Here is a 72,089-nt window from a genome sequence, read left to right as displayed (position 1 = left end):
CCTCCGATGAAGGCTACAAGATGTAGCTGAAAGCTCTGCTAAAGGTAGTCAGTGGACCTTGTGATTCCAATTTTTGGGAGAACTGTCCCTTCAAAATAAAAAAGAAACCACAAAGTTGCTCGAATCAGTGGGATGAAGTGACTTTGGATTGTTTTTTACATGCACACTAATGTTCAACTATTATTTTGAATATGACAATAATATTCAAATTCTACATGGATTATATGCAAGCAGCATATTCATATATTAATATATTCTGAATTCGGCTTTATTCTGAATTGAGCATTTTCCTCTGTGCTTTGGACACAAACCAACTAGCCGTTTGCAGAGATGCATGCCCGAAAGAAAAGCCCACATTTCTGGTCAGGAAGGAGAAACACTTTTAAAACTACCAACTTCTTTTAAAAATTCTGAAAGACTTTAACAATTTTTGGCCTTTTTTTGCAAAGCCTACCTTTTTACCACGGCCGGTTACCTTAATGAGAGTACAGTGTATGCACGGCTGCATGTCAACGGGGATAATAGTGGAATTTTCATTTCAACATGAGCCAGCTTAGTAGGAATATTGTCTTTTTTCGTAATCAGGGGAAAAAATACATATTTTGTGCATGTAAACATGTCAATGCTTTGGTGTTCAGGAACATGACTCCAAATGAAGAATAGGGTTGCTCCGTAACTACTGGATGCGTAAAGAAGCAACTGTTTGCTAACACGTTCGCCATACAGACATGGTTTAATTATCCGCAACTACACTACTCTATCAACTCTTAACATGACAGCACAATCAAGATCTGGAGAAATGTGCATGGCTTCAAAGACTTGCCACATTTGATTGAGCTGACATTAATCAATTTGCACCAAATTGTTGTCAAATTGTCTGTTTATTCATCATCTCCATCACACACAGTAACGATGGAATACAGGGCACAGCGGACTAGTACAAGTTGTCACATTGTAACAAGACATTCATTCAGCTCGTCACCTTTGAAGCTGGACTTTGAGGTTGTGCATTGAAAATAAAAAGGAAAGATGATGAGTTAACCGTTGTTTTCTGAGGCAGGGATGCAGAGAGAAATGTAAATGTGAATGCGATGACAAAGTGTGGGCGGCTGAGTTGGCATCACACCTCTGTGTGTCCATCTCTTGATCATGTTGTGACAGACAGGGAGGGAGAGAGAATTTAGATAAACTGAGCATCAAACATCGGAGAGTTAAATCGGGGTGAGAGGCATTTTTGAAGCTGCCTTTGAATACGATTAAGTCATGTGAATGGGTGAACCCAGTATGCAGCTCGGTAACAATTTGAACTGTATTTAGATATATCAGCCTATAATAACCTTTATTATGGTCAAAAATCGCTTATTAATGCTGCTTTAAAACACAGTTGGACCACGAGACAACTTACAGACGCAGACAGGTCTCTACTTCTTCATCTGAGTGATATTCACCCTGACCTGAATGCTCTATCGTGTCTCGTGAGGAAAATATTCATATTGTTTTCTGAAATGTTGCAAATTCTCATTTTCAAGTTCACTGTGGAAAGAACAACATATCGTGACGAACAACATGACACAAACTTTCAATTTATTCGAAACTTGTTTTCACTTTTTTGAAAGACTGCGTGAAATGAGTGCTTCCTAAAATGCTCATAATGTGCCGCGGAAACGTTTGAGTTTAGTCAAATGATTATGATGATCATTTCATGTACACCGTTCAGTTCCCTCCTGAAAAACTACAGTGCCTACTTTTTTAGGAAATGAATCAGCCTTTTCTGAAAATGTTAATTTTTGTGGGCCAGTCAGTAGAACCCCACTGACAAATTATAAAGAAGTATACAAGAAAAACTTTACCTATTTAAAAATAGGAAAAGGCCCAAATATCAAAATTGTAAAATAGATTATCACTTACTTTAATTATAAATATTGAATGTTATTGAGATACTTGATTTGAGGATCACAAGTATCCATCTTCAGAATCATTCCTTCTCTTCAGCCTTCCATCAGCTATAGTCTTACGGTTCATATCGAGCCCAACAAGGGAAAGAAACATTCGGTGCGTTAACATAATTTATACATATATTTGGTGGACAGGCCGCATGTAACATCACATGAAATCTGAAATACTTCTTCCTGTTTCAAGGTGTCTTCTGCATATAATGCACGGTACACATTATCTGCATTTATATACATTTCATGGTGATTCTTACCATACGTTTTGAGATACATGTATGGCAGTATATCTGTTTGTATGCTGAATATGTACTTTCAGTGCTTTTAACGCATTCTTATTAATTTACAAAACATTAAAGAGTGAATTCCAACTCATGTCTCTTGCAGTAAACGCTTTGTCTCTTGCTGCGGTGATGTAGAGCTGCACTACCAACGCATCACTGTTGGTTGTGGAACGACATGCGACAACATTTTGAAACTTTCAGCCAGTGGTAAGTGCAACGATATTTGATGTGTCATGAAAGGTTTAGGCAAGTGTTTCATCACAATGGTCAATGATAGTTTTATATGATGCTGTATTTCATCACAAACTGCAAGACTGTGAAGTCGGTCCTTCCTGTTTTTCACATCCTGGGCCTTTGGTGTTTTGTTTACACCTATTTCAAAATCGAATATGAAATGAAAGATACAAAAAAAACACGTCTACTTTTGACATTACATTCAGCCGTTTCAGAGTGCTTTCAATGCTGGTAAATGACAAGAATACAAACTGCTCAACAATAAACTGAACTTTAAATCGAATGAGACCTGGAGTCACCTGCGTGACCAGCTGGCAGTGACCCCTGTTATAACTATGGAGAGATGCCATAATAGAGGTTTAAAAGCAGAAGAGGCCTCTATAGCTTCACTTATCGTTTTTAGCCAGAGTTTGGCATGTAGTCTGCTGTGGTTTCTGAGATCTGTGGTGCCGGACCTCTGACTTCATCTTCACATCCTGTGATCCTGATGTCCGACCGAGAAGAACAGTTCTCCGGGTTTTAGAATGAGAACCTGGAAAAATATTGGCAACGTTTCAGTCCATGGACGCAAGTACAACTCGTGCTTTGGTGTGCACCAATATGGTTACTTTTTATGTTGTATCTCATGTTGAGCCACCAAGAGTCAGATCTGACTGTCTGTACTCTCTCTGACACTGGACAGCATCAACATACATGTAATCATCCAATCCGGATTCTGGATCATACAGTGAATATCCAGGGGAGATAATCCCAGTCTCAGGTCAGTTCACAGTAGACCGTTGAGATTACACAGGCCAAGACTTCTTCGTCGCTGAGCAGACTCAAAGGTCCCCCACATCAGCTGATGCTGTCAGAGCTCTGTCAAGACGTCCTCAAAGCGCTCCGAGAGAGTCCTGGGACTCCTGCTCGTTGGCCAGCATCGTGCGCCCGTTGTCGCTGTTGCTCCGATTTGGCAGGAATGACAATCTGAAAAAGAGAGACAGAGAGTTCTTCAGTAAACTTCACACTACGTCACCCTTCCCGGCTCCCGATTACGTGGATTACTCTCCACACAAATTATTTACGTGTGTTAGGTTTTCCTGCTGACTTTGAACTGTAATCATCACAAGGACTGGCACAATGAGAATGAAACGAATAAAATAAAGACTAATACAACAAAAGACAGTCAAAATGTTTTGACTGTCTTTTCAAACAATCAAATAAAAAAAGGTCTGATTGGTATTGTAAGAAAAGGTTAAGAGGAAAAGTTAAGGTCAAGGCAGAGTTGTCTCATAACTCTGCTGGCAGAAATAAGCAGAGCAGAGTTTCTGCAGTAGAGTCAGTGGGAATAGAAGAGGAAGGAGGCATGTGAACGGAGTTAAGAGTGACTGGGAACTACTGTCGACATTCTTCTCAAAGTAGGCAGCAAAGAGGGAGGAAGAGGAGGGAGACAGGAAAAAAAAGTTTAGTTTAAAATGGCATAATGACATTTTAATAAAGGAAAAATATTTTGTGGTTCTGTGTTTGCTGTGTGTGTTCATTGGTCTGTTGACTGAGTTCAAGAAAAACAGAAGCAAACAGTTCAAATCAAAATGGATATTTGTCCATGATGTTCTGGTGGTTTTACAGCCTTATGGAAACCCTAAACTAGCCCGAAGTGGCAAAAGTCCTTTACTGTGGAGGACTTAAGTAATCTGTCCCTCTGTGTGAAGACTGTACCTCATGATCATGGGAAAACTAGAAAACACACCCACACACACACACCAACAAGCAAACACACACCTGAACGGAGGTTCGGGTGGATTATAGCTGTTATCAGGCAATTCACTACAGTGACCACACACACTCACACTAATGCACACACTCAGTCCCATGTGGAGGCACGTTCAGGGTGAGGAGGCGAAAAGGGGTGGCGGTATAAACAGAAAATGTTCTGTGACTTTTACTCCTCTGTTTTGTGGACAGCGAGTGTGTTTACAGTCTAAACACACTCTGTCTGTCTCCCCGTCACACAGCATCAGACAATACCGAGGAGGAAATACAGGGAAACAGTCATCCGGATTACAAATAATCATAGAATTAGAGTCTGAGGTCAAAAACCTCCCCACAAATATGTAACCCTGCCCCGTACATTGCATTGGCAAATATGTTGTGGCGGAAATGTAACTGCAGCAACATTGTGCTCCAATGGAGGAAGTGTTGCCTGGGGTGGATCGTTGTAAAATGCACAAGACTATGTCATCAGAAACCGTGGCCCTGCATCCCTGGTGTGGTTTGGATTAGGAAACTTTAGGTCAGAAAAAAAAGAATCTGTAGTGAGAAGGTCAAGAAGATTGAAGTTGGAATAAACTTAAGCTTACTTTAAATGTTGAACCAAGACCACAAATCTTTCCTTGACCTTTACAGAATCTTTTAGGGAAACCGAGTGGAAGACACTAAATACGACACAAAATTTGCACCGAAAACACTGGACCATTTGCGTTCATCAGGCATCGTAGTTCTCCTACATGCTTGGCACATGGGAGAAGTTTCAGTTGGTCGCAATCTGCAAACTCACCACTAGATGTCGCTAAATCCTACACACTGGACCTTTAAGTTACTGCTAATGCAAACCCATCATTTCATATTATTGCTGCTTCACATTAAAAGCATTCAGCTCTCATTGTGAAGCATACGTTTTAACTTCAGCATTAACCGCAACTGTTCTTTAAAAACAAGACATGGTCATTTTGTTCATTTCTGAGACTGGATCATTTAAAAAAACATATTGCAGGTAGTGATGCAATGAAGTTGAGAAAAACTCCTGTACTATCAATGCTGTCCAATGACTTAAGACAATTCATTCCAATTTCTTCAATCCACACACTCGACATCTTTCCCTGGAAACATGCCTGAGTTCCTGAGAGGCAGCTCTCAGAAAAAAAAAGCCAAGTTAAAAACAGCCCAGTACAGGTCATGTATTCAACTTACTCTTCATAATTGCATCTGGCGCCTACGTGCTGCCAGATTTGCAGTTATCCGTCAGTTGGTTTAAATATCTGGCAAAATTCCGGCCTGACAAATTAAAACAGGAGATCAAAACAGACATCAAAAAGCTCCATGCTTGGGAAAACACCGTGAGAAAGGAGGAAATTCAGAATCCTTGAACTGATTTTTACGGGGATTTTTAGCTCTTTTCAGGGAAAGAGAGGATTTTAACTGACAGCAGGCATTTCAGATGAGGTTTTTGAAACTGTATTAATTCATTAAAGTTTTTGTTGACACGTTCTTTTGTGTATGTTGGCCCTTTCCTCTCCAGCCTGTGTATTGTCCTCAGTCTATTTTTCTTCAGAATGTTGATGATTTGCCAGTGTAAATTTACTGCTTCTGTTATGATCTGTGGACAAATAATATTTTGTTTATTTGTTTTTTAATACAAAAGCTTTTTATTATTTAGAGGCAAATCCTGCACTTTAATTATTACAGGCAGCTTATAAAACCTTTAGTTATGCCCATGGAATCTTGACCTCAAAACATGATGAAACACATAGTCATGACTGATCAACATATTTGTTTTTTTAATGAGAACCACATTTTGTTTGTAATTGTGTCAAAGCTGCACTCAGTACCTGTCCTTTGGTATTCATACATGCTTCAAGAAAAACTGAAATGTCACAAAACAACAAGGCTGTCCTGTCATATGATCCGTACCCGTGACCTTAAGACGGATCGACACGAGATACAGGAGAGGTTTGTGTTCCTTTAATTTAGCGCTAATATCTTTCGGGGACATTAAATAATCAGATTTCACTCTTATCGCCTCGTTTTGGAGAGTTGAAGTAGTGAGGACGGAGCACTGATGGGGAAGGAAGATAAGGTGCGTTTTCCCACAGGAAAGCTGAGGATATTACTGGAGGAGCTAGTTTTTCTTACAAAAGGAGAACATTTACAAAAGCAAGAAGGAATATTACACGCTGAACACATGGTATCACTGACAAACTGATAAATGCCCAAATGCTTGAAAACAACAACCTTCTGCCTTTACACACAATTGTCCACATAAATACAACGACGTGTACGGACTGAAGCATCGCTGAGACAGCTCCGGCACTTGAGGGAAATTCATCGGCTAATTGGCAGCGTGAATTCATGAAGACACCCTGGAATCTGGGCCAGTTAGGACTCCAGTACGACCAGTTCTACTTCTCTCTACACACTTCTATAAACAATGTCACTTCCTCCCTCCTCCCTGAAGTTAGTTTTTCTCCCTTGTGATAAATGCATAAGAGCTCATATTCTCCTCTTTTTTTGTACCAAAACTTCGAGTCACTCATCCTGAGACCAAACAGAATGAAAACATTGAGGGACACAACAGACCATCAGCTCATAAAAAGACAGTGTACTAAAACAAATCCCAAACTCTGGATCGGCCGAGCATTCACACAGTACTCGAAAAAATCCAAACATAAAAGGGTGAAATTCATTCCTCCTCCAACATCAAATCCTGCTCTGAGAAACCCGAGACGCTCAGCTGGACTGTCTTCCCTTCTCAGAAAATGTAAATGACTGACCACACAGTGAAAAATGTACATGCACATGTTGAAGTCTGAGCTCTAGGATCGCTACACTGACAGTGATACTTTAGCATCAATCCACACTGGTGTCCTGCAGCCCCTTCATGAGCATGATCTGGGTTTCTAGGACAGAAAATCCTCTGTGTTTCATGTTTCTGCTATTTTGCCGTGGAGGATACAGTGGCAGCCATTCTGAACCAAGACATATTTCCGTGCAGTGACCCGACGCCATCTCCCAACAGATCTCATAAGAAATAACAACACCCTCATTTCTATTAGCGTCTTACTGGCAAGTGTTTTGTGTTGACTCTCTGATTTGGTCACTCAGGGTAAATAGAGCATCCTTTCCTCTAAATCTGAATCTCAGGATCTACAGCTAATCTATGTCGTACTATGCTGAAAGATTCTAAAACAGGAGGAAAACCCTAATTATAATCTCATGAAAGGAGAACAACAAAGAGGATATATAAACATTTAAATCATACTTTGTAGGGTTATGCAGCTCACCGGAGTGAGATCAGTCTATTTGTTAAGCGTGGTTCTTCAATACACTGATGCAATATTAATTAATTTCATATCGCACAGCTCAAGTGCTGTCTCTGTGTGTCTGTGCAGACTCGAGTCATGTAGCACTGGCTTTAATGAAAACAAAGAAAATCCCCACCTTCAAACAGAGCTTGTTTTGTTCGGGGCAAATGATTTTATCTGATGGGAGTTTTGGACCTGATTCCCCCCCCCCCCCCCATCCCACCGAAGTTATACCACCTCACTTCCTGATATGGACCTGATAGTGAGACGTTGCTTCTATTTTAGACACTTTATGTCTGTGTATTTGCAAAATATCATTTGTATCTTATTTGCATTTTCAAACAATATGTCCTGTTAGTTGGGTGCAATTTTGCCAAGTCATTAAACCAAACCTTATCTTGTGACTCATGCAAATGTTGTATTGTTTCTCAAAGCTTGTCCCGGTGCTTTGATACTTTTCTTTTTATTTTACACCATCAAATACAAGCTATATGCCCTCACCTGAATTATTTTCCAAAGTTCTTTACGAGGAAATCGACTTGCTTTGCAAGGTTCTTTATGCGTTAGTCAGAACAAAGGTGGCTGTGCTGCTGTTACAGAAGATCGCAGAAAGGCAGGAGAGGAAGAAAGTACATAAGAAGTGCTCTTTCTCTCTTCAGCGGCCACAGCTGATGTAGCTGATGACACATGCTAATAAGCTTCATGAGGTGACCCAGTTTGGTTTCAGCTGCAGTCTGACTACACCGAGACCTTTTTATTGCTTCATGTTTAGGCCCCGGTCAGCCTCATGGTTATATAAAAAATAAAAAGACACACACAGCATTAAGCTGCAGCTTTTATCAAAATCAATACAGAAAGTTACCTTTGATATGGCGGGTCATCAACAATTGATTAGAAGACTATTTGCGAGCGCTTCAAGATGTCGAGCGTCAAGTTCAAACAGCTGCATTCCTAAAAAAAAACAACCTTCTGAACTAAACTGAACTGAACTATATCTCCATTGCTCCTTTGGGGGAATTTTGCTCTGCAGACAGAGTTTAAAGTAAAAACACATGATGAGAACGGTGAAAACAAATGAACATAGCAAATCCGAAGAAAGCCTGCACCTCATCCCCGAATTTAATATCAGCTCTGCGGCACAATACACATGCCGACTGCCAGTGTTTATGACAGATTTAAACTGAGCCGTTGTGCCGTCTGTGTCAGACACAAGTCAATTGTTTTGCTCTCTTTTCAGCAGACGGAGAAATGTAAAGTATGTGATTCACCCGAAGCTAAAACAAGGTCGGCAGGTAAAGGTTTGACAGAGACTCGACACCACTGAAACGCAACTGTTTTGTTGTAAAGTTAACCATATACTTTATAATATCACCGGAAGGCCCAACTGTTTCCCTCCATACATCCACATACAGACACACAGCTGTCTGAGGTTCATGGGATTCACTCCAACTACAGGAAATAACCTCAAAACACAAGGGATTATGGGTAGCAGAAGATGGATGCGACATGTGATTAGCAGCAGGTGCTCATGCATGGAAAGTTGTGCAGAAATAAAAATGAATCATCAGATTTGCTTGCGACACATTCGTTTGTCGAACCCGGCAGGACGTAAACCAACTGCTTGTGAGTCATGTGATTATCGCTGACAAGTTCTAGTCCGTTCAACACGAGGCCGTCGGCACCCAAAGAAACCAAACACAACAAAATGCAACAACGCTGACATTTCCAGAATCGCTTGGACTGTTCGCAGGTGTGATCACACCCGCGCTCATCATCATACGGTCGTTTTTTTTTTTCCCCCTCACGTTGTTGATGACATCGGACGGAAAAAATGAATGGAACACCGGCATTTGCATGGATAACACTGAGGGACTGAGTGTGCTCACAGAACGATGGGAAACCGCGATAGTGTAAGCCCCATCAGAAGCCTGGCAAGAGATCTGATGCAAAGTTCACTCACAATCTCTCAATGTGCTGAAACGGAACTGGGATTTATTTTTCCCGCTCTGTGTTGTTTTGAGGTGAAGTCCTGTAGTTTCTATTGATAGTGTTGTGATATCAATTTGAAGCATCTTTCAGCTATTTGTTTTGTTTTTTTGGGCCAGCAGTTGGTTCACTCTCACTGCTCTCATGGTGGTTTTTTTGGGGTTATATTTGAGTAAAAAAGCTCGGATTAATCCACTTTACCTTGCCTGTCCAGAATCAAATGTAAGACAGACACAATAAGAGAATAAATTAGTTAGTAGAGACCAAAACCAGAGCTAAAAGTGTTTTTTTTTTTTTTTTACCACGGACATTGACTTAGCAGGTAAGGTTAGCAGGTGTTGCTACTGACATGAACAATGACATTTTCTTTCGAGCAGGATCCTGAAACTCAATCAGCTCAATGGAATTCAGCCATCATTAATTCCCTCATTTACACCTGTGCTTTTCCTACTCCAAAAGTCTTCCATGACAAAAGGCCTGTTGTGAATGTGCGTAATCCTATGCAACACAGTGTGTGTGTGTGTGTGTTTATATTCTACTGACATTCTGTATTGACATTTGCCATAATGTATAAAGGCTACCTCAATGTGGAGCTGAGTCTGTTTCAAATCAGTGAACTAACACTATCATTTTTAAAGAAAGAGCAAGTCTTTTGTCCCTCGCAGATGTGCCCAGGTGGGTTCATTCTACTGTCCAATTTGTCACCAAGGAAACCATGTTTCTGTTACAGAGGAGAGCAATGCCATGAGACCGAGAGAGAGAGATTCAATTAGAATCACAGATGAGTTCAGAACATCCAAACCGAGTCTAAAACCGAGGAGGAAGAGAAACGTCAGCAGCTGATGCATAACAACTTTTATTATGTTGCTTATTTCTTATCATTTAAATGTGGGTTTTTCCCGTTTTACTCTCTCACTTTCTTTTGTTGTCGTATAAAATATGACGATAAACAGTAATTCCTTTTTTTAGCTCTCGAGACGAGAGGCGGGGACGAAAAAGAAACTGAAGATCAAAATCTTCTGGGCAAGAAAAAGGAGAGAAGCAGCTGGGGGATTTGGGGTTTCAATCAAACAGTAATAAATCATATGAGCCTCATAATAAATCCCAGACTGCAGTGTTTACACTTCCCCGGCCCATCTGTCTAAACTAAGTGTCTGTGGTCGACACCACACGCTCAAAACATGGGCTGCAGCCTGTACAATAAATGGGGAGTTCTACAAAAGGGGCTTCGTCTTTTAATGATTTTGACATTGCATGGCTCCGGCATTCTGGGACGAGCAAGATTGCGCTCTCCTGCTGATGTGAAGGATAAACCATGTGCGACACCATTTTCCAAAGATGAGAAGAAGCAGCTTAGACTTTAGTTCAGATTCTCTTTTCTCCAATAAAAGCTGGAGCCTTAAGACTTGGGATAACCTGAATAATTAAAAAAAAAAGAATGCTTAAATATCCGAACCTTTAGTCCTAGTATCGGTCAAGCTCCACCCAAAACCTGGATCCTACATTTCCCACAGTGCAACCAGCTTCTCTTTTTCTCAGACCCCCTGTGCTCCTCCTGACTAGTAAATTGATCCTGTGTGTGTAAATATCAGTGGAGTGCCCCTTTAATACAACCCAACAATCAGTTACATTGTGTGTAATACATTTCTGGTTTCTTCATTTCAGTGTTTCAACAGCTATTTTACATTGCATTTGTGCAGCCATTGCTCATTTGTCTTCTTGCCTGCTGCACTTAACTTCCATCTGTGGAGCTGAATGCTTTAGCTTATTATAATAATCAAAACAAGGAGGTTCAGGACGGGTAAACAGCATTGATTGAGCATGGCGGCAGGGCCTTGATCCAAAAGAGAGATCTTACTCGTCATCTCCCACATGAACCTTCGCTCCAGTGAGATTACGAGGTCTGCTGTTTTGAAATGGCTGAACAGCTGCGCTTTGCTTTGGCATTAACTGGCGGATTGTTGAACCACATAACAATCACACTGATTATACAGCACCGATACCGCTGCATTTGTGGAATTCAACAGGCCTTCAGATCCCCATGCAGAGCCGAAGGTGAACTCAGGACGGATCACACTGAAGTTGATTAACTGTAACAGGAAGAGTTGGACATTTTGAGTTGTAGCTTGTTATTTTTCTCACCAGACACTTGACACTCAAGGGGAAAATGTTTTTTTTTTTTATAATAGCCCTTCCTGGCTTCCCTACTTTGTTATATAGCACTAAAATGTGCATGTGTCCATGTGTCCAACTCTATAGCAAGGCAGCACATTTGTGCACATTAAGAGACTGTATCAACCTCTCATTTTACACCTTTCACTCTTGTTTGAATCCCTCCCATGCTTGTATTTTTGAGTAGAAGCTCACACATTCAGCCCACACTGTTTTTAGGTACCGATGTCAGCTGCTCTGAAGGAGGTAAGATGACAGTGCCGAGAGAGTCACGGAGAATCTACACAAGAGAAGTGAGATTAAACTTGTTTCTGAAGATTAGAGTGTCTACTATCCACTGCTGGAGCATCGTGTTGATGGCGAGTGTCCCACAGCGTGCGTTTGTTGTCAGGACCACTCAGGAAAACGGCCTCAAGATTTTCATAGCGGAACACGACAACGCTGCTTCTTCCATGAAGAGCAGGAACGCAGAGTGATCCGAAGTGTTATCTGTGACCAGACTTCAGTAGAAACTAGAAGACTATTGCTGACCATGGAATGAAGTGGACAAACAACAGTTTTATAAGATGCAGGAAGGCTGCTGGCGGTCTTTGAAGATGAATGGTGGTCTTTACTGAACAAATCTGCCTTTTATGGGGCCAAAGTCCGACAAACTGACAGATTGATGTCAAGTGTGCGCAAAAGCGCATTCACACAGGAATAAATAAAAGGCAGAAGACAGATTTTGTAATGAACTGCACTACGGAGAAACACCCACACAGACACACACACACACCATCCACGCAAAAGCCCTAGAGCTCACAGACAAAATGACTCACTTTCACTTTCCAGTATGCTGTTGAATGTAATCTGATCGTCTGAGTCTGTTTTCTGTCCGAGACAGATTTTAAGAGAGGACATCAGATTGGAGTTAAAACTGTTTGCCATTCTTGTTTCCGACCCACACCGGCCGAAAGCCTCAAAAACGCACCCCGGAAACACACATTACAACAAAAACCACTGAGGCATAAGGTCAGCAAGCTTCCTCTCTCACAAAAAAAAGAAACTACAGACACATACATGCACTTGCGTGCACGAAGCATTGCGTGTGTGTTTTTGCGTGCACGCTTTTTAGATTTTCAGAATGTCTCATATGACATCAATTTGTCAGCTGTGTGTGTGTGTGTGTGTGTGTGTGTGTGTGTGAGAGACTGTGTGTGTGTGTGTGTGCGACTATGTGTTTGTGTGTGTAAGTGCGTATGCCTCTGCTTCTCTCCAGCAGTAAAGTACTTGTGTTAAAGTTAAACAGTGCAGACACAAGCAGGTCGCCTCCTCCATCATCCCCACTAGAAGGGGAGCACAAACACAGACGTCAACTAAATCACCACCATTAACGTCAACAGAAAAAAACGCTGTAAAAGTCAAAAAAAGTTGGACTATCGTTGTGTTATAAATAATTCATTGTCATTCAATTAAGGATTGCCATTGGCGAAATAAGACAAATTTGGGAAAAATGAAATCTGTCCTCCCTGAAGTTCAACACCTCAGATGACTCTAAGCTCAAGAAAACTCTACAGCGCTGTGACAAACGACTTCAGATGGCTCACTTTCTTTAAAGCAACATGGGGTTTACTTTCAGGATGGCAAGCATATTATTTAGGTGTCAGTTTTACACACTGAGGACTTGATTAAAGCAATAAATACAATACAAAGGCAATACAGTTTAAAGTCAATGCTTTGTCCAATTTGGTGCAATTTGCACACGTGACACGTTAACTATTTAAAAAAGACTTTGAATAAACAAGCGCTAGTGTTCTGTTCAGGGTTCTGCAGACTGATGCTGCAATCCATTGCAAATTAGAAGTCGATAATTCCGAGTCATTCTTTCCGACTTCTGATCTAAATGCATCTTACGGCATCTGTTCGGGAAAACATGGCTGCAAAATTTGCCTACAGCAGAGTGATGCTTGTGAAGCTGAGATACTTGCCATACAGACATCACTTCACTGCAGGCGTCCATGTTTTCCCGAGCAGATGCACTGGGACGCATTTAGATCGGAAGTTGCTGACTTGGAACTAATCACTTCCATTTACAGAGGCTGGATGGATCTTGCCAGAGTTTCCGACTTGGAATTCCGACTTGCAATGACCGTTCCATTGCACTTTTCCATGTCGGAGTGCATTTTTTGTATAAAAGCTACACGCTGTTGTTACTGTCTGCGCTGGCTTATTACTCCATCCACCTCCCCAGCTTCGACTGTTCCAGTTCCTTATTGCTGTACGTGCCTATAAGTTAAAATAAGTAAAGGACTATATACATCTATGTACACAAAATACAGCATGTGTGCCCTTTATCTGCGCTAAAGCCTGATATCATCTTCCTTATCTTGACAGCTCAGATTAGATCACATTTCCTGATGGGACTCAGCTCATGAGCAGATCTTATTTCTATAATATGAGTACGTACACACTATGCTCCAAAATTGAATGACTCAACTATTAATTTAACACAAGTCTGATTCCTGGACAGTTTTTTTTTTTTTCTGGTAAAATGTTCCCTCTGCAGAGCAACACAGCTGCTTTGTCCATGAACATGTATTTCTAGAAAAGGCACAGCCTGTTCAGATCTATTATTTACACATTAAAGTATGACACATGGCCTAAATGAGAGATGATGACTTCATTCAAATAAGACGATGCCTTGCATCCAGGCCATGATATGGTGTCTCGCTGCTGGTTTTGACATTGAATCTAACCTAATCTATGCCACCAATCAGTCATTTATACAGTGTGTCATCTTGTACTGATGAATGTGATGTCCATGTTACATCCGTAGGACGTTTGCTGTCCAACAGCAGCCCTGGGCCGACCGGCCTGCCTTTTGAAACGTCTGCAACTGAACAAATCGAACTGGAGAGCAAGAAATCTCTGTCTGTCTATCTGTCTGTCTTTCTGGGTGTTCTTCGAATATCTCGAGAACCGCTCATCCGATCTACTTCACAGTTGGTGACTGTTTTTCTGTGGACCCCGTGGAGTGCTCCCTCGAATTTGGTGCAATTTGGACACGCAATACGAATAAATTTGTGAACAGCACTTTTTGTAGAAGCAGGGGCGAAGTTCGCAGACCTCACGACTTCGCAGATTTGATCACGTCATCTGTAGAGGGGCCTCTACAGGTAGTTGACTGCAGGTAACGTTTGCTGCTCGATGTTGTGTATACTAATATTACAACCAAACTATTCTTCACTTCCCGGCAGCATGTCTGGGGCAGGGAGCCAAGCAATTGGCCTGCTCCCAACGCACACATGCTCCAAAACGGGCACAGTGTTGTTAATATTAGGTTGTGGTGACAAATAGATTGACAAAGGAACAAATAACAGTCCAATCTGTCATTCTCTTTTCAATTTTACAGTGAAGTGCATCAAAAACATAAGAATGTTTCGTCTCTTTGCAAGAGAAGACAAATGAATCTGGTTCCCGCCTGAGGTCTTGATTTCTTCTTTGATGGACTTTTAACACGGAGCACAGCAAGACAACACAAATATTCACGAAGACAGGTGTAGGCGTGCCTTTACCGTGTGTTTACCTCAGTGCCATAGACGTCCCGTTGCCCGACGCAGCCGAGTACACTCTTTGGGTGTGTCCATAGGAGCAGCTCCCCTGCCGTGCATACCGCTCATCCCCACAGCAGAGAATGACCAGAAAGGCCCTCCGAAACGCCCGGTTCAGAAAGGCGTACAGGAAAGGGTTCAACCCTGAATTAATGTACCCGAGCCACAGCCAGGCTGTCCACAGCTGCCAGGGCACTGAGTAATGGATGAAAGGGTCCACCACGTTGGTGATGAAGAATGGCGCCCAGCATAGACAGAAACAACCCATTATAACCGCCAACGTCTTTGCCGCCTTAGTCTCAATGCGCATGCGGCTGTTCGCTATGGGACCGTGGTCTGAGGAGGAGGAGCCCGTTGTTGTCCTAAGGCGGTAGTGCTCCAACGGATCTGAGGAAGTGGAGGACCTCACGGTGACGACTGGAGTCGTCCCAGTGACGGGAGCAGAGCCGGCCCGCTGCAGTGTCTCGATCTGCCGCACGTGGGTCATGGCGGTGACGTAGATCCGCTGGTAGGCCAGGACCATGAGAGCCAACGGGACGTAGAAGGCCACTGTGGAGCAGATCAGGGCATACGGCCGGTTGACCAGAAACACACAGCTGGTGTCGTTGGAGCCTCCTGCCAAGGCGTGCCTCTCCTCAATCTGGAGAGGAGACGAAACACGACACAAAAAGAACAAATCATTTACAAAATGAACAAAACTTTATTTTTTTCGTTTGTGTGTGTATGAAACAAACAAGACAATTGACAAGATGTTAAAGGTGGAAGTGTTTTTGGACTTTGAGGAGGCTAACTACTAAGCTAAGCTTTTAAAAGGTATTTCACAGAATACACATATTGAGTAATTCTGGTTTCAAAGCTAAGATCGAGACGAGACTCCTTAGTTTCATATCACCATGCCACCAGGAGTGCGGCGTCTCATTCTGTCTTTGGTGGAAATGGAGCAGAGAGAGTTCACACCAAGATGACGTACTTTAGCGTATCGTTTAACTTGTGTCACAATTATTAAATCAGTTCCTGTGGCTTTATGACAGCTAGAGTGAGAAGAAGTTACATTTTCAAACAACTCCTTTTTTGGGCAGAACAAGAGTGCGATGGAAATCGCATGAATTTTTTGAGAGAAAGACAAGCGGCCAAAGATGAAACATGTACACACAACAGATAAAAACAAACTAAACACTAAAACCTGGCCTAAATGTGCAGACATAAGTCAAAGCAAGTCCTATGCAATTTTTGTCCGTGACATATGACTTCAAGTCACCCAGCCAGCTCTTAAAAAACAAAAGATTGTTCTTTGGATGCTGCCAGACTGAAAGACGGAGAAAAGAGCAGAGTATTTCATTAACTCTGGCTGAATAAATTCATCTATCCTCGTCTGCCTCTGCGAGTCCTGCAGCTCATTTCAAGGCAGCTCTGAAATAACCTCACGCCAAAACATATCCAAAGCAGCAGGAAATGCTTGTTGAAGTGCTGTCGTTGCTCGCAGCAAGAGAGCCTCCACAGGGACTGGAATTGTTTTGTTATCACTGCATTAGCGTGTCATTGTTCCAGGGATTGGAAGCATTATTAGAAACAGAGAATATTAGGTTGGAAAGGTATGCTGCGTTTGCCCTCACAGAAAGAACATATCTCTCTTTAAGCATTTGAGGGAGGTATGTGAACTGTTAAGTGTGATACTTTGTTCAAATAAACAGTATATTTTGTTTATGCAGGGCTGTAATAAAGTTGTAAAAAAAATAATAATGGAACCAGCAGTTGCTTTTGAGCCCCCTTTTTGATTTTCAATCTCAGCGGCTGAGGACTCACAATGTCCTCGATGCCGATGGCGTTCCAGCTTTGCATGATGGGTAGAAAGGAGATGAAAATAGGGATGAGCCAGCAGCCACTGAGCATCACTGCCACTCTGACCGGGGTCATCTTGTGTCTGTAGACCAACGGCTGGCAGCAGATAGCGTAATACCTGGAGTAAGACACCCACACACACACACACACACACACACACATGATGTACACTAGAAAGCCTACGAATGAGGTTCAAATCCCCCTCGTTCGTCTCTGGCGCGCACACACACACAAACCTGTCCAGCGCTATGCAGCAGAGGTGCAGTATGGACGCTGTGGTCAACAGGACGTCCAGGGACGTTCGGACCAGACAGAAGATCTCTCCGTACCGCCACTCTCCGGTGGTCAGCTCGATCGCAGCGAAGGGCATCACCAGCAACGCAACCAGCAAGTCGGCGAACGCCAGCGACACAATGAAGTAGTTTGTCTTCTTCTTTCTGAGAAGAAAGCAGGGAAAAAAGACAGCATCAAAAAATCAGTAGAAGTTCATGGTGTTCTGTATATGTTGTACTGTGCCTTCATGTCTCACATGACTGTAATACGCTCTGACCTTTAAAGGTGCTTCCTTTTCAGTTTGCCAGCTGTCAGTGTGACTTTTCAGAAATATGAAGCGACTGGCAAGTGTCCTGTTTTCCATGTTTTAAATGAAGCCTGCCCGATGTGGGTTTGTAGGATTGAGGATTTCTTTTTAAATGAAATGCCTTTTCAAAACTTTTCATGTGTATCAAAAACGTTTAGTATGGGTTTGTTTGACTTTGTTAGATTTTAGGCTACCGGTCCATTCAGAAACTTGAGATTTTTCAGGAAAGGATCTCTGTAATGCGAGTGCTTTGACATTTGATGGGTTCAGTCCAAAGCACGTGTCAATTTACAAAACCGTTTCCCCAGAATGCACTACACGATACATGTGTGTTTTCAGTACAAATAGCACCAAACAAATGCCCTGGCTTTGTCTCTTTGTTTGTGTTGCTTGTCTCATTAAAGTCACATCTGACTTTAACATCAAACGTTTTCCAAAGTATACCACAACATTGTAGGTGAATTTAGTGGCAGTGAGCATGTAGCTGCCTTTATTTATTTTTTGTCGAGGTAAAAGGGGAAAAGTGTGTGTTTTGCATGGATTCTGCTGGCTGCAAGTAGACCCTTCTCATTTCACCGGTGCTTTAAAGCCAATTTGGACCACTGTTACTGCTTCCAGTATTTAAAAATTGACAACAGGCTCACCTTAGATATCTATCCTTGCAGAGTGCCACCATGACCAGCAGGTTGCCAAACACTGTCATGATGATAATAACGGAGAGAAAGATGGTCAGAACAATCGTCTCCAGCAAGCTCAGGAATTCCTGCTGCTGTTGTTCTTGTCCTCTGTTTATTATGTCATCCACCAAACTGCGAAAAACAAAAAAAAATTATATCATATATCAGATTATTTAGGGTAGATTATATTGATAGTATTGACAGTACTGTCGATAGAAAGAGGAAACAAGATAGAGAGAGGGGGAGAACGAAGTGCCAGGGATGTTGCAAAATGTTTAGACTGAGATTAAATGCAAAGGAATAATAATGAAATTAAACTGGTTTATTTTTTTGTAATTTGTAAACTGGTTAATTGTGATATATATGTTTTTTCTTTGTGTAACAGAGTTTGAATTCATGACTTACTGTCGAGGTGATGTTGTGGCCATCACTGGTCATCTGCATTGAGGTCAGCAGAGGGTAGTCATCACCCCATGCCTTGGCCCTGTTGAGACACACACACACACACACACACACTTGCGGTGAGTCTCTAGCAGCCAGCTTGCGTGTACAGACGGGCTGGATTTATTTTTGTTTGACCTTCTTGACGAAAATGATTATATTTTGAACCTCAAATAAGAAGCTGGATTACAGCTTGAGAGCGTGTAATATTGAGAAGGCCAATAGGCTGCAACAGACGCTGTCTCTGCCAGATTCCATCAGCATGTTAGTTTGTCTTTGTAAGGCAACAATAATACCATGCTTTAGTTGGTACCACAGGGGAAATTCTCCTTTCTTTCTCCCCTGTCAAGGGAGGTCAAAGGTCAGATATTAGCTCCAGAACAGCACCTCTGGGACTAGCGGGGATTCTGCAGATCCTGGTTCTCCGTATTGAGGGACAGTCTGCAGGCAACATAGTGATTTTATGAACAGCCTGAGGTATTGAGATGAGATTCTCTTTACAATGAGAGACGTTAAAGCATTGACTCTGGGTCATTATCGACCAGGACCCTGTCTGCCTCTCTTTTTTTTCTGTCAAATTAATAACTTCTGATCCAGATCAGTAGACTGCTTTTCATGTTTTGGCTTGGATGATTACAGCTCTCTGAGTAAGTCCGAGGACATCAGTGGAGACTCCAGAAATCAACCCAAAAAGAACAGAGCCGTATGTTTCTGACATTTTTACTTTCTCTCAATGTGGCGAAAATGATTTACGTGAATATTGTTATGATAATTGATGTCTTTGTCAAGCTATTTTGATCTCATTGTCGACTCTGCGTGGACTGACTGCTGTTTGTGTCTATATTCACAGCACACATCTAGAAAGATGCAGTGCCAGCCAGGGTCCTTGAAAGTAAAGCTAATGAGGAAGTGACTTAAACTTGCATTCTTTCTAACCGCCAGCAGGGGGCGACTCCTCTGGTTGCAAAAAGAAGTCCGATTGTTTATGTGAAAATGACCCTACTTCTCACTTACTTTATTGATTTATTAACTATTACGATTGTCAGTGTGTTTGACGGTATTTTGTCATAAAATAAAGTATTTGACAAATACAAATTTTGACCTTTATGGTGGCGCTAGAAGAAAAGTCAGAGGATTACCAAAGTTATTTGAGTTTATCCACTGGGAAGATTGAATTTCTGTATCAAGTTTCATCGCAATCCATCTCGTAGTTGTTGCAATAATCACCAAATGTTCACCGACGTGGTGACCCGTCCGATACACTTAGTTGCTGCTAGCATGGCTAAAAATAGATCTATCATAAAATATAAAGAAAAATATATTTCACCAAGGACAGACAAGTACATGCAGTTTCTCTCTATGTTTACAATATAGTTGACTGAGAGGATTCTGTTAAAATTAGTCAACGTGACAGAAATGACAAATAAAGGTTGAAAGTGTCTCTGAGTCATAGTCTGAGTCATTTTACAGTAAGTATCTGTTCTTGAGAAACAGCAGAGAACCTTTCATCAGTGCAGTTGTAGATGCCGTATCAGCTTTAAGCACCTATTACAACATCTGCTTTCTCTGCCATTTTATGATGGCTGTCTTGTCTTATCTACATAGTCAATATCATCTGACAGACTGTGACAGCCGGCGATCCTGTCAACAACTCCTACTTCCTGCAGGCACTTCACCGATTCCAGTTCGTCACGACGAGTCCAGTAATTCTCAATTATTTGACCTGGTGTCGATGCAATGTTGACTGTAAGGCTTTGACGTGTCACTTCATTTTATCTTGACAATTTTTTTTAATTCTGTTTGGGTTCTTATATAAGCATCGATCAATCTCGGCATATAACCACTTGACTTGTCTCAGAATAAACAGTTACAGTATGGGTCAGCCGGACTGGTCTCCATTTGCTCGCTGGTCCCCAGAGACAAAAAAAGGCCTGACCTAATCAACGGCTTTTACAGTTCTGACTTGTACCGTCTTCACATAATACATAACATTCATTGGATTGTGAAATTGAGCTGAAATTGAAACCACAAAGGTGTTTTTCTGTCTTGAGGAGAGCAGAGAGATAACACAAGAGGATAACACCAAAGCCTCATTGTACTTGGCTGAAGAGCAGACATACCGTTTGTACTTACATGGGCCAGTAAGACACTAAGTTCTTTTTTTCTGAACACATGCGGACCATGGACAGACCGCCATCTTTGGTGGTCAAGTACCCACAGAGATGTTTTATGATTTTCTTAATTCCCAACCAGGAGAGCATGTACTTAAGCTGTACCTCAGCAGTTCACAGGGGTTAAGTGGAACAATTGTGAAGTTATCTGAAAAAATTGAATTATGCTTTGAAAAAAAACTTTTGTTGGAGAAAAAAAGTTGATTACAAATTGGTCATCATTTAGTATATTTACTGTTGTAATAACCAGTTAACTACCAACTACATCAGACGGCTTCCACAGGTCACGCTACACCAACCTAAGTCAGTTTTGTAATGCTATGCAGTTTTATTGCATTAATAGCGCTAAATAATATCCACTTTATGGAAATCCATTCAATAAAACACATTTGGAACAGGACGGATGGTGTTGAAGGCATACTTGAGTTGATCCAACGAGGCAGCAGGGGTACTTCAGACAAGAAAGGTTGGGAACGACAATCATACACAATCTTAATAACAGTCACTTGATACATAAGCTCGGACTAAAGGGTTCAGTACTCTTGAAACGTTCTTGGTCACGTCTAAAGGCAGGTGCAAGTGCAAGTGTTCATGCTCTAAAAGACCTTACAGGAGCCTGCATTGTAGCGAGGAGAGAGACGCAATGAATTCTGAACGATGAACAAATGGAGCACCTTGGCAGCCGAGTGGTGACAGCACATGCTATAACCTCCATGTCCCGCATTTGATTCGAGCATTGGGTCCTAGGATGCATGTCGCACCCCTCTCTCCACCTCCATTTCTACACTGTCGTCTGTCAAATAAAGGCAAAAATGTAAAGATAAAATAAAATAAAGAGACCACCAGGCCAATACATGTTTTCTATAAGATCTAACAAGCACTCATTTGAAGCAGACTGCGGCCTTTAGGGGCCCTTTGACCCCTCGTGCACCTGGACCCTGTACCCGCATCATTAGGACAAAAAAAACGCTGATTATACACACAGCAAATATAATTAAATGTCAAGTTGCTGCAGGAATAATTTGGCTCAACAATGGTGCTCAGATTGGATGTTGTTCAGTTTTGCATTGTCATTACAACACCCAGTTTTTAATAGAACACCAAAAAACATGACTGATTTCTGTTTGCGTTTCAAACGGTCCGTAGAGGAAACTGTAATGAGCATTATCCTCTCACACACAGAAATGATCCCTGGACAAGAAAACTAACACTACCCACCCTCGTACCCGTTGCTCACTCAGTCACTCACACATAGGAATCTAGGGAATGAGAAAATATGACCTCGATCTCAATATCAACAATAGGAGCAAAAAAAAGAAGTGAGTAGGAAAGGTGAAGAGCCGTGCCTCTGACAGATTGCTGCGGCCCTCGTGTGTGTCCAGGGAGGCGTGTTTTCACAGCTCACCGTGTCCATTTCACAACGGGCTGACACCGCTGCACGGAACGGAATGAACTCTGGAGAGGTTGCTTTTTGACTATTCACAGTTATTGTCATGATTGCTGTTCAAAAAGCTTCTTTTAAGTTTTGAGAACAAAAACATCATCGTTGTTGATTTTGGCCAGAAGTCTACAAATATATACGACAGCTAAATTGTGCATCACCTCAGTGAAGCTGGCATAAGACGAAGACTAAATAGAAATAAGACTAAGAGTCTTGAGACATTCTAGCAGCTCTGTGAGACTACTCAGGCGCGGAGGCGCTTCGAGCTAAATGCTAATGGCAATGACAATGATAACACGCTAATGTTCAGCAGGTATAATGTTTGCTATATCAGCTTGGTTTTTAATGTTAGCATACGAATTTTGCCAGTTAGGACGAAACACATCTGAGGCTGTTTTTGGTCATAAACCAAAGTATTGGAATTTTTTTTTTAATTCTGACTTGATGATGGCACCAAACGACAAGTCAAAATGATCACCAAACTTATTACAATTCATCTCGGAGGGAACTATTTAATGGGAAGCCATACAATAATAGTTGGGACATATTACAGTACCTAAAACCATAAATCTTAACGTCATGCTGGCACAAAAGGAAAAGTTAGCAAATCCACAAAGTCTGGGCCCCATGAATTCGTGTTGATATATTTTACTGTGTGAATGAAAGCTTTGACCTGCTGTGGACCGACCGACCGACTGACCGACCGACATTGCCCTGCGTAGAGCTACACCACTTGTGTGGCTAAAAACAAGACAGGTTGACATATTCAGATAGATCGACATATAGATAGATAGATAGATAGATACAAACAGGCAGGCAGACGACGTAGGAGGACTGACTGACTCATCTGATGTGAGCTGTATTTATAAGATGCTCATTTGCCATCTGGGAAACTTCCTGATCTTCTGGACTGCACAAACTGACTACCTGATGCATGTCTGAAAACCCAACTCTACTTGACTGAAGACCAAGTTTATGTTCGTGTCAAAGACATCCCTGGAAAGATGTCGTTTTTTTAGCTATTTTCACTTTTACATCAGGTTTTTAATTTGAGTTTTCTCCATCTGTGGGAGAACACTGGTGCTATAATTCTGCTTCTAATCAGTTTCTGCCACTGAATTTAGAAATCACTGGGAAATGTGATCTACAAAGAAATGGTTATTGTGCACTGTATGCCCCACACACACACACACACACACACACACACACACACACACACACACACACACACACACACACACACACACACACAAGCACAATTCCACACTACATAACAATGATTGTTTGCTGAGATCATTTGTCATGCAAAAAGAAGACAAGAAGTTGCAAATCACATCACTTTGATGAAACAGTCGTGTGTTTTTCACTGTTTTCCAGTGAACTCAGCATATTAAATAATAAAATCTCCTAGAGTTGCTTGTTTTCTGTCACATAATCTCACACCTCAGATTGTGAGAGTGCTGAACTGTGTGTGTGTGTGTGTGCGTGTGTATTTATATGCACATATTTTTGTTTGTACGTGGAGGAGGAGTCTCTGGTCCAGTTGCCAAGGAGACTGAGAGGTATCACGCTCAGCAGACTCTGCTACTGTAATTTTAATTGTTTGAGTAAGGAAGAGCCAGCCTCTTAAACAAACTATTGCCGGGGCAGATGCTCTCACCCGAGGCCGTGCTGTGGTGTCTAGATGGTGATCGGTGTTGATAATCATTTATAGTTAGGGTTAGACGAGTACGACATCAAACATCACCAGAAATCTCATGAGAAGACCAGAAGCCATCAGTCAATTCATCCAACTTGTGCCTGTGCAGCCAAAACACTCCAGTTCATGTTGCATTGCATTATCAGTATCGACCACGGCGTTACCGGTCCGAGCCACCGTTAAAAACTGAACATTGTCCATCACAGATGTAAATCAGCATTAACGCTTCCAGTATTATTTTCAGGCAAATCAAAATTCTTAAATATTTTAGTGTTAAATATGTTTTTTAAAGTACATTTCCTGTTAATCGTATACCTTAATGCCACTCACCTCCATCGTACTGATTTCATCCAATGGTTCATTATTTGAACCGTCTGAGTCTGTAGAGCTGCAATGCATTTTGGGGCAGTTGAGTATGTCCACTCTAGGCTCTACATCAAGAAATTCTTGCTAATCTAGAATACATCCGGGCATTTCTCACATACCCCAAATCAGCATAGTATGCATTTGGAACGCACTTCATACTTCATTTTGCGTCGTAAAAAAGTAAGTCTGCGATGTGGAACACATCCTCGGCCTCTTCTACAATGAATCGAGCACTCACTGACGGAGGTGTTGTTTACCAGTATGTTGAGACCTGCAAACAAAACTGAACGCCAACCTTCTTTTTCCAAATGGACTTGGAGCCTCACACAGAAGCCCAGTGTGTTTGTGTTTAAGGATTATGTTTGTCCTGTGTGGATTATGTGTGTCTTTAAAGAGCCATCCACACACCCTATATACACAAGTTCAAATCTAGCTCACACGTAACTTGTCCACAACTGTGAGGAACCACAGGTGTCACCATATCGATATTAAATATCAGTGAAAACACAATCTGATCTTGAAGCTTGAGAAACATTTCACAACCGATGTCAAATTGCTTTATAAATCAGGAGATGCATCACACACTTGACGATGCTCTTCGTCTCGATTGACTTGGAGTTTGTATTTTGGCAATATTTGTTACGACTGCGTAACGGCAAAACAGAAAGCAGAACCCCTGTCAGTTCAACTCAGCAATGATCAGCCAAAAGCAAAAAAACACCATCCGGTTCTCTCTCTCTCTCTCTCTCTCTCTCTCTCTCTCTCTCTCTCTCTCTCTCTCTCTCTCTCTCTCTCTCTCTCTCTCTCTCTCTCTCTCACACACACACACTAAGCCAAGGAGTTTTTGCTCTATAATACTATGTTAACTGAAAGCAGGAAACAGAACAACTGGAGAAACGACAAACATGTGAAGTTTGCTCAAGAATCAAGTGGTTTGGGACACAATTCAAAACTATCAAATAACCAGCAGCCAGCACACCAACACTTTCTCTGGTTAGGCGCGAAAGGGCTCCTCATGTAACACTCAACTCTCCACTGCAACCAATAGAGGCTAGGCAAGGCTCATGCACAGTCCAGTTATTGGTCGTAGTATTACTATTATTTCTATTATCCCATATGATACTTAAACCTAAAGCACATTTATACAGCAGATATATGTTTTCCTCTTAGAAGCTTTCCGCAGTGACAGCAGCGCACCGTGAACTCGCAACCTTCTCGGCCATAAGCCTGGAATAGTTGCTGTAATGACAGATCCTGTTGAACAATGTCTGCTCAGAATTAACTCATTACAATCCCAGACCAGGGTCGCATGTAGAGGAAAGGTAATATTTGAGATGAAATACATCCAGACTTTGGCTGGCTTTGTGTCTTTTTAGAGTTCACATGAACTACGTGGATGTGGCATGTGATGTGCAGGCAGGACGGTTCGTCTGGTGGGTTTGTATTAACTACCAGTCTGTGTAATGACCAGGCAGCACCTGGAGACATTTGTTGTCCAGTCAACATTTTGCAGCCAGAAATTGTCTGTGCACCCGTTGTGCAGCACAATGAATCTGCTGCTTCAATAAGATTGAACAAAACCTCAAACCCGACCTCAAAGCAATCATGTCATCTGCAATTACTGAACATTCAAACAAAAAAAACTGAATTTATTCCCATTCTGAAGAGGCGCTGGTTTTTCCATGCGCTCAACTGGGACGCGGCAAATCACACACTGGCCTCCTGCACGCACGGCTGGAGCGAGATGCAGCTCTGAGTGGATGGAGCGTGGCCTCTGAGTAAAGCTGTGTGGGTGAGGGTAATGGGTTGTGAGCGGGTAATTGAGCGCGCTGGGCTCGTCACAATAAGGGTGCCCGCTCACTGGACGAAGGTGGTAAACGGGGAATGACTGCGGATTAAAGTGAATAACACACAAACGTGTGCGCGGAAGCACACACACACACACACAGAAGGTTACATGTGCTCAAAAAGGAAGGCTGTGGAAATAGAGCCTTGTATACCCGGGGCCGTCGCCCACTGTGTGCCTTCCTCGTGGATTTAGTTCGGACTGATCGGTTTTCCACTTTCTCATTGCACCACTGTCCAAATCAATATCTCTTTCTGCATAAGCGCTGCCGGGAAATAATGCTTAAAATACGTTCAAGGAAGCAAATATATGCCAACCAATAAAAAGAAACTAAAATGAACAGCCAAAAGCGTTGTCAGATCGATTTTACGACAAAGTCAAACAATATGAACAATAAAAACAACAGCTGGTCAAAATGTTGACAGTCCCTCTTCGTTCATTTATTCTCAGTTGTATTTAAAGCTTTCCGTGACCACCTATCCAACATCTATAGGTCAAATTATTAAAGATAAAACTCCCATCGACACATACAATTCTTGAAACACAGACATTTTACTGTTGATAATATTGCATGAAGGCAGAGTTTGAAGATTGCCGTGGATCGAGAAAGAGGTCAGGAAGTGGTGAAGGGGCCATTGGTTCCCCCACTTTACGCTCCCGGGCCAATTTGGCGTCACGAGCCTCCAGAGTGCTGGTGCAGAAAAAAACGTTATTTGGAAGCCTGCTTGTGTTTGTTCATTGCTGTGCGAGATAGTATTTGGCAAGCTTTTTTATAGACCACTGGGAATCCCAGAACGTGCTCATACACAAGGAAGTCAGACAATGTCAGAGGAGCGTCGGACGACTGGAGAACGACAGCTGAGAATCAGCACACAAGGACGTTTACATGGAAGCACAGTTTCAGCTCCAGAAGGTCTGCAGAAGGTCTGCAGAAGGTCTGCAGAAGGTGTGCAGAAGGTCTGCAGAAGGTCTGCAGAAGGTCTGCCGCCTATTGACCATGAAGCAGTTGCTCACCCTGATAATTTGAAAAGCTCTATTGTGTCAGTCCACTGGGAAACCCCTGTTCACTAAGCTGGTACGATGCATGCAGTCTACAACTCAATTAAATAAACTAATACTGTCAGCGCTACCTTTCATCACCTTTTTGTTTTTTAAAGTAATGTCAAAGTAGCTGTTTGTCATATACAAGTCAAAAGAAGAAAGCCATTAAACAGCATGGTATCAACAAACCAGAGAAAGTAGATCATATACCCTTCAGAAGAAGTATACTCGTACTAATTCAACAGTTGAAATAAACAAAGAGCTTATCTCAATGACTACTGCCCATGCGATAACGTATCGCTGATAAGCGAGAGGCAAAAAGTGTAGACGGATATGTTTCTTCGGGGTTGAGGTGAGCTTGATAATGAATAAGGCCTGACTTGCCCTGGGAATCAGGCTAATGAGTTGCCGTTGGTGCAGACGGCCTAAAATTAGCCCGAAGGCGGTGGTTCTCTCCTAAATGTCTACAGAGAGGGCTAATAAGGACAGGACAGTGCAGGGACAAGAAGTTAACTGTTTCTGGTAAACGCAAAGACCCGGGCTGATCCACAAAATGACTTTTTCTGTGAGTAATAAACGGTTTAGCCAGTGCTGGAATTGTGTCTTTCTTAGCCTTTCAATTTCCCTATGAGGCAGGGGTGCTTGTTTTCTGCTAAGATAATCAAAATCAGATTCGCATTTTATCCAGATTCAGCGTATTATGCAATGAATGGCCTAATAACGGTGAATCGCCGTGACTGCTCGTTCCACCACACTTGTTTTCACAAATTGCATTTTATTTATTTTGTCTCTTTCCCAGATGCTGCAGGGGTCACACACTTGGGACTATTTATCCCTGGGAAACGATTTATGGGAAGCTGAGCGATGAGGATCTATTGGTTCTTATATCAAAGCAAAATAGGACCAATGGGGTGTGTTTTAAGGATTACACGGGGCGGACTCCATGGGATATGTTTCGTACCTCTGGACGAGCCAAAAAAGATGTTGGCAAGCTAATGCTGGTTCGATTCACTGAGAATAGGAGACGTGTGAAGGGAAAGCGACGAGCGCCAGAGAGGGGATTTGAACAACGGCCCAGGGACCTGCTGTTGGAAGACACCACTGTATCAGCCTTGTTTGAAAACACTACATCTCATGTGATAGCTTAGACACACGCCAGTCTAACTAAATATGATCTCTTCTTAATATCCGTAATACTCTGTGCTTCAGCAAAAAAGCTGCAGGCAAACAATTAGAACAGAAGGAGTGGGCTGTGGGTCATCGTGGTAAGCTGCCGTTGCTTTGTGATTATGTTTGACTGAAACGGGAAGTATTTCAAGAGGGATCAGTGAATGAGACCCTTAATCCACTATCCACGTTTGCCAATACTTGTATTATCCAAACATGCCTCGTCCTTCAGTAACACAACATGTTGGATGGGATCTCATGAAGCTATCTCTGCTCACTACAACAGGATTAAGTGGGAGACTGACAAAGTCAGCTTTTGTTTTCAGTAAATGAGCGTTCGGCCGTCTTAGCGTAGGTTACCCATGGTCAAGATTAGGAGTTAAAAAAAAAGAAGCTTTAAAACACATCATTAGATGTTTCCAGCACTTGCCACCTGATGTCTACACCTTTACTTGCTATAATACGACACTATGTGACTGTCAATGCACTTCTACTGAGAACATTATGCTCTTTTCACAACTTCTCACTGTCTCTTTTTTTATCCCGCTCTTCATCTCTCTCTCTCTCTCTTGTGCACAAACACACACATGCTCACATCGTGCAAACAGTACAATCTGCAGTGTATCAGGGCAGTTATCTTACTGTTGTTCAGTGCTCTTACAATGTTTACAGTCAATTAAAAGATGAATCAATTGAAAAGCAGCCAGATATACAGCAGCAGCAGCAGCCGCATATCCCTGCTGAGGTGCATCTGCATCGATGGATTGGCGTGTGTATTTGTGTGTGCTTGAGCACCTTGTGTGCACAGCAATAAGTGAGTGTGTGTGTGGCTCATGTTCCGAGTAGACAAACTACGCTGCAATAAAGTAACAAGGAGGGAGAAATTGCTGCACGTCAGCACTGAAATGTCAGCAATCAGCTCCCTGTGTTCGGGATAATTGAACAACAGCAGACCTTTTCAAGTGTCCAGACCTCCGGCAAACTATGTTTTTGAGATGTTGACGTGAAACAAACTCTTAATAATCTTTTCGTGGAGTTCTCAGCAGGTCAACAGACCCAGCAACGACTAGGTAGCTGCACCTGGACTTTTTTTTATTCACGGCTGACCCTAATTCATGCATGTATTATCCAGATTGGATTGGTTGTCAGGCCTGTACCACATGCTAGTATTCTACGAAAAGTCTTCAAATGGTTCAGAACGCTGCAGGTAGAATCTTCACTGAAACTATATTACAACAGTATTAGCTTCCCAGTATTAGCGTCCCTTTATTGGCTCCACACCCATGTCAGATCAGACTTTATGGTGCTCTTGATGACCTACAGCGCAAAACTGTAAATGGGCACGCCCCCTTCCTACCTGCCCGATCTCCTTAAACCATATATTCCAATCAGGACTCGCCACAGGGCCTTTTCCTATCGTGCTCCCTTGGTGCCTAAACTCCCTACAGACATCAGGCAGACATCCTTCTCTCTCTCTCCTGGCTGTGGCTCAGGTTATAGTATCTCTTTGGCGACACCTGGAAACTGCTTGACATCCTCCTGGATCCAATTTTTCAACATATGTCCACGTCCTATTTGCCATTTGGATGGCCTATACTGTAATTTTATTATGTTGGTTAATCCGTACACACGACATGCAGTATAATATAATAAAGTTTTTCTTTGGGGAGGAAATCTTTTCCTTAGTGGAAACGAGGGTCTAGGGACAGAGGGTGTAGAGTCCTGTACAGATTTGTGATATTAGACTTAAATTATTAGACTTGTATTGCGTTGACCCTGCACTCTCCTCCTCTCCATATCTACTGTATGTTTACCCATCCATACACTCAGATAGCCACACCTCTCATAAAATAAGCGATAAGACCTAAAGTTCAGCTACAGTTTAAGCACTTGTTCTGGGACCATGTTTCTTAGACTGTAGACTAAATATTAAATACAAATGTTATCTGTCTTTATGCAAAGTTCTCTGCCTGTAGACCAATATATCAATCAACTTTTGTCCTCTAAAGTATCCTCCTCATGTATCTATAGGCCTACTTGTATCAAAGTTCTTGAAAATACCTGCTCACTATATTTCTGTCTAAAGGTCTTGGCTCCTATAAATTTAGATTTGTTGTGTGGTTTGAGGGAAATCGTACTTTAAGTGGTGAAATCGGGGACAGAAGCGAATTTAACATTTTAATATAAAACTGAATGTAGTAGTCTTCTTAGTGGGGAAATCCATATTTTAAATGACAATCAAATGTAGCTCAGAGGCAGGCCTCGTTGTTCTTCTGTATGTTCAAGTGGGCTGCTGTAAATGAGAATTCATTAAACTTCGAAAAATAATTGGGCGAATGAATGAGTCAAATACAGTGAAAGATAATTACAAAACTATAAACATTTGCTGCATCAGCAAGGAGGAGGATGGAAACCAGATTAAATCACCAACACCTGCATGCCACATCAGTGTCAATAAATAGATGTGACGAACAGGAAAGTGTGTAACTCTTGGCTGGCAACAATACACAGTGAACTGTCTCTTTCAAGTTAGGAATCAGAGAAAAGATTCTTAGTTCAAATGTTCTGTTTATAATTTAAATTACTGAATTAATTATCATTATCTTGAAAGCACCGGTGTGTTTAAAGTTAAACTCAGACACAGCAAAGCATAACTGTAACATCCTAATAATTGATATTTGTCTCATAAACATTGTTTCTATCTTTCTGTCTTCTGTCTGTTAAAACTTTTAAAATAATCGATGTAACCTGCTCACCTGTGCCGGGCTCCTCGCCTCCCTTCCTCCCAGCCAGGTGCCGCAGTGAGTGCTGGTGGCTCTCATGTCACGGCTGAAAAGAGGAATAGAAAAAAAAAAAACCTGCTGCGTACCCTGGGAGTCCGATCTGCACGAGCAGCAAATGAGTGACACTCGACGACAGTCCGCCTCGTGCCATTGAGAGGGAGAGGGGGAGTGAGAGAGAGACTGAGAGAGAGGTGATCGATGCTGCCATCGTGTGGCAGTTAGTTACAGTTTGACAGCCTGAAACTGCTGCTTCCAAGAAAATAAATAAGTGCCACCATATGCATTATGCAGTGGTGTATAAAGTACCCAAAAGCCATACTTGAGTAAAAGTAAAGATTCCTGGAAAATGACTCCAGTAAAAGTAAAAGTCACCTATTAGAATACTACTTGAGTAAACGTCTTAAAGTATCTGATATTTATTGTACTTAAGTGTTAAAAGTAATTTTCCGATATTAAATGTACTTAAGTATTGAAAGTAAAAGTACAAGTAAATGCTGTTAATAAAAGATTTTTGCACTGCTCTATTCTAATTTTATATACTATGTAACATATACTATATATTCACTTTCTTTATCACTAAGAGTGTTCAATACATCGTAATAAAGCAGTTTGCAATAATTTTCAGTAATTTCCAGATGTCACAGGAGTTCACAGGTAGGACCCAAACGCAAGACGACAGGAGACTGGAGTCGATATAAACAGGTTTTATTTAGCCTGAATAAAGACAGGAAGGTGTGGAGCCCGTGGCTCGACACCGGAGGGCTGGCAGCTTGACTGCGTGTGTGGTCCGTTGAACACAAAGGAGGGCAGAGCGGCGGTGGGTAATCAGTTTAACACAGGACACCTCACCTCCTGAACCGGGACTTCTTAAAAACTGAAGAAGATATGAAAAGATAAAGGGCAGACCGGCCTCTGAGGGAAATTAACCTTCTGCTGAACAACAAAATAAATGAACGTGAAGATATATATATATATACGTATACATATATATATATATACATATATATATATATATACGTATACACATATATATATACATATATATATATATACATATATATATATGTATATATGTGTGTATATATATACATATATATATGTATATATGTGTGTATATATATATATATATATATATATGTATATATGTGTGTATATATATATATAAGAACGAAACAGCATCAGCACAGGTGGGTTTCTTCTGCTGTTGTGTTGCGTGTTAGCTACCCGGAAATGAACAATGTGCGCACGCGTCGTCCGGTGCGCTGACGAGTAACGTAAACTGAGCTGCGTTCAAGGACACAGCAGGGTTTTAGTTGTTGTTGCAAAGTTAGCGAATGTAAATATAATCTTAAAAATCAGCCGAACAAACGGAAAAGAACCATGAGAGGATATTAAATAAAGGATAACAGAAGAGACACATTCGCCAAAAACTATTGTTCAGCTTGTTTGACGGTTTTTATTTTGTGTTTGTGCTGCGTTCAACAACAAACCGTTAAAAACCGTTCAACAAGTTCCAAGTTATTTAATTAATATACAACACAGCAATGCTATTATTGAAGCTAATAACGAAATCACATAGTAATGACTTTTAACCGTGTATTCAATCATTTCACAAATTGTTGGTTCATTTATATATTTTACACAATTTATTCGTGTGATTATTTAATTCATAATTTTACATCATGTATTTTGTTATTTTTTTTATTATTTTATTTTATTCAATTACTGACCATAATTAGTCTTTCCCGACTTTAAAACGATAAAATATTAATAACGGCTCTGGATGAGCCGTTACGTGAAGGCACGTGAAGGCTACGTACGTCATCGCGTCTGCTTGTTACCATGGAGACGGAGTAGTGCACAACGCTCCTGACGTTAAACACAAAAGATCCTCCAGATAAAACTAATAAAAGTACTTTTTGAAGGACTCGGTGAGTACAGCTTCAAGTAGTATATTTTAACATACATTTTAATATCGTTTTGATTTCTAACGGTGGTGGACGAAGTCTAAAAAATGTTTACGTATACTAAAGTTACATGTAGAATCACCTAGCGAACAATGTAGTTACTAGCTAACAGTATCCAAAGTAAAAGTACTCACAATGCAGAATGTCTCCGTTCACAGTTCGTGTACATTATTATGATATAATATTAATATGTTTTTGTCAACTTGGAACCAGTTTTAGATACTTTGTATACATATTGGTCCTCGTATTAAGTACCCAGTAAGTACTTTATTTATAGCCCATATGTACTAAACTATTACACAGTACTATGTATATGGATCAACAGCATCTATTTTTCTCACTTCCTCTCAAGGCTTCCGTCTTTAAAGTTATATAACTATATATCTAAGTTATATGACGAGTAACGTAAACTGAGCTGCGTTCAAGGACACCATCATTGCTGTGTTGTATATTAATTAAATAACTTGGATATATATATATATATATATATATATATATATATATATATATATATATATATATATATATATATATATATATATAGATAGATAGATAGATAGATAGATAGATAGATAGATAGATAGATAGATAGATAGATAGATAGATAGATAGATAGATAGATAGATAGATAGATAGATATAGTGTTACTGAATATACCCCTTCACCTGCTCTCTGGACCAGTGATACACCAAATATAAATGATTTGTGGTCTGAATTATTCACATATTTAGACTTATATATACATATATAAGTCTAAATATACAATATTGTGGCTCTTCTTGAGTTCAACAGGACCGATGTGATTCATCATGAGCTGCTAGTCGGGTTAATTGTTCCGTGTGTTTGTATAAACTTTACATTTCTCATTCATACACTTCTATAAAAGATGGAGTCTGTAGCGGAGTCACTCGGTGAGGAGCAGGAAGTCAGGAGTGGAGAGACTTTAAAGGAGGAAGAGGAGGCTGACGAAGAGGAACCTCAACATGTTTCAGCTCCTGAAGAGCTTATGTGAGTCTTCTTATAAAGAAACACACTGAAGGAGGCCAGGAGTCACTCCAGGGCTCAAATTCTAAATACAGTAGTCTTTTTTTAATTGCAAAGTATTCAGTTTTCTGAAGACTGCAGACTTTGCCCGCTCTGGGGAAGAAGCTGTTCCTGATGGCAGTGGAACAAACAGAGAGGGACCCGGGTGAGTGATGTCTGTGCAGATGTTTCTGGCCATCTTCTGGAGACGGCCAGCATACACAGTGTCCAGGTCAGGCAGGGTAACTCCCACAATCCTCTGTGCTGTTCTAACCACCCGGGCCAGGTCCCTCCTGTTCTCTGCTGTGCAGCTGGCGTACCACACAGTAAAGCACTGACACAGGATGCTTTCGATCACGCTTCTGTAGAAGTTAACCAGAGGTTCAGGGAACAGGCCAGCTTGTTTTAGCTTCCTCAGGAGGAAGAGCCTTTGCTGGGCTTTCTTAACCAGGTGTAATGTGTTCAGGGACCAAGTGAGGTCTTTAGTAATGTGGAGCTCCGGGAATTTGATGCTGTCCACCCTCTCCACCTCCTCCCCACTTATGTAGAGTGGAGAGGGTGTGGTCTTCCTGGATCTCCTGAGGTCCACTATGACTTCTTTGGTCTTGGTGGTGTTGAGGACCAGGTCGTTGTCCGAGCACCACTCAGCCAGATGTTGGACGTCATCTGCAAACGTCACTGTTGTGTTGGAGGAATACGAGGGGGAGCAGTCCTGGGTGAAGAGGGCCGAGCTGAGCACACAGCGCTGCGGTGCACCAGTGTTCAGGATGGTGGTTGTCGATGTCAGGTTCCCTATCCTGACATTCTGTGGTCTGTTTGTTCATGGATTCTGGACTTTATCTCAGAGTGATGTAGAGAGTCCAAGGTGTTTGAGTTTATGCACCAGTTTATGGGGGAGGATGGTGTTGAAGGCAGAGCTGAAGTCAACGAAGAGCATCCTGATGTATGTGTTAGGGTGCTCCATGTGAGACAGGGCCGTAACCATCCGCCCGTCCATCCATCCATCTATCATCTATTCATCTATCCTTCCATCCATCCATCCATCCATATCCATTAATCTAATCTAATGTCTTTACCTGTCGTCCTCCCTACAGCCTGAAGTTGAACTCTACAGACCGGTTGTATCCTGAGTCCTACAGGATCAACTCCCTCGCTGAGAGTCGACTGTTGGACATCGCCGACAACTTCCAGCGTCAGTATTCATATTTGCATCCCAAACGCAAACCTCTGCTGCTCTGCCCGACCAACGAATGTGGTGTTAAGGTAACGCCAACAATCCAACTCTACTGCAAGAGAAATGTACAGAAGCTGAGAAACAAGTTAGAAAAACTGTTCTTTTGATCCATTTTTCTAAGTCTGATCTTAATTATTGTATCTCTCATGTTTATGATTTAAGAACACGGGAAAACAAGTTCTGCCTGGATTCATTTTCTAAGTTACTTTGTTCTATGAAAACAGGGGAATTTATTAAAATTCTATTTTTTGTTTAGGAACCTTTTTTTATGTCAGGATAAAGTATTTGTTGTTGTAATACACACGTTTGGCCACAAGCGGGTGAAGTGCACCACTTACTGATGTTTTAAACAGAACTCAAAGCTGCATGTGTTATTTCCTCCATCCTCTCTGAACATTAGGTACATGCATTGTGTGGTAGCAAGTTATCTACATAACAACTCTAGACTTGTGGCAAAAAAAAGATTACAACAACAACAACAAAATAACCCTGACCAAATATTAAAGAAATGTCACCAGTCACAGATGAAATAATGATCTTCACCTGTTCTTCACCTGTTCTTCAGTCCTTCACACAGCAGAGAAAAAACAACTAAGATATCTCTTACGAAGTGGATCAACAGCATCTATTTTTCTCACTTCCTCTCAAGGCTTCCGTCTTTAAAACAGTCCACGTGCACCTTGTCTAACTTACCGTGTGTGTGTGTGTTTCTAATACTCAGAAGTTTGTGTCCACGACTCTTCGGCCCTCGACCACAGACCACCCTGAACTCTTCAGCTGGCCGGGCTGTGCCTCCTTTGTGGCTGACTTCCTGTCTCTGGAGCCGTTGGAGCCGCCGGTGAGCCTGGTGAGAAACATTAAACACTAATACAGACATAGAAAACAAATCCACTCAGTTCATTAACGTCCTCCTAGGTTTGTTTGTTTGGCCGTCTGCTCAGTGGCTTCATCACATTACGCCGGAGTAATCGTATAGTGTTGGTGTTAACGTCATTAATACAATGAAGAAACTTTACAAACGCTCTGACACACATGCAGCCAACACGCCCTGAAGTACAAGCAACCAGATATGGTAATTAAATGCCATTGTACTGGATATAGTGCTATAATGACGCCAATGTATCACAATTAGGGGTGTAACGGTACGCATATTCGTGTTGAACCGTTCGGTACGAGGCTCACGGTTCGGTACGCATGACGAACCGAATAAGTTTTAAACCTTTATTTAACCAGGTAGTCCCATTGAGATAAAAAATCTCTTTTGCAAGATGTAAGTAACAATACTACATAACATTAAGGAGCAGTTTTTGTTTTTTATGCTTATGTGTTGCTAAGAAGACACCCCAGAAGATGGGTTCCATCATTGTTCAAAGTCAAAGAATAACTTCATGATGTTAGTTGTAATGAATAAATGTATTTTTAAATCAAGTACATTTCTCTGGCATTTATAGCTTTCTACTGTACCGAAACGTACCGAACCGTGGCTCCACTGTATCGTACCGAACCGTGCATTTTGTGAACCGTTACACCCCTAATCACAATGCACACATCAAATCAGTCAATTGACAGAAAAATGTAAAAAACTCTTTAAAAGAAAATATGTTTTGTACAGTGGAGACCTGGAACACACACATACACACATACACACAAAGTCAAGGTGTGTGTGTGTGTGTGTGTGTGTGCGTGTGTGTGTGTGTGTGTGTGTGTGTTGCTGTCCCAGCCCAGCTTCCTGTTGTCCTCCAACTTGGTGCTGCAGAGTCAGAGAGCCACGTGTCTCGACTTCGCCACGCTGCTCTGTAGCCTGCTGCTCGGCGTCAACTACGACGCCTACTGCGTCAGCGGCTACGCCGTCAGAGAGATGTGTCTGTTGGACCAAAGCCGGCTGCACTGCCCCCTGCTGGACACGCAGGTCAAGGTAGGTGTGCGCATTACGTCATGATCACCGTACACGTAATACATGTATACAGTGTTCGGGTTTGTGCTTTGTGTGTTTGTACGTGCAGAGTGAGATCCCCGAGCAGGAGCCTCACGAGAATAAATACTCAGTGAAACCTCCGAAGGAGCTGAAGAGTCAATTTTTGATGCAGCAAGAGGAGAAGAAGAAGCAGGACGAGGAGGCCGCGTTGCTCCAGAAGCAAAAACTACAGGAGGTAACATGATCTATGTATCCTGATATAATATAATATATATCATATAATATAACATTATATATATGTATAAATATATTTATTTATATATATATATATATATCATATTATACAACATAATGTATATCATGTAATATATATATAATATATATATATTATATAATATATCAAATGTATATAATATATGATATATATATATTATAATATATCAAATGTATATAATATGTATAGTTTATTATAATAATAAAAAATAATACAATCATAATTTTAATTGAATATAAAACTAATATATATTTTATATATTAAAAACATATAATTCGAATTGCTTCAGTACTATTGTCCCTCTGTTCCCATCCAGAGACACAACGATGAAGTGAACGTTCACCGCTAATCATCACAACTTAAACACAGCTGAAGGTTTGTAATGAAACTCATCCTTCCTTCACCAACAGGAGAGCAAGCAGCGACCCGCTGACCCCCTGCATGGTCTGCGGGTGCACTGTTGGGTTCTGGTGCTGTCGGGGAGCCGGAGCGTCCCGGAGAACTTCTTCATCGACCCGCTGACCGGGAACCGCTACTCCACCGACGACGACCACTTCCTGGGAGTCGAGAGCGCCTGGAACAACTTCAACTACTACGTCAACATGCAGAACTGCAGGCACGCTGTGAGTCCACGACCGTATAGTATAATGCATAAATACATATACATGTGTGTATATATATATATATATATGTGTACCACTATACATATATATACATTTATACTATATGTGTGTGTGTGTGTGTGTGTGTGTGTGTGTGTGTGTGTGTGTGTGTGTGTGTGTGTGTGTGTGTGTGTGTGTAGGATATGGTCTACGACCTGGAGGATCTGAAGACGTGGGAGCCGGTCCTGTACGGAGCAATCAGCAAGAAACCGCTGATGCGTGATGTCTTGAAGAGAAAAACGATAATGAGAAAAGTCATCAACGATCAGGAGGAGGTGTGTGTGTGTGTGTGCGTGTGTGTCTGTGTGTGTGTGTGTGTGTGTGTCTGTGTGTGTGTGTGTGTGTGTGTGCGTGTGTGTGTGTGTGTGTGTGTGTCTGTGTGTGTGTGTGTCTGTGTGTGTGTGTGTGTGTGTGTCTGTGTGTGTGTGTGTGTGTGTGTGTGTGTCTGTGTGTGTGTGTGTGTGTGTGTCTGTGTTTATAGCCTTATATAACAGTGCTGTTAGTGAATATTTAGACTTAAGATGAGACACTGAAGACATAGTTCTTCATTCACTGGTCAATTCAGAGATGTTGTTCTTCCATAACTCGTCTTCTTTCAGACTCGAGGAAAGGAAACATTTATTTTACTTCTTTGTCTGTTTGTAGATTTCTCCTAAATTCACCGAAAGTTACCATTAGATAATGCCTCATTTGCATATTTAAACATAACATTTGAGAAATTGTTGTATAAAAAAGAATCCTCTTAATGTCAGTAATGAACTGGTGAAGTTTCATGTTGATATCTAGGAATTATATTTGAGTGAAAACATGATTTCTCCGTTATAAACCCAACTGTTGTTGTTTGTTTGGAAGGAGGAGGAGAAGCCCCGTGTTTTTGACATGCCACGATCCTGGGTCAGTTACATCAACATCTCAAAGGAAGGTATAGCAACCTGATCACTGAACATCTGCAGCTCGTGTTTACATGTCGCTACATCTGGAAAGATGGAGAACATTAAAGCATCGAGACAGAAAACTTAAACACCAGAATGAGTATTATTCATATAAAAAGTTGCATAAATAAAAAGACCCTTATGCTTGTTTTACACTAATGCCTTCTTTAACAAACCAAACACACGTCCTCTTTCCCTTCTTCAGCCCTGGAGAGCCGCTGGCCGGGACGACAGAACGTGACCCACTACAGGAGAGCAAAGGTGGAGCAGTTTGCTCTGTACCTGAAGTCAGACGGCCTGGTTAAGAGACTGACCGCATACCAAGACCTGGACTGTGAGCGTGTAGCCAAGAGACAGACACTTAAGGACAAAAATGTCCTGTTGAAACCAGGAGACAACCTCCGCTTCTTTAAAGTGAAGCCGCTGCTTCATGTGTTAAAGCTGCATTCTCTCTAGTGTCCACCAGGGGGCGACTCCTCTGGTTGTATAGAAGTCTATGAGAAAATGACTCTACTTCTCTCTTGATTTATTACCTCGGTAAACATTGTAAACTTGAGTTTATGGTCTCAATCTCTAGTTTCAAGTCTTCTTCAATACAGCATGATGTTCATTGAGTACATTATGGTCCATTTAGAGTCAAACAGACCATAAAGCAGGGGATGCTTTAGGGCAGGGCTACACGGTGATTGACAGGTCTCTACCAGAGACCAATACGGTGTCTCTACGTCACTCCTCCTCAGTCCATATATGGTCACTTCCTGTTCACTAGTGGCAAAAAGCCAAGATGGCGTTCTATTATCTCAGGCTTTCTATCAAGAGCTCCGACTTTAAAATTGTAGTTTTTACTATTTTCTACCAGATTGATCATTTTCTCATGTTTGTCCTGTGCGGATAAATAAATGATATTCTACTGGTTTCTATTCTAGGAGCATCGCTGCTGTTTTATGGAGCTCTGCAGTCTTTTATCCATGTTGTTGATCATTGCATATCAAAAAAACAATAATAAAAAAATCCTTCTAGCAGTTAGTCTACAGAGAATGTAAACAAACTGCCACTTAAAGGATAGAAAATCTGAAAATGTAGTAGTTATGATCAAGAAGTGAAAGTGTAAAATAATATTAACATATAGTATCTTTATGGGGACTTTTTTGTCCTCCAAGGAAACAAGCGGGAGGTAAAAAAGAAAATGGTTATACAAAAATGCATCAAAATCAATGTAAACAAAACGTTGTTTTAAACTTTAACTTTTAAAAGCGTGTGTGTGTGTGTTGAAGGCACTGACGAGGTCTCGGTGAAGGAGTGGTATCAACACAGAAACGACAACCTGGAGGAGAGGGAGGTCAACAAACTCGACAGCGTGACCACAGAGCGCTTCACACGTGGACAAGCTTTTCACATTTTATGTAAGAAATAATAATAATAATGATCATAATAATAATAATAATGATGATCATAATAATAATGTAAATCTGTAAATCTGCTTTGTGTTCAGAAACAACACACCGAAGCAGAAAGGACAGATGTTGTTTGTCCTCATTCGGTGTTTTATGTGAAATGAATTCTCTTTCGATTCTTTCCTCTTGTTGTCAATTCGTCTTTTTCCTCCTCACATGTCAGCTACATGACACACAAGGTTAAAAAAACAGTTGCTGTTCCCAATTCTATACTAGATACTAATACTTCTAAGCAGGTTTTGTAGTATTTCATCACAAATCTTTGAAAACAGAAAGTAGTACATTACATTACAGTCATTTAGCAGACGCATTCATCCAAAGCGACTTACAGTAAGTGTGTTCTTATTATTATTATTTATTTATTTTATATTGTAATTATTTTATTTATTTATCAGTATTACTTATTTACTGTTGTTGTTTGTGGGTCTGACAGGCCTAGTGATGTAGGTGTGTCTGGAGGAATACAACAGAAGTCCTTTTTAATCCTCTTCCTCAGTCCACAGGTTCTCGTCCCGGAGCGATGATGAGCGTGAGATGCTCTTCAGCAGCAGTCACCGTGGCGATCTGGTGCGGAGGCTGGTGTCACCGGGAGAAATGACGGAGACATTCGAGGGCCGGAGCGACTTCCTCTTCTACCGGCACGTCGTCGCCCAACGGACGGTCCAGTTCTCAGGACCGCGTCCGGTCGAAGGGCTGAATCCCCGACTGCTGGAGGTAAAAAATATGTAGAGAAGAGAAGAAGAATCCACACTGGAGCCGTTTTAACGTTAGTTCATTATATTATAAGTTATTATATACTGTATATATATATACTGTGTATATATATATATATATATATATATATATATATATATATATATATATATATATATTATGTATGGTAGTGCTGGGCAACGATTCCAATTTTTAATCGCGATTAATCTCATTGTCATGGCAAAGTTCAATAATGAATTCAAAAGTAGTGTATTGTGCACTTTTATGTTGAAAGTACTGCTATATGAACAAAAGGTCAATAACATTTGGTTTAAACACGTTAAACACATCAGGTTTTTGTTAGCAGCAGTATTCCCTTTACACAGCAGCAGTTATAACACATTTATAATGATTCTGATCATAGATATAACACATTTATAATGATTCTGATCATAGATATTCAGCCGGTGTTCACAACTTTATCTTCATGTGTGTAAGAGATGAAATTTAAATATACACCTTGAAAACTGCAAACCTATCTACGTCATGTTTTTATGTTCATTAAACTCTCAGTAGTGTAGTAGTAGTAAATAATGTGCTTATTATACATATTACAAACAAAACACTTTAAAAACTCAAAAAAAATATTTTCAATGAATCATTTCTTTTTTTCTTATTTTGGTATTTTGGTCAGACACGTATGCAACGCTGATTACCGTAATATGTGTGTTATTTGTTATAAATGTACGTTGGTACATAGAGGTTGATAAGAAGCTGTACATGGAGGTACTTAGGACCCAGGGGAAGGTGAAGGAAACAGGAAGAGACGCTACAAAAACAGCTGTTCACCGCTCGCTGACGGTTCTTGCGTTAAAAATGTCCGCTTAATAATAAAAAAAAAAACTGCGTTAACGCACGATAAAATAATTGTCGGCTTTAATTAATGAATGCGTTAACGTGATAATAACGCGTTAACTTGCCCAGCACTAATATATATTATAGCGTGTGTGTGCGTGTGTGTGTGTGTGCGTGTGCGCGAGTGTGTGTGTGCGTGTGTGCGTGCGTGTGTGTGCGTGTGTGTGTGCGTGTGTGTGCCAACAGAAAGTGGTGGAGCGTTTCCATCGAAACAGATCCAAACCGGCCAACGCAGACGTGGCCGAGCGAGTGTTCCTATTGGCTGAAAGACGAATCGAGGTGACCTATCATCTGGAAGATTACAGAATCTTCGCCTCAAAGAGGAGCTTCATCAAACCGGAGGAGGCAACGAAAATAAAGGTCAAAGACTTCGGAGCTCAACTGGTGTCCGGCTACCAGGTACAGACGACAAAACACACAATACACACTAGGGTTCACAGCCTTTCAAAGTAACCGTTGCTGAGATGTGTGTGTGTGTGTGTGTGTGTGTGTGCGTGTGTGCGTGTTTAGGTGGATCCATATGAGAAGCCTCTTCACAGCCTGACCCTGTATAAGATGCTGGTGGACCTGATGAAGGATGAGGAGGAGGTGATTCTCCAAATCAACACGTCTTGGATGGAGGTAACCGGAGTAACACATCCCATAATATTCATAGAATCTGGATAGATTCACCCTCCCTTTAAAACATTTGCCCCGGTCATCACCGACCAGTACATTATTGTCACGTTGAGGACCTCTCATGTGTGAGCAGGTGAGCGACTTCCTGGACTCCAGAGCGGAGGAGAAACGAGACATTCGGCTTTCCTTCTCCCCATGGACGACAACCGGAGCTGCCAAGGCCCACAGCCACAGACAGGAAATGGTGAGACACACACACACACACACACACACACACCAGATTCCCAACTTGGTTATGTGAAGAAGTGTTTCCGATAAAATATTACATTTTTACAATATTACAGAGAAGATAAAATGAATATGGATAAGATAGGACTTGTATGTTCTTGCTAATCATCTATCCTACCTACCAACCTACCTCATCTTACTTATTTACAGTATTTACCTACCCACTGAATGGTAGGTAAAAAAAACATTAAAATTGACTCTTTTTAACAACGTAATATTCAGTTTAAACAGCTAAAAGTTCAATACAGCCGAGCAGATGAACACACCTTTACACACACTTCATGTCGACCTTTTCTCTGCCGCTGTAGGAGCGCCAGGCGGAGGTGGACCAGAGGTGGCTGCAGGAGAGGAAGAAGGACATCCTGGCCCCGCTCCTTATCCGGTTGGACAACGCAGCGCCTCTAAGCGCCAAAGATGCCAAACAGCTTTACTACGACTGTTTGGCAGAGTGCAAACAGAGGCTGGTGGAGAAGGCCAACCTCATTCAGAAACATTATGACAAGGTACAGCACCAGTTTACTCATGATGTACGTTATATCCCTTTTCTACTGCACAAAACACAGACAAAGAGACACAAGATGACCACAAAGAGAAACTAAATTACTAAAATGACCACAAAGAGACACTAAATGACCACAAAGAGAAACTAAATAACCACAAAGAGAAACTAAATAACTACAAAGAGACACTGAATAACTACAAAGAGACACTAAATAACTACAAAGAGAAACTAAATAACCACAAAGAGAAACTAAATAACTACAAAGAGACACTAAATGACCACAAAGAGAAACTAAGTAACCACAAAGAGACACAAAACGACCACAAAGAGAAACTAAATAACTACAAAGAGACACTAAATAACCACAAAGAGAAACTAAATAACCACAAAGTGAAACTAAATAACCACAAAGAGACACTAAATAACTACAAAGAGACACTAAATAACCACAAAGAGAAACTAAATAACCACAAAGAGAAACTAAATAACCACAAAGAGAAACTAAATAACCACAAAGAGACACTAAATAACCACAAAGAGAAACTAAATAACCACAAAGAGACACTAAATAACCACAAAGAGAAACTAAATAACCACAAAGAGAAACTAAATAACCACAAAGAGAAACTAAATAACCACAAAGAGACACTAAATAACTACAAAGAGACACTAAATAACTACAAAGAGACACTAAATCATCACAGAGAACCAAAACAAACACAAAACGACACTAAACGACAACAAAGAGACACAAAATGACAACAAAGAGACACAAATGGACATTCTGTTATTGGACATTTTTCTAAGGAGCTATGCTATGCTATGCTATGCTATGCTATGTATCCTGTGGTAAATCATACATCTATTGGAACAAATCCAATGCAGGACATGGGCACCTTTAAGATGTACTTTTGTTTTATTACATGTTCACGTAAAAAATCTGTGTTTAGGAGACACAAGCGCTGCAGAGGAAACAGCAGTGGTACCAGGAGAATCAGCTAACCATCGTGCTGCAGGACAAGGACGAGTACCAGAACTACTGCTCTGAGAAAACACTACGAATACGTGTCGCCAAGAAGCGCCTCAGCATGTACTTACACACACATACACACACACACACACATGAACAGACAGCGTTTAAGCCCAACAGCTAACGGTGTGTGTGTGTGTGTGTGTTGATTACTAATGTGTGTTTGTTTCAGGCACATGGAAGCAGCTCCTCTGGAGTACCAGAATCTGGATCGGAGGCTGAAAAACGACCCTCGACTGGCTCCTCACCTGCTCAAATGAGCCACACACCTGCGTTCTATTTAAAACGAAATGGATTGTGTATGAATTCTATACACACTTTCCTAAAGAGCAGGATTAATAAATTCTTCTTTGCACATGAGCATTTTGGTTTTTCTGTTTCCCGTGTTGTGCATCTTTATTATACAGTCTGTGTGAGATGATTGTTGAAACAAAATCTCTCTTAGTGTTCTTAGTGTGACATTGAGAAGTCATCTTCTTCTTGACTTCATCCAGTTTATTATCTATCAGAACCAGCTGCACTGGTAAGAATAGAAAGGCTGCTTTAGCTCTGTACCCAGACATGTCTGGATGTTATGAACATAAAGTCTAACTTGTGTTCAGTTTGCATTAGTTATAACATAACTGAAGTGCATCTTCATCGTGTTCTGATAAGAGTTTTGTAGCTACAAGGAAATATCAATGTACTAAAAATATTATTATAAAACATGCAAAACACTTGCCGTGTGCAGCAGAAGTGTGTTCGTCTTTGTTTGCTCTCAGTTTATTTGAATGTGTGCTGTTGAAATAGCTCATTAAACACGCAACACGTACAGTAACTCAGTTGACTTCATGCCAATTAAAGCTCATCTTTTTCTGCACACGTCTCCTTCTTCTTTGTCTTCTTCTCTTCCTTGTGGAAGACTTTTCCATCCGACTGGTTATTCAAGCTCAGCTTGATGTCATCATTCAGCCCCTGGTCCTTCAGCCTCTGTTTGAGCTGAGATACAAAAACATTTACTTCCTGAATGTCGCTGACAGAGAAGAAGTCTTCACTAAATGCTGTTGTTCATTTACATCCTTTCTCACACTGTCCTCATGTGGAAGCTCTGCTTTAGTCTACCTTCAATAGTGACATATACACGTGTGCACTGCACACAGCACATTTACATTGTTCTTAGTAGTCCACTCAATCACATGCATCAGCTGGTTGTTCTGGTTTTAATGTTAGAAAGATGTACCTTCTTCAAGAGGTCCTCCATCACCACAGCGTCATTCAGATCCAGAGACGAGCTGTTTTTCTGCATGAAGTCAATGAGGCTTTCAGGTGAGGGGTCCCCTAGAGTAGAGCAACAAACAAGAATTCATTTTTAATAAAAGTCAACTTCAAATCATTTTGCACCAAACTTGAAAAATCTTCATATTAAGGAAGATCAAATTTAAGATGGCTATAGCAAACAAGGCAAAGTGTTGTTAAGCAATACAGAGCAAACATCTCCAGATTGATTACATTCTATTCAATGCAGGTTTAAGTCTGAACAACAGAGAATAGTTTTTAATTGTGCAACAGAGCTCTACTTAATACAGAGACGTTCCCTATACTGAGAGACAAGAATCAGTTCACCACAGGAGATGGACGAGTTTATTAAATGGAACTCAGTCAAAGGACACAAAAGACTTTTATTTTTGGATTCATTTTGTATTTGTTTGCATTGCTCTGTCATCTGTTTCGGCCCCTGAACCATATTTAAGTGTATTAATCAATTCCCTGCATTTCACTACTGTATTTTATTTCTTACACTGCTTTTTAGTGTTTTAATGAATGTTTGTAATGTTCCAATGAATATTCTGAATTGTTTTTAAATCTCATTTTATTTTGCCTTATGTTTTGATGCTTTTAATGGTTTTAAGTAAAGCGCTTTGAATTACCTTGTTGAAATGTGCTGTACAAATAAACATGCCTTGTCTTGCACTATTAGAGGTAGTAGCAGCAGAAGTTGCATAAACAGCAGTATAATATTCATTGTTTTGCCTTAAAAGCATCTTAAAATGTAAATCCTTCTACATATGTTTTTACTTATTCATATTTTGTCTGTATTGATTCATGTGCTCATTTATTCCAGAATGTGTTATGTATTTAATGTTAAACAGTGTGGGTCTCCATCGTTTGGGAATAAATGATGATTAAGCAGCTAAACACGTACACCTGCAAAAGCACTTGTTCATAAAATCTCTGAGTGATGATTGGTGCATTGAGCCTTCATAGGTTGAGGAAGCAACTCAACATTCAGAAAAAAGAAAATTTAAAAAAAACGTGAATGACCTGTCCTGGCCCTTTAATATTAGCCAAAACACCACCTCGCCCATTATGCAGACGATCACGTTGTAGTGGTGGCACCGAATAGCTGTTGTAGCAGAGCAGCCTGGCAACACAATTAAAACCGCAGCAGTACCAATGACAAAGAACAAACAGTCAGGCATGTGAGGCCCCAAATTACGGACATCCCCTGAACGCGTCACCCTGAGCTGCAAACACGTCAGATTACCTCAGAGAGAACCGTGACGACAATGACATAGCAGTAATTTGACACACAGGTAGAGCCACGCGGATTGAAAAAAAGGATTAGCAGGCGATGCCAACGGCATTCACGCTCGACCTGTACCGATTCTTAAAGCTCAGAGTCAAGAGGGTCGCGGACGCTGAATCCACCTGGTGAACCAATTCATTCTTCTTCAAGCGAAAAGTGCGTCTCCAACGCTGGACCTGAATGGCTAAACTAGCAGGAAATGCCGGTGTGTCGGTGATAGGGGACAAGTCGCTGGAGTTCTACCGGGATCCGGTGAGTTTCTGCCAGAAGAGGATCGAGAAACACCGGAGCAGAGTGTTTCAGTGCCGCGTGCTGAATAGACCGACCGCCTTCGTCTGCTCCGTGCAGGGGATGAGAGAGCTGCTGTGCGGTATGTTGTCTGTGCACGGTCGTGTGTTTATACACACACATATATCTATGTGTGTGTGTGTGTGTGTGTGCGTGCGTGCGTGGACGCAACAGGTGAGCGCCCGTACAGCTGCATGTTTTATCCCCAATGACTAATATAAACACCAGTATTATTTCAATGTTGACTGATATATTTTATCGTCTGTCTGCTTCGGTAATCAGTGGTCATTTTTGTTAGATGCGGCACTTTGCTGGTATGCACATGTATTCTTATTCTTACAGGGGAATCAGCGTTTATAGTGAGCTCACAGTGACCGTGTCTCCTCAGAGTCGGCTCTCAGGCAAAGGGACAAAAGGAAACTTCCCTTTATTTGGAGTAAAACCCGCCCCAGGGATGAGTCTGATCATGGGAGACACTCGTGATGTTACATGAGAAGTGGGAGAGAGGGTGTAGTCTGCTACCCTTCAATGTGAACGATAATAACGTTATGATGTAATAATTACTCTCCTAATTGTAATGTCAAGTTATACATAGTAAAAGAAGCTACAGGAGAACTATTCAAATGAGATTGAAGTGTATCAAATATAGTTCAACAAAGTTACTATGAACTCACCTTAAAGTGCAACGCATCTTATTCTAAGTCACAGGACTATTGTGAAGTTTTTAATTTGACACAGCTTTTAAAGGACGTTTATTTGACATTTTTAGATATTGGTGGCAGTACTATATACTGATAAACCAAATAATTAGTTTTTAATACCTGTGCCATAGTCTGAGCAATATAAAATACTAATGTGCATTCCAAACTCCTCAGTGCAGTATTCCATTTCATTTTCTAACAACAATGAACAAGAACACCTCCTCATGTTAGAATCTGAACGTATAAGTGAAAATGACAAATATATAAAAGCACACTGTGATGAGGTGTTGACATGTTAGTCCCCCCCCCCCCCCCCCTTTCATGCATAATTGAATTCTGGTGTTTTATTATGTTAAAACTGGATACTGTATCTCCCTCCATAGTGTGTCGGTTTGTTTTGTGTAGTACATATATATGTGTTTGTAATAAAGTTGATGTTGTGTGTTTCAGACAAGTCCAACGTGTTTCTGAAGGATCCAACTGACTTGATGACCAACATGTATGGAGACACCATGGTCACCACCAACGGTAAACACATGCACACACAGAGCTTTGAATGTAGCAGATATGTACGTCATACACAAAGTGTTACTAAGGCAAGAAACAAAGCAACAACATAATTCTTTCCAAGACGCATGGCGCTGATGATGCTCAAATTCACCGAGCAGTAAACATGAGTAACTTGTATGTGTGTGTTTTAGGGGAGGAGGCGTGTCTTCTCCGTCTGTCTCTCACCAGCCTGTTCACAGGAAGTTGCTTGAAGGAATCGAATGATTACATCACCAGGTAGGGGAAGGAATGTAAATCGTGTGATATTTGTGTTGCTTTGTATTTTATGAGCTGGAGAACCACAGCGTTCTTCAGACTTTGAGTTGAGCTGACATGTTTACTCTAGTTGTGTAATTAGACATTCTTTTTTAGCCGAGCCTCTTGTGCAATGGATAGAAACAGTGGCAACGGCATTCGTGACGCGGCCTGAAAAGTCCGTATTGCTGCAACAATGTGTCGATCCAAGTCAAAGGCTTCTTGAGCAAGAACTGACCGCCTCTCTGTTCTATGGAGCGAAACATCCCCAAAATCATTACACAGTGTGTAATATAATATTTCAAATGCTGCAATAACAAGTGAATGTAGCCTTATGTTATTGTCACAATGAACCGAATGTATCAGAATGCACTGCTAGTGACTTCATCCTGTCTGCGTGTGACTGTCTTGTGTTTCTTTCACTCAACAGTGTATGTGAGCGCTGTCTGAAGGACCTCTCTCTCAGGTAACACGTCACACAAACCTCCAGCACTCAAAGCATGTGTACATTTATTATTACCTCTGCCAAGAGGATCACGCCAGCAGTTGCGAGTGTGCGCTCGGCCGTTTTAATCAATTAAAGTATTCATTTAAAAAAAACGAAACTAAAATACAAAAGACTTATAGATAAGCAATAACACCAGCGACATGCAAAACGGGGCTAGAGAGGAGGATAGGACATGTTTCCCTGTGTGTACACAGCAGCCACACAACAGTTCTCTGCATAGTTGTCAACTTGTTTGTGTTTGCGGATGTTTCAACGTCCCCTGTTCTCATTAACGCACATACAGCTTCATGATGTGTGGTAGATATGTATTTATTTTATTTATTTGACATGTGATCTGTGTGTGTGTGTGTGTGTGTGTGTGTGTGTGTGTGTGTGTGTGTGTGTGTGTGTGTGTGTGTGTGTGTGTGTGTGTGTGGCGTAGTGGCCAGCCACAGTGTGTGTATTCTGCCTTTAAGCGTTTGGGGACAGAGTTGGTGTTGGGCCTTTTTATGAATGTACGAGCAGAAGAGCAACCTGAACTTTTCCAGGAAATCATGCAGCTCTGCACCCAGCACTGGCATGGTAGGGGCACACACATATGCTGGTTACACACACACACACACACGCACACACACACACACACGCCCACACAAATGCACAAAAACCAACAGTCCTTCTTGCCCCTGACCCCTTTAAGGCCCCCCCTTCTTTCTTTCTGCAACTATCAGTTCATATACACTGCTCCAAAATTGACTTTCATTTAACTGCAGCACTGGTATTGTTACAAAATTGTATGTTTTCCAGATATATTTAATACGTCAGCTCTGTTGTTTTGCAATACAGTATTGCAAACATCTTCCACTTCCCCTTTTAATTCAGCTCAGTAAATATGATACATTGTGTGTGTTTTCGCCCTTCTTTGTGTCTTTCCTGACCAACTCCTCTCATGCCCCGGCAGGTCTGATCTCCGCTCCGGTCAATGTGAAAGTTCCTCTGTGGTCGTCGGGTTTCTCCACCGCTATGGAAGCCAGAGACAGACTGATGGAAATCATCAAAGACAAACTGGAGAATGACACACAGGGGTGAGACTGCATTTGTCTTTGTACCTCTTTTTCTCTGTCTGATACACAGAAACGCAGGAACACACACGCACACACACACACACACACACACACACACACACACACACACACACACACACACACACACACAGTTCCTAGTAGAGACGGAAGTAACCACCCCACTGCTTCTCTATTTCCCTTCTCAGTGTCTTTCTCTTTCTTTTATATCTTTATCTTGTACACACACACACACACACACACACACACAGCAGTATTCATTTTACAATCATTCTCAAAAACAGAGCTTCTGCCTCTTGTTTATGTCTGCTGAAGACTTGCCAGTACTTGTGTTTCTCTTAGATTGTTTACCAAAAATGTGTTAAACTTGATTTGGTTCAGTAAATTTCTGGAAGTTCTCCAAAATAAAATACCGTCTTTCCTGCCGGCCTGTTGCCTGCCCGCATGGCTCTCCGCCTGAGCTTTGGACTCCATTCCACCGTTCTGTCTGATCCCTGCCTCGATAAGTCTGCATTCTTTGTTTGCCTGGCTAGTTTCCCGACTTCTGTCTCCTTTTTGTTTTTGGCATCGAATAATGATGAACTTTGATCTTAATCTGTTATCTGCTTGGTCTTTACTCAGTCATTACAGATACATTAAAACATACCTTAATGACTGATCTTTCGCAACCTTTTGCTTCTCTCAACTCCTATTGGTTCAGGTCATATGTTTTGTTATGCCTTTTGAAATACAGCAACACCACCCCCTGAATATTGTGGTGGCGTTTGCTCTTTGCATTGACATTCTTACGTGTAAAGCTGTCTCCCTCTCTGCCATAAATCACAGGCTAGCAGAGGCTGTTGATCTCTGATTAACAATGCGTTTTTATTACTGATGATGTTGTGGATGTGGAATCTTAATCTCAACGTTTCTCTCTCCTCTCCGCGGCTCTAGTTTTGTCGGCACCCTCGGTTCTTTGCCGCTGCCCGACTCCAGCTCTGCCTCCCAGCATCTCCTGCTGTTCATCTCAGCTCTGATCCCCAAAGCGCTGGCGTCGCTGCTCACCTCCTTCACACTGGCGCTCAGTGGAAACCGACAGGTATACGAACACAGATGTAACACTGTGTGTGTCGATGAGACAAAACAGCAAAATACACATCTTCAGTATGCATGAATAAAAATGAGGCCTCTGAACAAACTATGACCATGGGCCATAACCTTTGTCTTGCCCAGTTGTTTCTGCTTTTAAATATGATTTATCTTTCCCCGTGTTCACGAGAAGGCCCGTCGGCGAGCGTTGGAAGACCCTGATTACCTGCACACGGTGCTGCTGGAGGTTCAGAGACTTTGGCCTCCTTTCATTGGTGGACGCAGAATAGCTGATCAGGTAGGACTGGGTTGCATCCTATTCATTAATAAGTACCGAATGAGTGTTGAGTATTTCTTATCTTGTGTTGTAAATGGGAGATTTAGTGTCCCCTTTGGGACCTTCTCGTCTCTAAAGTCATTATGAATCACAGATTTGTTCATGGGGACTGATTTTCAGATCCAAATGAAATGGAAACTCCTTTTCCTGCCGTTATCTTTAGATCACAAGTTAACAACTTGTGATCTCGAGATAGCGGAATTTAAAAAAGTACATTACTGGTGTATATGTGTGTGTGTGTGTATATATATATATATATATATATATATATATATATATATATATATATATATATATATATATATATATATATATATATATATATATAGTTGCCTTAAACATCTTAACAATTAGTGCAACAGTCGAAGTAGCTTCAAATCCCTGCATTGTCAACATTATCAGCAATATAGAGAGCAACAATAAGAGCAAACATAAGTATAACCCATTGAATATAGCATTTTAGCATTTTACAACTTACAGTGAGAAATATGAAGAACAAATCCTATCTTTCAAAAACCTTTTCATTTAACAAGCCTGCCGTTTTAAATTGAGAGTTTCAAGGTTTTACCATTGCAGGGTAACTCAGCTCCCTCCTCAGTAAACCCTGTGCTGATATACGCTGTTGTGTGGAATGTCTTCCATGTTTGTACACTTTGAAGGATACATGAAAGTCATTGTTGTAGCTTCTTATAGGTTCATTTTCCTGCCGCCTAGGGTTCGGTTTTCTGTGTTGCACTCCTCTCCTCTAGATGGCGACACATTGCTACAGTTGGAAGTCTCCTCTGCTGTCACTTGTCCTCTCTCTTGTGTTTACTGAACAGTACGAAGAGATACAGGGGCTGGACAAGAAGCACAAGCAGCTTGCAGTATATTACATTGGCCCTGCACTAAAAAACAGTTTGTTCAATCTGGTGATGTTCAATTGTTTTGCCTTTGAGCTCCAGTCGGTGGGTCTCTTTCTCTTTGTTTTTGAGACTTCTCCTCTTGCAGCACTAAAGGTGACACAGAAACAGTAAACAAAAGTCAGCAACACATGCGAGTGTCTGCTTGCATTGAGGTCTGACTATCGGTGTTTGAGCAGCATGGCACCGTGATAATGTCGTTAGAACAATTACACAGGCATGCAACTGGAATTCATTGAGCTGGTGTTTACTGCAGGCCTGTTTTATGAGGCGTTTCTATTATTTCGTACATCATTTGTTCATTCTAAATTGTTCCATGCAGCCACTTGCTTCGTAAACTGGTGACTTGTTTTCTATCCATTGTTGTGTACACCTGTGTGCTGGACATATAACCGTGTTATATCCCGGTGGCCTATACTGTGTATGTTACAACATCCATCTTCATTCATTAAAAGCGAGTGCTCTCAGGTTTGATCTCAGCCAATAGAATCCCAAATTTACTCCTGTCTCTTGATTGGCCGGCTGCTTACTCCCGAGGGCTGCCTCCACCCTCCTTCCGCATCGGCTGCGTTTATCATCATGACCTCATCAAACTGCCTTGTGCAACAGCTCAATCGGAGGCATTGATCCATCTCTGCTATTGATTGGCTCCGCTTTCCCGGAAGGAAATGAGTGTGTGTTAGTGGGGGGGGGGGGGGGGGGATTGATGTGTGCTGGTGGCACTGTGAGGCCGAGCAGAAAGTCATTTGTCACTTCTGGGAAACGCATCAGTACTCCTTGATTCCCAACGGCCCCGGTGGGATGCGGGGTCATGACGCGTGGGCGTTCTGGAGAACTTAAGAGAAGAAAGAACTCAAAAGAATAATGTGTTTTTTGCAAGAAGGATCAGTTAGTATTGAGGGAGGAAAGAATACTAGAATATCTATGCTGACTCAAATTGACTAGATTATTTGTGTTGAAAAGTCTTTTGATGACTACTTGCAAGTTAGGTAGTAACATATTGCCACTGTAAAAGTGCTGATATGGCATCCTGACTGGAACCACATCAAAATGAATATGTTTCACTCTGAAGTCTTGTGTATTATACTTTTTCAGTTGAAATTTTGAATTCAATGTAGCGATGTTTGGCACATTTCCATGCAATCCTAGCCTATGCTTTCATGGATTTCTTTTTAATATTGAATAATTAACAAGGAACAGAAACAGTTACCCCCTAACCCCAGGCAAATAATGTGCCAACTTCAAACACAGTGCTAATACACAGAAAAGCAGGAGACAAGTGCTGGATCCAGAGTGCAGAGAGTTGATGAGATGTTTGTGTGTGCAGCTGGGTGTGTAAGAGAGAGAGAGATTATTAGTATTCACAATCGGGTGGAAAAAGTAGATGCTCCATCCAGGTGGAACTAAGATATGCAATCGTTTTCAGGGTTAGTGTGTGTGTGTGCGTGTGCATGTGTGTGCGAGCGAGAAATGAACTGCAATGGCAGAGGTGTCTCTCAGTGAGAACTGTGAGAAAGAAGGAGAATTGTAAAAGATTTTCCACTCCAGCAGTGAAAGAAAAATGAGAACGGGGGAGAGGAAACCGGAAACGGTGATCCTGTTCTGCGGTAGTCCATTAGTGCAGCTACTAATGGATGTAGTGAATAGGTGAATTAAAAGGGCAACAACTGGGTCTTTGGGTAAGTGGTCTTTTTGCCCCAAGGTCACCGGGGCTTAGTGAAAAATCAACTTGTTTAAAATGGAACTGCAATTCCCAATTCGAGCCAAACATCAGTGTTGAAGAAGTTTCCCATTCATTTTGGTTCAAATGGGTATTGACAGCATGTTCCTAAAGTTGCATCATTGCAGTGTTCCCAGCTCACATTTTGTTCTGGTCATACGTCACTACTTTCAAAATCCACAATTTCTGAAATACATGGGCGTTGTAGACGTGAAACAGGATTCACTCGGTGACGATGTGATTTCTCCCTCTTGTGTATGTGTAGGACTCCACGCTCGCAGGGTTTTCCATCCCAAAGGATTACGCCGTGATCTATATCAGCCATTCTGTCCACCGCGACCCCGAGGTTTTCCAGGAGCCAGACAACTTCCTGCCAGAGCGATGGAGCGGAAGGTAAGGATCTTAGATTTGTCCTGAAGTCTTTGTTTATTAAGCGTCGACCTCGTTGCGGAAACAGACTTATTAAAGAAGCAATGTGTAGGATTTAGTGTGGTCTTTTGGCAGAAATGTATGAATATAATTTTCATTATTATGTTTTCATTCGTGTATAACCACCTCAAAATAGGAATCGTTAGCTTCCAATGAGCCCTTCATATCTACATAAGGGGCGGGTCCTCTTCCACAGAGCCCGCCATGTTTCTACAGTAGCCCTGAATGGACAAACCAAACACTGGTTCTAGAGAGGTGCCTTTCACGTTTGTGGCAGCTTGAATTTTGTGCCGCGAATTGCACCCGATAGCGTAGGTTATCCTGCACGCGTAGAATAGAAGTTCTGGGGGAATCGGAGGAGTATTCAGTGTGTTGCAATCTGCCACCTCGTACACAAACGTCCACTCGTACTCGAGGATAAACTGTTTAGATGTTGGTGGACACAGATCAAGGTTACTGTGAACGTACGGCTGTCCCATTCTCGTGAAAGCAATATCTTCAGGCACACCTGGAGGGAATTCAATTACATCTGGCACAAACATCAAATTGGACTCAAGGAGGAAGGGATTCATTATGTGCTGTATATTGTCTTTCTGTGGGTATTGTAACGCCATATAATGCAAAGCAAATCAGCTCTTTTTCAAACGACAGTCTAAAATGATCATGAAGTTGAAACATTGCAGGACAGGATTGGAATCAGTTGCTATAAAGGGGGTTTCCAGTTTTCTGGTCGTTCATGGAGTCACAGCAAGTAAAAGAACTGCAGCGATCTCAACTTATCTCAAGTTTCTGTCCTTCAGAAAGAGCAATTGCTTCTGTCTAGTGCTGCCACTTTCCTTAGACAACCAACTATCACAAGAGGAGCAAAACATGTCAGAGAAGAGGCAGAGAGACCAACTACTGCACAAAATAGACCCGAATAACTTTCAAGCAATTATGATGTTTGAGTAAGCGGTATAAGTTCTTCTCAAAACGTGAAAAAAGCGGCAGAATGAAAGCCATTCGTGAAACAAGTTATAATAACCAATAAGATCCGATGAAATAGCTTTTCAAGGCAATAAATACTTTTGAGTATCTTACTGTTCAAGGGAACCTGTGACATTTTTGTGTCCATATTACATTACATTACAGTCATTTAGCAGACATTTATCAGATTCTATCACATTTCTGCACCGTAGGCACAGCTACGGGAGCAATTTTTGGGGTTCAGTGTCTTGCTCAAGGACACATCTACATGTAACTAGCGGAGCCAGAGAACCGCCGATCCTCTGAGTGAAGGACGGCCCTGCTCTCCACTTAGCCACAGTCGCCCACTTATATTATATAGTGTGTGTGTATATATATATATATATATACATACATACATACACACACACTATATAGCATATTATAAGTGGCTTATCCTGAAATGGTTGAAAAAAAGTCTTGTGTACACCTGCCACTCACAGTGTAGTGAACTGTGGTATCATACGGTCGCTGATGCACACACACACACACACACACACACACTGACCATTAGATGGAGTAAGAGGGAGGAAGCTGTCAGTGCATTGACACATTAAGGGTCGAGGAAATGCAGCAGGAAACGCCATTTTCAATAAGAACAGGATAACATTCAAAAAGAAAGTGAATCAAACTGAACAGAAGAGAAAACAAACGGATGATGGATTCATTTATATTGATGGGTGTATGAAAAAGTGGTAATGGGCAGATTTCTGGGACCAAAATCATGTCTTCTAGAAATAAATAAATGAAAATAACATTGATTTTGTCGTATAAATCCTTCCACACAAAGATAACTCGTAATATATTTTGTCTCGGGGTCTACACTGCATTTTGCTTTATTATTCTATGTTGTAAAATCACACTGGTTAGTGCCGCATATACATGCGTCTGAACTGTGGCCGTATACGGCCGCTCCTCTCAGCTCTCGGCTACCTGCTCTGGTAAAAATGTAACCTGATCTGCCTCCTTCACCAGTTCACTCTCACAGTCAACCGTTTTTCATTCATCCACTTCCTCCATTCACCTGTTTATTCTCATTCATGCTTGTTCATTCAGGCGACAGAGCAGAGGGGGGAGTGTGTGGGGGGGGAATCTATGAATGTAAGTATGTAGGGAGCTGCTGCCATGGAAACTAGTCATCTGACACCGTCTTTACCAATAGGGATTCCCTCTGTGTGTGGGTGTGTGTGTGTGTGTGTGTGTGTGTGTGTGTGTGTGTGCAGGGTGGGGGATGATGCCCCGTGGAGTGGGATGATATACAGAAAATGAGTCAGAGAAGATCCTATCTTGCTTTTTATTTGTCTGTGTGTGTGTCTCTTGGAACAGAAAGAGGGTGATTCCTCTAAAATGAAATGTCTTTGAGTGTCTTTGAATGAAATGTCTCCCCCCCCCCCCCCCCCCCATCCATTAAATATATCCACCGTCATAAAATCCCTTTTAGTGGAACTGACAGTTTAACTCAATGAAGACAAATAAAATACAGACACACATGTCTAATAGCAACAGTTAAAGCATGTTTTTTTTTTTATCCGCTCTGTTTTGCCACGATCATCGAGACATGACGAAGGATTTGTTTGTTTTTATAAACAAAATCTCGATGTCTCAGTATATTTTCTGTGGATGTGAGGATTTAGCCGTGCATACCAGTTTATCATTTTATTGTAATTTTATGTTTTCTACAACAGAAATTTCCACTGGGTGACCTAGTGGGTTTATTAACAGTAAGGGTATATTTATATATTTTCTTTTACCTCATTCAAAGTAATCTTTATGGCCACACCATTAATTCTCTAAAATAGTCTCTATTTTATGTGACTTTTCCTACAATGCCAAAAGGACAAAATGAGTTAAAACTAGATTCTTGTAACAATGTGATGATCTGAATATTAACACAATGTTTACTAAGTAATGGGTGCCATTTAAAATGGACTGAAGTGAACGTAAAAGCAACAGAACCCTTCATGAATGAATAGACAGGTAACTGCTGCCATGGTAACTGTCCACCTCATACCGGTTTTCACCAATGGGGATTCCCTGTGTGTGTGTGTGTGTGTGTGTGTGTGTGTGTGTGTGTGTGTGTGTGTGTGTGTGTGTGTGTGTGTGTGTGTGTGTGTGTGTGTGTGTGTGTGTGTGTGTGTGTGTGTGTGTGTGTGTGTGTGTGTGTGTGTGTGTGTGTGTGTGCATCCTGAGATGGAGTTGACGGATGAGTCAGAGGAGATTTTCCTTGAGACAATATGATAAAAAATCAAGCAAATGTAAAAAATATACCATCAAAACAATGTAAAATGTAGGGGCCTGAAATTTTGCCCATAAAATATTTACGATATCCCATAAAGACTAAAACCAACAAATACAAAAATTGTCCGTGTGGCCAAACCAGACACAGATCTGTAGCTCCTCCATCTTTGCTGTGCCGTAGATCTCTCTCGTCATTACAATGAACTGCCTCAGTACTGCAGTTTATTTTGAGTTGGTCCCACACACACACACACACACACACACCCTCTTGCTGCCAAAAAATGATCTCTAATGCACTGAATTCACCAGCTAAAAATGAGTCCCCAGCCTATTTATTCATGTTAGTGTTGTTCATTAAAAACCTAGGTTTTAGGAAAGTGTTAATCCTTTTCATGAAAATGAAACTACATACTGCATTTGTGACCCGATTGACTTGGTGCTGAGAGGTAATTATACGTGTAGGCGATTCAATACGTGTGTACTAGGTGTGTGTGTGTGTGTGTGTGTGTGTCTTAATTGCTGCTCAAACTAGTGCACTTCCCTCAGGATGTAACTGTATTTTTGTCTCTCTGCGTGTTGACTGTATTTACCCTTCTAATCCTCTATTTATCTTCCGGTCTGTTTCTCTTTCCTCCTACCTGTCTTTTTTTCTGCATCTCCATCCGTCAGTTTTCCTGGAGACTATTTTCCGGTCTGCCTTGATAGTTGCCTGGCTCCTTTCCTTGCCACCTGGTGTGTAATTTAATGGCTGCAGTCCTGCCCACCTACAATAACTACAGTTTAACCACATCATCTGCTTGCGTGTGTGTGTGTGTGTGTGTGTGTGTGTGTGTGTGTGTGTGTGTGTGTGCTTCTGTGCGATAATTGCGTATATTGTCCGCAGTGTGTCCCAGGACATACTGTATCGTCAGCTTGTGTGTTTGTGTGCTTTTCCATTTGGAAGCAAACGGTAGAGCTGGCAAGTTAACATCCTATCAGCCAGACGCCCACACAACGGCCCGTGGACGAATGAATCGGAAACGCGACCAAACACAGATACAAATCTGAGCTACCGCAGAGGGTTGTGTTGCTAGTTTTAGATAAGTCTGAGAACAGGCCGTTTACGTGTGTACTTAAATGCTGACATGCATCGGTTTTCATTTGAAGTGGAAATTATTAGCAAAGAATTTAGAATTTTCCCCATTTCAAGAAATGTGTATGAATACTGAGAAATACAAGTCCCTGAAGATAACTGAGCTTTGTTTGTTTTGGTCTGTGTATTAATGGACAAGTAGACGCAGGTATTACTCCGTTCATTCAAACTATAGTTTTGATAGTGGATTGGATGTTTTAGTCACACTTTATTTAGAGGGCCATTTCTATAGTTCACTAAAAGTTTGCGGGAAATAAGTAGTTGATTTGATACAGTACTTATTGTAGGAAACATTGCATTCTTAAACATGTTAGGGAGTTCAATTAGTTTGTTGAGTGATTTATACTTCCTACCAAAGTCCTTTTGAGTTTACATGGAAGCTTCAGTCGGAAGGAGCAGTGAAAGTTTGTCACATTGATCATAGAATTGTGGAAATATGTTGATCAGTGACTTATTTCTCATTAACATAACTTAAACGTTTTTTTTGCGCGTGCTATTTTTCATGAATGTAGCTAGATAGCTGACTGGCTGTGAAAGCACATGATGTCCTCTTTCTCAATCCCGCCTGTTAAGCTCTGATTGGTCGCCTGTTTTGCTGATTGGGTGCAAAAGTCGTCAACGGGCGCAACATCACATCTCGTTTTTTATGAAAGCTAACTGGATGAAGTATATGCCATCTCGGCCTCAGAGCTCAGTCATGGTATTTCTCTACACTTTAGAGGAGAAAAATTGAATTATACTGTACACCAGATTATACCTCTCTGATTTACTTCCCATCTATTGAGCATATTTGATATGGCCTTCTGCTGGACTGCTTGGTAAGACTTCCTCTCTCTCTTCCTGTCTCAGTGTTACTGCATTGTACACTACACGTCTTGCTGTTTCAGGATGGGCCTAAAAGTACCATTAGACAGATGCTGCAGAGAACACTAATATTCTCCCTTCTCTCTCTGTCTCTAACTCTCACACACACACACACACACACACACACAAAGCCTCTCACACACACTGGACCCAGACTATACACACCACTAATGCTTCCTGTTTGCCTTTAATCAGAGCTCAGGTTTCAGGAAGACAGGATGCATTAGTGGTGAGATGGGGAGAAACGTCCTGCATTAGCAGTCTGTTGACAAACCTGACGGCCAGTACCGCTATATTTTTTTAGTACATTTTTAGAGGAGGAATTGGAATGTTACAGCAGGTATGGCAAAGAGAGTCAGGCCGACAACATGTGTGTCGAGATGTTTCAATGATTCAGGCCCGCCTTGTGTTATCGCCCACCTCAATCATCTGGAACAAGCTAGATGCATTTTCAGTTCAGAATTTGTGACCACTAGTAGCACTACGGAGCCAAACAAACAGGAATCGTCCTGTTTGTTTTGTATCATGCACGCTACACATTACCGCCACCAGTTTTAATGCCATTCTGCTGATCGACTGTGGAGGGTCACGCATCAAAGGAGCGTTGCAATGTGCAGTGAAAGAAGACCGCAAGCCAGCAAACATGGATGTCTTTAAGATGTTCAAAAAAAATTGCATTTGCAAATGTTTTATTACGAAGGCATTGCATTCAACATGGTCGACGACTTCAACCGTTTTCTTTGGAGACACTGCATGTTGTCTTGTTTTGACAGAATTGGATCCGTTCATACCACGTTCACCATCGTAGTTTAGCGTGTTAGCATGCTAACGTTTTACTTGCAGAGCAGTCCGTGTAACAGTTATTGAGAGATGTCAATCAGGAACGTGGTGGACAGACCGACACTGTCGATAGCAATGACGCTTGCACGGCTAAAAAACATTGATGGCAATGATAGAAGTCTCCAAAAATCTGTGTAAAATGCAAGTAAATCCATAAATATATGAACAGACGCATAGACCCAGACAGTATCTCACTATGTTCCAGATTACAAGTGAAACACAAGCAATGCATTGCTGTGTGTATTTCTAAATGAACACGGTTCACTGATATGATCGGTGACCTCTGGCCACCATTCAGGCCGTCTCATTGGTTGAGAGACATGACATGTTTCCATCATGTCGTCGCCATCGGATCATCCTCTGATGTCACATCTGATGATCATCCCGTGGCTAGCGGCGCATTCTATGACAGTTTTGTTTTATATACACGCAACAGAGGCATGAAGTGGTCATTATTCTGCCGAGGGACTGTACTGCACAGCCCTCTGTGTTAACATGTAACTGTATTCTTGTATGTGCAGGAATGCAGGCCAGGAGCACTTCCTGTGTTCCTTCGGCAACGGGCCCAGAAGCTGCATTGGAACTAAACTTAACGACGTCTTCCTGAAGGTGACTCCATGATTTCTTTGCTCATCACTCTTCCATCTACAAACACATGAATACATGTCCACTCCTCAGCGCCATGGTCTTTGGAATTGTCTTCTTATGGCGATAAGGAGGTCAAAGATTTATGGAAGGTTGCGTGTAATGGAAAAAAAACTGACACAAAGAAGAATTAAAAATCCTGAGCTGTTGAGTATTTCAGTGAAAAAGGCCTGTGCCCCAAAAAGCATTTCCCCATAGACCACCATGTTAAGACACGTCTGCTGTTCGAGGTGTCAACCGTTTCACAAACGAGCTCAATTATGACTCTTTCTGTTGTGAATTTTATATTTTATATTGTGGTTGTATGTGTGTAAAACCTTCCATGAGCTGAGAAAAAAAAGCCATGTAAAAAACTGTGATGCAACCACTACAGATAAATAGATGGATAGATAAACATACATACATACAAACATAGGCGCAAATATTTCACAGAAATTGTAACAGTATGATGCAGCTTTGTTCTCTGTTAGAGCTGAAAGTCTCTCCTCAAAAGGACAGCTGAAAGTGAGACTGCTTACTGTAGCTGTGCACCTGAAAACTGCAAATAGTGTGATTACAGGGTGCAAATATTGATATGGAAGGTAATATACACTGTATGTATTGTCTTTTGAATTATGCGTGAATGTGTTCTCTAATGGGAGAAATATGTGCAACCAAGATGGAAGTGAAATGTGGGAATCTTCCGGTAAAACACATTTGTTATTTGTAGGTCTGCTACCAGACAACTACTGTACTGTAACTGTCTAACTGACATAATATGGCATATAAACAAAGGACAAAGAGACAGAAAGAGAGCTGAAGCATGAGCACTCCTCATGGGAATGATGAAATGCTTAGCTGTGTGTGTGTGTGTGTGTGTGAGTGTGTGTGTGTGTGTGTGTGTGTGTGTTAGTGATAACAGACGGAGAGCACAGGTACAGACTGTCCTGTTCAAACCACCTGCCAGTCCCCACAGCAGCCCTCACCATAGCCACCATTGCCTATACTCAGGAGACACACACACACACACAGCCGATGGAAAGAACAAGACATGTTACAGGTGTGAAGACAGGAAGGGCAGAGATTTATTTCCCATGTGGGGATGTTCCCTCTGGAATCAGCGGCCTCTCTGTGTATGTGTTCTGAGCCTCGGAGGGTGACGGCAACCTGAAAACAACCACAGCGAGCTGGTGGATTCCCACGGTTTTAATTGGAAACGTGCAAAAGTAAATGGAAGGATTCCCTCTTCTTTTCAGTTATCACAGACGAACCTTTGTGTCGGTTCAAAACGTATGATAAAAGCATTGAATATTTCATGATTTTGTTACAATCAATGAAGTGACACTTCCCAAATCCCGACCGTACTCAGTAGCTGTTGTAAGCTTATACTGTGTACTTCCATAGCATTGATACATTGACAATGGGAGCATCTACCATCAAATAGTTTTGTAATTTGGGAATAATGGGTCCATGATTTGAAACAGTGGTAGACAAAGACAAGCTTCTAATTCCTGGCCTGTGGCTGGCAATTTAGACTTTTTATCAGCTGCAGCCAACTAGATAATTAAGCTAGCTCCATGATTTGGTTGAAAATGTTGTGTTTCCAGGTGACTCCTTTTGAAACGAGATACCCGTAAAAGGGTTTTAAATGTGTTACGTGACCTAACGCTGGATGGCCAGGCTGTTACGCACTGATGCTAGTTGCGGTGTGTTTGTGGGAGGGAAGGAAGCAGACTCCACCAGTCAGCTAATGAGAGGCTTATCTCAGCAGTTCACGTCGGTTGAGTCACACTAATACTCTTAATGTACGTTAACCTACGCTGGTAGATTACACCTTGTTCAGATTTATTTTGCACCAATGAGGCACGTGTTGAACCTCATCTTGTCTGTCTGATTGGCTCTGAGCAAACTGACCACTTGCACATACCACTGCACGCACACACGCACATATAAGAGGGTGTGACCAGAGTAAAAAGTGGACCACAGGGATCTAGGTCAGAGATGTGAGTCATCGCCTCCCTGCTTCATCCTTCCCTCCTTCCTCCCACCCCCACCATCATCGTCCTTCCCCGATTCCCTCTTCTTCTTTCCTCCCTCACTCCATCCCCGTTTATTCATCCGGCCCCCCCCCCCCCCCCCTATCAGGGAGATCTTCATTCACACAGTGGAGGGAGGCAACTGGCTGTTACTGGTGAATGCGATTGGTCTGCTCGGTGGCCGGGTTGCCACCAATGGGGAATGCTGCCAGCCATGGAGCTCTGAGTGCACTTAGTAGGGCTGGGCGATAAATCGATTTAATCGATTAATTCGAATGTGTGCTTTAAGGCGATGTGTTTTATTGAAAATCGAGAAAATCGCCCCCACCCCTTTTTCCCGTAGTAGAGTGCGCGCGCATTGTTTACAAACTAAAACAATGGCGGCCAGCAGCTTCACTGCTGCCGCCGCCACCTCACAAAAACAACCCAGCATTTTGGAGACATTCACCAACTGTACTCCGCATGAGAAGAAGAGTGCCCGGTGGAAAGCCATCACGGATGCAGTCGCGATGTATATCGCAAAAGATATGGTGCCCATATACACCGTGGAAAAGCCGGGGTTTATTCACCGTCTCAAAGCTTTGGACCCCAGGTACGTGCTACCAAGCCGTAAACATTTTTCTGACGTTGCCTTGCCTCGGCTGTACAATAGTACACGCCAAAGGATCTCTGCGGAGCTGGAGGGGATGTCATTCTACTCCGCAACAACTGACCTGTGGTCCAGCAGGTTGACCCAGACACCGATCCACTTGACTGGTGGAAGCGTCACCAACTTAACTTTCCAAGGCTAAGTACTTTAGCAAAGAAATACCTCTCTGTGCCAGCTACAAGTGCCCCCTCTGAGAGGCTTTTCAGTGTGTGGGGGGGGGCATTGTTACATGCCACCGTGCATGCCTGAAGCCAGAGGTAGTAGACAGGCTTGTCTTCCTGGCAAAAAATATTTAGAAAAAACATGCACTACTGTTTAATACTGTTGGTTATGTTGTGAATGCACTTGATTTTGTTTACATGCACTTATTTACTGTGCAAAATATGTTATGTTGATGTTAGATCAGATGTTGCACTTTTGAAAATGTGAATGTTAAAGGGTCATATACATTTTATTTCATGCTGTGTTTGTATCAGTGTATTCAGTTAGAAAAGCTTACTGTAAAAAGTTACATTTGCACAGTTGTTTACAATGGAAGGCTACTATTTAATGCCATTTAATGTTATGTTTAATTTAATTTTATATTTAAATGATTCAGGCAAACAAAAGAGTGACCAAATACTTTTTGTATACTACAGGCACCTTTCTACAATGTTCAGGTTTTGTTTGCACTTTATTTTTATCAACCTACTTGGGAAAATCATCACAAAATAAAAGAAAAAATTGTTTTCAACAGCTTCTGTCATCTGCAAAAAATTTTGGGGGAAAAAAATCGATTTAAATCGTGAATCGGATTTTTTGTAAAAAAATCGGAGATTTTTTTTTTAGGCCATATCGCCCAGCCCTAGCACTTAGTATGTAGAATAACACAGAATCAGGGTTTTCCCTCTTCGTCCAACTTTTACACAAAGTAGACTGTAATGTTAGTCGGTGAAATTTGAAAATTGTACACTCTTTGTTAGATGATCAACTTAGCAGAGATATCAAGAAGGTGTTCGGGTCCCGATGACCTCATGTTCTGTTTCAACTTGGCTGCGGAAAGGTGTTGCGTTGCATTACTTTGGAATCTGAAAATCAACATACAAATAAACAGAACAAGTGTTGTGGAGGCTGTAGCTTAACAAGTTGGAGTTTTTTTTTTCACGCGTTGGCGGAGGCTCTCGAGTGCCTCCTGGTTCAACGTTTTGTCTTTGCAATGCTATCAAATGAGGACATTTTCACTGCCTTTTGCCACACTGCTTTTCACTCTAAATATCATCAGGCAGAAAGTATGTTTTTTTAGTTTTTTATTTGTATACAGAAAACTCTTTCTTTTCTTGTTTTGCCCCCAGGAAGCGTGCATGTACCTGTTAAAGAACTACGACTGGTGTTTGGACCCTCCATCGCAGGACCTTGAGTACAAATGGCTGCCTGTGTCTCGGCCGGCCAACCCCCCCACCATCGCCTTCACCCGGTAGCGACACCAGCTAGGGATGCACAGTATGTTTAGTGATGTAGCTGCTGATAAGTTGGGGGGGGGGGGCAAATAAATACATATAAGCACTAAAAACTAGCTGGAGGCAGAATATGCCTCTCTAGAATGTACAGAACAACCTGGAAAATATGTGAACACACCCAGAGGGAAGCCAGCTAACTGTGAGGCTCCCCCCCCCCCCCCCGCTGCTTATGATAGAGTAATCGTCCTGGGGAAAGCCGAGGACTGTGCTGGTTTCACCCTGTGTTCCTCTGTCAGATATTCGGCAGCTTTGCTTGAGGAATCTGCAACAAAACACAAACTAAATGACTCATACTCATTCTCCTATTGCTGATTCTGACACTGCTAGACAGCATTTTTTTTGGTCTGTTTTTTTTTTTTTTTTAATGAGTCATTTATGAAAAACATTCACCAGATCCGGAACATGGAACTCGTTTCCCAACTGAATCTGTCTCATACATCAGATATTGCTTATAGGTTGAATAGAGATACACCTTCCCTTTTCCCGTGGTGGAGTTTACTGTGAACAGAAATTGAAATTTCCTCCAAAACTGCAGCCCTTGTTTGGTAGAAATTGCATCCCCCCCCCACGCCGCAGTATCAATATTTAAACCACATAAATCCAAGGGAACACACACACACGTGCACACACGTACGCAGAGGTGAGCCTTCAGATTCAATACCTAACTGCAAACCTGTCTCCCCTCCCCCTTCCACCACCTAGCAACCGCCACTGCTTAGCAACAGTTCGTCATACCGACACTGACTTTAGTATGCAAGTCTCACACACACACACACACACACACACACACACACACACACACACACACACACACACACACACACACTAAACTGGTTATTTTTGAAAGCAGTTGGCGGTGATACACACACCATCTGAGTCACATGTAAATGTTGCCAGAAGGCGTTTGAGATCGCACGTCTACATTTTAAATAACCTTCGTAACCTGAATGATTTCTAGCACATGAATCATAAACCAAGCTAGAGTTGTTCTGTGTCTATCACATGAAACATGGAAAAAATAAAATAGTTTTCAATTTGTATTTGTTGATATTGAAGTGACGCATTATATTACATTCCATATTGTTTGCATTTGTCTGTCATCGTCATGTAAGTGCATACTTGTTAAATTCCGTTTTTTATGTTGTCGAATGGTTTGATGTATGGGTTAGTGTCGAACTTATTTCAATGTTATTTAACATTAAGTTAAACGTTAAGTATTTTATCTCCACTATAATGCCACATTGTTCTTTTATGAATCTGTGTGCTATATTTTTTTGTAAAAAATGTGACATTTGGAGTATTTCACTGTAGTTGCTTCTGTTTCTGTATCCTATCAAATCTACAGGTGAAATACAGGTGTCATTTTGAATGCTATTTGTCTCCAATTTGTTTTTCCGGGCTTCCCAAATAGATCTCAGGGTCATCGGATGATTCAAAGAATAAGGAAAAATAAAAATTAGTTTATTTAATTTATCAAAAATTATTTGTAAGAACTTGATACTTTTTGCCTCTGAAAGTCCTTCTCGTGTCTTTCTAAAAGCAAAAAAGACCTTTCTGGTTGAACTGCTCACAGCTCATGTGCATAACCTGTGATGACGGAGTAGATTCATTTTAGATGTCACAAAACGTTTGAAGCAGCTAGCAGCTAAACTACAACAGTAACATGTTCTCCAATTGCTTTCACCCACATCGCATCTCAAGGAAAACCCAGTTTATGTCTCATAAAATAGCATAAAAATAGACCGTAAAAAGCAGACAGAAAATACAGTTACAGTTAACTTACGTATATAAACATGTAGCAATATTAAAGCTTTATCATAGACTTCGTTTAACTTATCCCAGCAACAATAATATGTCCAATGTGAGCTTGAACATGTTTAGCTGCAGTGTGAATAAGGCCTCCAGTGTGTAACTTGTATAAAACGTGAGCTATGCCGTTAATGCTGCCCGCCGTCTCTGTAATCCGCTATCGGCATGTGTCTCAGAAAGATGCTTTTGTCCTTCGCAACAAACCTGCTTTGTTCTCTTCGCTGCTCTCTCTCTCTCTCTCTCACACACCAAACTATACTCCCTCCTATACACAATGAATTATGCTGCAGGCGGGCATATTTCTTACTTGTCTCACTCAGCCGTTGTCTCCGTTTCCCCCCTCCCTCACACACACACACACACACACACACACACACACACACACTTGCAGACATACATCACACAAGATCAGGCAGAAAATGGGGCTCTTGTGAAGAGAGTGGTATGACTCACTGCTCTCCCTGCACTTGTCCGTTAGCTTGTCCGGTACTCGCAGCAAAGCACGACAGACGATTTACAGTCAATAGTGATGTCATAGTATTGGAGTCTGTGTTATAGTTTCGTGTGATTTGTCAGATATTTGAATCATCAAATACCAAAAAAAATCACACTACATTCGATCAATGATGAAATATCGTGGTCGACATCAGGTGGAGTTAAGTTAAGCTAACCACGTGCCCGTAAACGATGGCCGAGTGGATTTCTTCTGGTGAACGTAAGGTCAATGCATTTCAAGAATGTGATGAGCAGAGGCGGCATATGCTCTCTTTCATACATGTCGATTTCAATAAGATGCAGTTCATTTCGAATGAGGTCAAAGCTCGAAGGTTCGTTTACGACACAGGGTTGCACAGCGAATTGTTCGTCCCTTTATGCTTCACACAAAAACAGAAGAGAATATGCCACGGTCGAGAAAGAAGGATGGGTTGATGAGTTTTACAGCCTGTAGTCTGGCGTGTCGGTCGATACTTCTCAGTGTTTCCTACAGGATTTGTGTGAGTCTGTGGTTGGTGGACCTCAGACCCTCTTGGGATTTGTACATTTTAAAGTCTGCTCACAAACCTGGCCTCATCGGTATCCCTGATGCTCGGTATATGGCAAAGGTGTTCTGGGCTACAGGATCCTCCAACCAACACAGCTCACATTGCTTTTCATGCACATGTTTGATGAATGAATATATTATAATTTATAGAGAATTAGAAAAATGCAATCCACTAAAGGTGAGGCCATTTTCCATCCAGGATGGTGAGAAAAGGGGAAGTAGTGTCGGTCACTCGCAGACGTGTCTAACAGGAGGTAGGACAGTGTGTCCAGATGGCGGAACAAAGCCTGGGGTCAGTTTTAATGAGCAGAGCTAATTACCACATGACTGTCCTATCTCTCCACTCCCAGTGGACTGTTGGCCTTTAACAGGGTATACAACAGGAAGTAAAGGCAGGAAAAACCCACCGCCTACCCCTCCCACATACACATAAGAGTCACTGTAAACAAAGTGTGTTACATGCACCCAGCACATTTTTATGGGCACAGTTGACTGACAGTCAACTTCTTGTGTACAGAAGCACATTCTGGCTCAAATTTATCTGAAAAAAAATGTATTATTTTGCACCAAAGCTCTTAATTAATTCAATGAAAATAAACAAAAAAATACTCGGGTCTTTTCATTTGTCAAGTATTACATTCACACAAGAGTATGCAAAACCATGTGGTTATTTCATATAGACTTTATTTATTTATTGAATCACCAGAAAATGCATTATATCGTGCTATATATATTGTTTTAGAGTTTCAGTTATCGTGGTAGCAGATTTTGGCCATATAGGCCCTAACCCCACAAATAATATGGTTAGTTTGTGATATGCTCCTTAGCCTTGTAACTGACATTTAGTTAGCTCCACTGTAGGTCACAAGCTAGTTAACCCCACATGCTAGCATTTGTAGCTAATGTTAGAGCGGAAAACACTGGGAAGATGTTTAGTGAGCTGTGCTGTCTTTTTAGCCCTTCTTATGCGTCGTGTCCTAGTTTTAGAATGAAATACATTTTTACACAGACGCAAAACAAATGCATCACACGCTTTGTGGACAGTCGGCATCGTAATAAAATGTAAACAAACGGTATAATTGTTACAAAATTGTATACAAAACTATGCAGCCTCATCTTTGTCGCACCTCATCTTATTCTCATTGTTTTGATGTCTACAAGTGTTTCTCCATCAGTCAAATTCCTGCAGCAAACCTCCCGCCCCCACACAGAGACACACTCGCATAAACACACGAGCATGTGTCCGTCAAAGCAGCACACACACACACACACACAGTCCTTGCTGCTTACTGTTTGTCTGCGCTCAGACAAGCAGGAAGGAAAAGCCATTAGTCACTGAGGTGCCATCAAGCACAGTTTAATTGTCTCATTTATCTTCCCTGTGCTGCTGAACTCCGCGCTGCTGCTCAGTTTCACCACGCAGCCCTGAGGCGCAGAGCACTCTGCCAAATATAAGTATGTCATGATTTGTGGCAGCAATTGGTCCTGTATGTTCCGATGTGAGCGTCTCTGGCAGGAGTTGAGAATTGGTGAGCTAGTTGCACTGTAGCGTCAGTTGAGTTTCAGGTCGCCCACGTAGAATATGAATGAACTTCCGGGGGCCTTGTTGAGGAAGTTGATGGATGTGCACACGCAGCTTACAGTCATGTCATGTCCTCAGTCGACAGCACAGACATCAGGCAGTGAATGCCTTCATGTTATAATCCAGCTTAATGAATTTGAAATTTGAACTTCTATGATTATGACATTGTTTTTCAGTCAGTAGGGCCCTCATTTATTTTTTAGAATAAGAAGGGCTGCGACACTTTGAGCTAAATGACCTGATGATGGCACTTAATGGAAAGTCAGGGGATCCCGTATTCATCCTATCAACGGGATGAATGTCTGTACCAAGGGTCTCAAACTCAAGGCCCGCGGGCCGATTCCGGCCCGCCACGTCATTTTATGTGGCCCACGAATCTGCCAGCAAAAAAAAAAAAAGTTAGACTATCCCCGTAGTCGAAATTATGAGATAGAAAGTCATAATTCTGAGATAGAAAGTCGAAGTTATGAGATAGAAAGTCAAAATGATGAGATACTTAAACACGCAGTCACAGAAGCAGCTCTTTGGCTGGTTACTGTACACTTGCAATGGAAATGTATTGTGAGTACATTGACATTGAGTACAAGACAATAACGTGGCTTTAAACACATGAAATACTTCACATGGGATTGTTGTGCAAACGCACCCTTGAAAGGATTTTAAGCTTTCAACAGTTATTGTAATAACTTCTTTGATATTTGTCTTTGATATTTTCTTCAATAGTTTGATCTTTGATCGAGTAATGTGGGTTTCTTAACCCTAAATTAAAATGATTTAAGTTATAACAGAAATGTGCTTAAATATATTTTTACATTTACATAACTGCATGTACAATATTTTTACACTTGAATCAACAATAATCAAATGCAGAGACAGTTATTTACCAACATGTTAGGAGTAGTTACATTTACACAGTCTTACATTTACAACCGGCCCTTTGAGGGCGACCGTGATGCTGATGTGGCCCAGAGTGAAGATGAGTTTGAGACCCCTGATCTAGACCAAATGAATTGGCAATCCATCCAGTGTTTGTTGAGATATTTCAGTCTGGACTTGGTGGTGGACAGACTGACCTATAGACGCTGCTAGCATGGCTTACAGAAAAAATACACAGCAGCCTTAGAAAAACCATCATTGCCAGTTTGTTATTGACTATAAATCTCTCCATAATCCTTTTGAGAAATGAGTCGATGGTGAGCAACTATACAAAAAAGTATGAAAGAAAATCTCTTCTGTTCTTAATTTAGAATACTAATGTATGACTTGAAGGAAGCACTGAAATGCTTTAATTAGATGCAGTAAACCCACAGAAACCATTTAAACTGAATAGTACAAATGTAACTGCTACTTTTAATCCTCTTTAAAGTGTTTGCATGGACATGATCTGGACCCAGATGCTTCTGATTCTGAAATAGCTGGACTTACTACGCATGAAGACTATTTCAGGACTAGCTTCCCATCCTCTTGTGACTCTCATTATAATTTCAAAATTACAATCAAGTGTCGTTCCATGATGTTGCAATTGTTATGTGAGCGATGGAGAGGCAACACGGGAGTC

At 41.4% G+C, this 72,089-nt stretch overlaps 3 protein-coding genes across 3 annotated transcripts; 2 read left to right on the top strand and 1 right to left on the bottom strand.

The window, feature by feature from the left end:
- Positions 1 to 3,339: 3,339 nt before the first annotated feature.
- Positions 3,340 to 18,799, bottom strand: LOC306792415 (5-hydroxytryptamine receptor 4; the record flags this gene model as incomplete). Its single annotated transcript, XM_079289519.1, has 6 exons — positions 3,340 to 3,433; positions 15,251 to 15,915; positions 17,079 to 17,232; positions 17,351 to 17,551; positions 18,339 to 18,503; positions 18,777 to 18,799. The coding sequence occupies 6 exons, from the start codon at positions 18,797 to 18,799 to the stop codon at positions 3,340 to 3,342; spliced, it is 1,302 nt and encodes a 433-aa protein (XP_079145645.1).
- A 15,380-nt stretch (positions 18,800 to 34,179) lies between these two features.
- Positions 34,180 to 45,093, top strand: ccdc135 (coiled-coil domain containing 135; the record flags this gene model as incomplete). Its single annotated transcript, XM_079289408.1, has 17 exons — positions 34,180 to 34,301; positions 35,411 to 35,579; positions 36,272 to 36,397; positions 37,271 to 37,465; positions 37,554 to 37,700; positions 38,150 to 38,362; positions 38,542 to 38,676; positions 39,254 to 39,323; positions 39,539 to 39,667; positions 40,608 to 40,712; positions 41,284 to 41,501; positions 42,582 to 42,794; positions 42,906 to 43,016; positions 43,147 to 43,257; positions 43,610 to 43,804; positions 44,754 to 44,893; positions 45,006 to 45,093. The coding sequence occupies 17 exons, from the start codon at positions 34,180 to 34,182 to the stop codon at positions 45,091 to 45,093; spliced, it is 2,487 nt and encodes an 828-aa protein (XP_079145534.1).
- A 2,364-nt stretch (positions 45,094 to 47,457) lies between these two features.
- On the top strand, positions 47,458 to 66,182 carry LOC306792451 (uncharacterized protein). The gene is made up of 11 exons (XM_079289576.1): positions 47,458 to 47,769; positions 48,839 to 48,916; positions 49,090 to 49,174; positions 49,623 to 49,658; positions 50,122 to 50,261; positions 50,638 to 50,761; positions 51,692 to 51,836; positions 52,020 to 52,124; positions 55,051 to 55,178; positions 61,815 to 61,902; positions 65,934 to 66,182. The coding sequence occupies exons 1-11, from the start codon at positions 47,580 to 47,582 to the stop codon at positions 66,057 to 66,059; spliced, it is 1,245 nt and encodes a 414-aa protein (XP_079145702.1). The 5' UTR covers positions 47,458 to 47,579; the 3' UTR covers positions 66,060 to 66,182.
- Positions 66,183 to 72,089: the final 5,907 nt, after the last annotated feature.

The sequence above is a fragment of the Melanostigma gelatinosum genome, assembly GCF_949748355.1.
Source record: "Melanostigma gelatinosum genome assembly, chromosome: 18".
NCBI classification, from domain to species: domain Eukaryota; kingdom Metazoa; phylum Chordata; class Actinopteri; order Perciformes; family Zoarcidae; genus Melanostigma; species Melanostigma gelatinosum.
The sequence above is the reverse complement of the archived record's forward strand: the minus strand, read 5'-3'. Positions and strand labels throughout refer to the sequence as shown.

Coding starts and splice junctions, on each gene's coding strand:
- LOC306792451 (XM_079289576.1), top strand. CDS start 47,580: ATGGCTAAACTAGCAGGAAATGCCGGTGTGTCGGTGATAGGGGACAAG. Junction 49,659..50,121: donor CTGAAGGACCTCTCTCTCAG/GTAACACGTCAC, acceptor TGTGTGGCGTAG/TGGCCAGCCACAGTGTGTGT. Junction 51,837..52,019: donor CGCTCAGTGGAAACCGACAG/GTATACGAACAC, acceptor GTTCACGAGAAG/GCCCGTCGGCGAGCGTTGGA.